The sequence below is a fragment of the Nicotiana tomentosiformis genome, chromosome 1 (assembly GCF_000390325.3).
Source record: "Nicotiana tomentosiformis chromosome 1, ASM39032v3, whole genome shotgun sequence".
Taxonomy (NCBI): domain Eukaryota; kingdom Viridiplantae; phylum Streptophyta; class Magnoliopsida; order Solanales; family Solanaceae; genus Nicotiana; species Nicotiana tomentosiformis.
The window spans coordinates 111315502-111386306 of record NC_090812.1 but is presented as its reverse complement, the minus strand read 5'-3'; the positions used below and the strand labels follow the sequence as shown (position 1 = coordinate 111386306).

The 70805-nt window shown below is 39.5% G+C and overlaps 6 protein-coding genes and 1 long non-coding RNA gene across 11 annotated transcripts; 3 read left to right on the top strand and 4 right to left on the bottom strand.

The window, feature by feature from the left end:
• Positions 1-14765: 14765 nt before the first annotated feature.
• LOC104118326 (probable inactive histone-lysine N-methyltransferase SUVR2) lies at positions 14766-25301 on the top strand. Of its 4 annotated transcripts, XM_009629550.4 has the most exons (10): positions 14766-14924; positions 16575-16800; positions 16945-16989; positions 17090-17465; positions 19019-20433; positions 20608-20873; positions 21512-21578; positions 21694-21744; positions 22824-22920; positions 24894-25301. In XM_009629550.4, exons 2-10 carry the CDS (start codon positions 16618-16620, stop codon positions 24917-24919), a joined length of 2526 nt encoding a protein of 841 aa, XP_009627845.1. In that variant the 5' UTR covers positions 14766-14924; positions 16575-16617; the 3' UTR covers positions 24920-25301. The 4 variants fall into 4 exon arrangements, 3 of the variants coding, with proteins under 3 accessions (XP_009627845.1, XP_070045773.1, XP_009627847.1); XR_011412462.1 differs by lacking the exon at positions 21512-21578; XM_070189672.1 differs by lacking the exons at positions 21512-21578; positions 24894-25301 and having other exon boundaries at positions 22824-22922.
• A 757-nt stretch (positions 25302-26058) lies between these two features.
• On the bottom strand, positions 26059-31254 carry LOC104118327 (protein FLUORESCENT IN BLUE LIGHT, chloroplastic-like). Of its 2 annotated transcripts, none has more exons than XM_018778313.3 (4): positions 30957-31254; positions 29822-29975; positions 27202-27522; positions 26059-26547 (listed from the first exon to the last, which is right to left on the bottom strand). In XM_018778313.3, exons 1-4 carry the CDS (start codon positions 31104-31106, stop codon positions 26345-26347), a joined length of 828 nt encoding a protein of 275 aa, XP_018633829.1. In that variant the 5' UTR covers positions 31107-31254; the 3' UTR covers positions 26059-26344. The 2 variants fall into 2 exon arrangements, with proteins under 2 accessions (XP_018633829.1, XP_009627848.1); XM_009629553.4 differs by having other exon boundaries at positions 29822-29987; positions 30957-31251.
• A 22961-nt stretch (positions 31255-54215) lies between these two features.
• LOC138908777 (uncharacterized mitochondrial protein AtMg00300-like) lies at positions 54216-55247 on the bottom strand. Its single transcript, XM_070199427.1, has 2 exons — positions 55143-55247; positions 54216-54917 (listed from the first exon to the last, which is right to left on the bottom strand). Exons 1-2 carry the CDS (start codon positions 55245-55247, stop codon positions 54216-54218), a joined length of 807 nt encoding a protein of 268 aa, XP_070055528.1.
• Positions 55248-55287: 40 nt separating this feature from the next.
• Positions 55288-56693, bottom strand: LOC138908774 (uncharacterized). Its single transcript, XM_070199425.1, has 2 exons — positions 56462-56693; positions 55288-56252 (listed from the first exon to the last, which is right to left on the bottom strand). Exons 1-2 carry the CDS (start codon positions 56691-56693, stop codon positions 55288-55290), a joined length of 1197 nt encoding a protein of 398 aa, XP_070055526.1.
• A 706-nt stretch (positions 56694-57399) lies between these two features.
• On the top strand, positions 57400-59497 carry LOC104118328 (large ribosomal subunit protein uL14-like). The gene is made up of 4 exons (XM_009629554.4): positions 57400-57575; positions 57683-57967; positions 58834-58875; positions 59216-59497. The coding sequence occupies exons 1-4, from the start codon at positions 57563-57565 to the stop codon at positions 59296-59298; spliced, it is 423 nt and encodes a 140-aa protein (XP_009627849.1). The 5' UTR covers positions 57400-57562; the 3' UTR covers positions 59299-59497.
• Positions 59498-61059: 1562 nt separating this feature from the next.
• LOC104118330 (uncharacterized) lies at positions 61060-61987 on the bottom strand. Its single transcript, XR_691242.4, has 2 exons — positions 61526-61987; positions 61060-61436 (listed from the first exon to the last, which is right to left on the bottom strand). It is a non-coding gene; the product is annotated as an uncharacterized lncRNA (long non-coding RNA).
• Positions 61988-64785: 2798 nt separating this feature from the next.
• LOC117281996 (uncharacterized) lies at positions 64786-67254 on the top strand. Its single transcript, XM_070199423.1, has 5 exons — positions 64786-64936; positions 65095-65280; positions 65400-65657; positions 65741-65950; positions 67067-67254. Exons 1-5 carry the CDS (start codon positions 64786-64788, stop codon positions 67252-67254), a joined length of 993 nt encoding a protein of 330 aa, XP_070055524.1.
• The last annotated feature ends 3551 nt before the right edge of the window (positions 67255-70805 follow it).

The following is a 70805-nucleotide window of genomic DNA, read 5'->3' as shown; positions in this document are numbered from 1 at the left end:
ATTACTGGTATAAGTCTCAATGAAATCAGATAAGGGAACATTAGAGGGAACAGATAGATATCAGTTCCTCCGATCACAGTACAAGTCAACTCTTACAGTTGTTAAATTTGTTGCACTGTATACGTAACAATACAACAGCACTATTGAAGCATTATGTGTACCGGACACTCCCTTGCATCATATGACCTCACTTATACATTACCAACATGAGGCAAGGGATCACCCACACTTGCAAAAACTAAATATCAGTTTACTCTCAAGTGTGCAACCGTCTTCAGTCTCCCAAAAGACATTGAAGAAAAAAACTAGCAACATAACAAAGGACCAGATCCCATCATTGATTACACAGTGTGTCCTTTAGTATTGTTGTATTTTTGTTCATGTTATTCACTTGTAATCCTTACTCACCTTAATTAGAAGCATCTCGTAGGACATCTTGTAAACCATGAACTCTTGAGTTCTTTTTTAGCTATGTTGTGTGCACACAAGTGGCATGAGTTAACTTTGCTGGACTTCTTTTTGCATTTACTTGTCTTTTTTTATGATGTCAAAAGGGGAAAGAAAATTAGAGGGGAGAAAAATGTTCTCAAAGGGAATATGGCTATTCTGCAGAGGGAACAATATGGAGATCTAATTCTCAAAAGGAATATCAATTCTAAGTTTGTCATCATCAAAAAAGGGAAAATTGATATGTGATGTGTCTTTTGTTTTGATGATTTAACAAACTTCATAAGAGAACCAGATAGGGAGCATGATACAATTGGTTCCTCCGTATTCAGAGCAACAAGTCAAATGTCGGGTACTAGTCTCAATGAAATCAGATAAGGGAATAGCAGAGGGAACAAATAGATATCAGTTCCTCCGGTCACAGTACAAGTCAATTTTTACAGCTGTTAAAGCTACTGCACTGCACACGCAAAAGTCCAGAAACACTGTAGAAGCATGTTGTGTACCGAACACTCCCTTACATCATCTTTGATGACCTCACTTATATATTACCAACATGAGGCAAGGATCACTCACACTTGAAAAACCTAAATATCATTTTACTCTCAAGTGTGCAGCTGCCTTCATTCTCCCAAGAGGCATTGATTAACAAAACAACAACATAACAAAGGACCAAATCCCAACATTGATTACATCGCGTGTCCTTTAGTATTGTTGTGTATTTATTCATGTTATTCACTTGTAATTCCTACTCGGCTTAACTAGAAGCATCTTGTAGGACATCTTGTAAACCATAAATTGTGTGTTTGTTTTAACTAGAGTCAGTCAAGTGGTTAGCTTTATAATAGAGTTATTACAAAGAGGCTTGCAATATAGTTATTGTAAGTAGGTGAGGGATTAAGAGTTTAATTTCTAGATTATAATAGGTTATAATCTAAAGTTTTCTCAGTTAGTGAAGTTGAAATCCTACGAGTGTAGGAAGTAGTTTTTAATCCCGTGAGTTGGAAGCTTTGCACGTAAAAATCGTTATGTTATTTACTTACTGTTGTGTTTTGTGAGAATTGAAAGAGAACTAGGTTCTCTATACAGTTTGGTGGACCCTTAGTTTATATCAAAAAATCAATTAATAGGTGTTTTATAGCCCATGGATAATGAAAATATACATGAATTAGATCTGCCTCTTAGTAGAAAAAATGAAACACAACATATTTTATCCAACTCTTTGAAATTGCACGAAGGGTCTTTTTCATTTTTAAATCTTCGGGCATGAAGGCGTCATGTACTTTATGATATTCCAATAGTATATAGTGTTAACTTCAATACCATGCTCAAGTCGTATTTTTTGCTTCTCCACGAATATATGGTAAAATCTTAATGGTTCATCAAATAAAGGGGGAGTCTTCAACTGCATATGGTATTACGGAAAAACATGATGCTTTTGACATACTACTAACTATGAGTGGATCCATTACAAGTGATAAGCATGATTGTAATACTATTAAATCTCCGCGTTGCCTGGAAGTAGCTTCCTCTCTCTCTGGAGAGATGAAGGTTATTGAACTATGGTTCAGTTCTTCAAAGGTAAAAGTTCCACATGCCTACTCTTAATGTGTTGTTGAAGTTATTTCAGGATAAATATCTTAAAAATTACAAACACCTTGATCCTAAGTTCTTTATAATGATAAATGTTTATCAATTTTTATGGGAATTGGGCAGTGGACTCATAAACAAATCGTATGCTATACAAACAATTATATTTAGGATAGTAATATTTTTCCTATGAAGCATGATTAGAATGAAAGAATAAAGGATAAGTGTGTAGTTTCAAATTGACCTTAAATGTATCTTGATTGGCATATTTCATCATATAATTGTTTTTACCCGTAAAACGGTATAGTTAAATTTATTCTAAATAAGTGAACTAATTTGATCTTGAAATAATGCAATAATTGAAGAAATATACAATACTTAGCCTTAAAATGTAGATGAAGCAACAGAGATGGCAGTTCCGGGAACAAGGTTTCCGAACACAGCAATGATGAGATCAAAAAGCAAGAAAGTAAGATTATATTAAGCTTTATATAGAATATAGTGTAAGTTTAGCCAGAAAATTCGTGTCCCCTACAATGATAACTGGGCTCACTATTTATAGTTGTGTCTAGGGAAGGAGTTGCTAGGATCGTGCCCTCCTTTAATGTCAATTATGAGGGTCATTGATGAAGATATAACGGTGAATATAAATGCCAAATTCTCTGTAACGGGCCGTCGCTCTTAATGCTACAAAATATTCCTTATTAAATGCTATAGGGTGCAAAGTATTTAATACACATTTATGAACGTTGTCCCTTCCGGTGACAAGCGGAATGACTACGTTCGATCTTCTGCCATCCCCGTATAGGGTTTCACGTGTCTTTCCTTTAGATGACCACGTGCCATATCATATTTCACCATATACAAATAGCCCACATGCTTTCCGGTGACATAACTTTGTGTTACCGGGAAATTGGTAGAAATACTCCTTTGGCGGGAATTATTATAACTCCCTGTGAAGGCTTATGACGGTTGATTAGACGTACGTCTCTCCATATTTAATGCTCCGAACACACGTCATCCCATGATTCAGCACAACTTTTATCGATTATCGAGGTAATCATGGCCATGAATTTAGCCGCCAAAATTTTACTTATACATATCATTCTTTTCCTTTGCACTTCATAATTTCTCGAACTTCTAATTTGCATCTTTGTTCTCCGTCCTTTCTCCAATTATCTTCAAAAAAACATTTCCTTCTTCTTATTCAATGGCTTCTTCCTCCAAGCGTGTCGATTCTTCAAAGAACAAAGCCGAGGACTCTACTCCTCCAACGGTGGGTTCCATCATCCCAAGGAGACTCAGTACCACAAAAGACTTAGAAGAGAAACTCTCTACTGCTAACCCTCGTGCATGGGTTGTTAGTAAGTACCCTTCTTCCATTCGTCCTTCATGTATTCTTGCAGTGAAGGAAGATGCCATGAGTTTGATATCATTGCTCCTGATCTATCGGAGCGAGTGACCCTTCCCAAGTAAGGTTTTACATACTTTTACATGTATCCCTTTACTTTGGGTGCATTTTCTTTGAGTGGAGAGCTTGATTTCGTGATTGCGGAATTTTACCTTCGCTATCAGGTGTGTTTGGCACAAGTAAGTCCTTCAATGTCGAGGACGATCGCATGCCTTCGACGCTTGTACCAGGAGACTGGAGAGGACCTAACCTTAGCTCATATGATGAATCTTTATTCTCCCAAAATCTTCCGCAGGGGGAATGATAAATCTCTGCAAGCGTGACCACCATACTTTGCTGCCTAGCATGGATGATGATAATGGCTGTGTGTGGATGGAATGGTTCATTGCATTCGCCACCAACAACATCATTCTGGCAATGGCTTCATCCTTTTCGGCCGCTTGGAGCCACACTCGTAAGCTTTTTGCTTAGTATTTCCTTTTACTAAGTATTTTTCTATAGCCGTATTGATCCTCCATCATTTGTTTATTTCAGTAACTCGATGGATCCTACCGGTGATGAAAGGCTTGGAACGGTGGATTCAAAAGATCTTGGATGTCACGACGCCCAAAACTCGTTAGTGGAAAGAATTGGCCCTTAAATACGGGTGGAAGGTCAAAAATCATGGTAATTTTAACTTACATTGCTTCCATTTTTTTTTATATATATATATAACTTGGTTGAACCCTTCTGACTTGTTCACGAAATTAGGTCTACCTGCGGGCTCTGTTAATATCCCTGATGAGGACGTCTTTGTTGATCTTACTGATGCAACGAGGTTGCTTCAGGAGGCACTTACTCAAAATGGTATCTCCGGGACTGTTTCGGGCGCAAACACTTCTTTTCGGAGTCCCTGACCTGAAGATAAGCAACCTAAGATAAGGCATTCCTCCGTGGCTAGGGAAAAGAATAAGAGGGCAAAGATTGACTCCCCCGAGTCATCTCCAGTGGCGATGGTGACTGGTCCTCCTTTCGGGCCGGTCATAGACATTGTGATGATTGATGATGATGAATAAGCTAGTGATGATGGCACTTCTTTACATAAAAGACAACGATCTTCATCATCTCAGCATGATGCTTGACCTGTTGAGAGAGTTACACCAACCGAGGACGATGCCTCAGCACTTTGGGGAGAGTTTGATTTGGTAGATAATATCAACTCCCGTTTTTGGGCCCCAATTGTTGTGCCCGGTACTGTAGGGCTAAGTACCGGGTCCTTGTTGTCTTTGGTTGGCGAGCATCCAACAACCAGCACTGCATTTAATGTAGCTGCTTCTCACTCTTCAACTCCATCAGCTTCATCTCTATCTTAACCAATACCAACAACTACTATATCTCTTCCATCTTCATCAACTCTTCCACCAGCAGTTGCTACATCACCTCCACCGTCCGCACCTGACCATGAAGAAGGTGTTCTTCTTCCACAGTCCCCAGTTCATGGGAATTTAGGGAAAAATTATGCTGCCCCTTCTGAAGATCCACAAAGGAGGAGGAACGTTACTTTTTCGGTCTCTACCGGATGCAACTTGATATCCCGATTAATGGAGCTTGCTATTTATCTGAAGTCTTTGGCTTCAAAGAAAGATTGGAAAAATATTCAGGCACTCTCGGGAGAGTGTTGATCAACGCCATGTACAACGCCACAGCGGTGTATTCCTTTTTTCATTTATTACTTCTTCTATTTTTGGGTGTAAGCGTATCCTAAATTTCACCCTTCTTACTTTGTAGGCCAACTTTATTACTTTTGAGGGCCTTCAGAGATTGATTCATGAAAAGGAAGAGATTACCTCCGCACGAGATCCATTTTGATAGAGCAGGAGCAACATGTCGCTCGCCTTTCAGAGCTGGAAACCAAAATTATTGAGGTTGTTGTGTTGGAAACTTGTTTTCGGCAAAGTGAGCAAGAAGTGGTAATGCTTATCCAAGAAATTAGTCCACTGAGGGTTAGATTTGACGAAACTGGGGCCAAATGAGGCAGCCTTAAACTCCAAAATTGAAGAGCATACTATTGTGGGAGTGAAATACGCCCATCTAGAAGAGAAATACAGGAAAACTATCGAGCATAATAGTCTCTTTAGTTCAACTTTCCGCGACCTTGATGTCAGCCTCAAATCTTCTAGGTCCGCCGGGGAAAACCTTGCTGCCGAGGTAACCCAACTCAAAGAAGAACTCAAACACCGAGAGGTTTCCCTCGTTGTTGAAAAAACTTACGCCATGTACAACATGAGGAGAAAAACCTTGGAAAAGGCCAAAGTTGGTGTCATTGACTTTGATGCCGAAATTGATAAGGCCCGAGAGATTGAGTTGGCTGCTAAAAATAAACCTGGTACAGTCTGATGCTCCTGGTTCTTCTAGTTCCGATTCTGAGTTTTCGGGAACTGAAGAAGAATTAGAAGATGACGATTCTAAAGACAAACTGATGAAAATGTTAAGGCATCGGTGGACCCACCTACTTCTCCCGGTGATGCGGATACTTCTCTTCCTCCTGGTTCCGGAGACACTACAGTTTAGCTTTTCTTTTCTTTTTTCCATTTTGTACTTTTACCGTTTTGGAAAATTCTTATGTTTGCTCAATTATTGTTTGAATCTTACTTTCGTTTGAATATCCATGCAAGTCTTTAACCTTTGCATTTGTCTAAGAATTGTGCACACGTTTTTCTGTTCGCGCTTTACTATGTGTAATCTCGGATGCATTTTCCTCGAAGCACTTTGGTTCCAAGCATTATCCCTTTTACGTGAGGGTTTCTATAAGTATTTGCGCAAGTTTACTTTTTGCGTTCTTTCGTGTAAGTCTTCGGGTGCTTTTTTCCTCGAAGGTATTTAGATTTCGGACATAAATTCTTCCAAAACCAACCCTTTAACGTGAGGGTTTTCATAAGTATTTGCGAAAGTTTACTTTTTGCGTCCTTTCGTGTATGTCTTCAGGTGCATTTTTCCTCGAAGACATCTTTATTTCGGGCATAAATTCTTCCAAACCCAACCCTTTAACATAAGGGTTTTCATAAGAGAGTTCCCTCTTATATTTACGGTGCTCTTGAAGAGGGCGCCTCTTGTTCATTACGACACTAACATTTGAAGTACTTGATTAACTTTCAAATGACAAAGTTAGTTCATCGTTCAAATAATAAACAAGATAAAAGGATTTCATTTCGTATAATTCCTTCTATTTTAAAAAGTACACAAGCATTTATCATGCTTTAAAAGAAATTGTCATTACTTGTGGCTATCTTGTACAATTTGTTTCTACGGGGCAGGATGCGCAGTCCCCGATATCGATGATACATTTGGTATCCGAATTTTCATTTCCCAGTTGACGGGGTAGTCAATGTTATCGTATCCTCATGTCATTCCCCCACAATGTTCGAATGCGAATAATGCGAATTGGAATACTGGAAGTCTCGTATCTTTAAAGATTCCACCAATGAATTGCTAGATAATCCTTAACTCGGCAACATACCTTACTTTCCCTTAAGAATCCATGCTATCGAGCGAAAGAATATCTAACAATCCTCTAGTGGTTTGTGCTCGTGAACGGTCGGGTAACCTCTGTTCAGTAGCAAACTTAACTTCCCAGTAGGAATTTTCTATCAAACCAAAGATGATCTAACCGTCCCCGAGTGGAAGCTTGTTTGTTTGCCTTGCTATCAAAGGTTTTATTGTTGTTGTCTTCGTAGTATGCTTTCTATCGTTGCCTCATTAAAAAACTTACCAGAAAAACCCAATTGGGACAAAAACTGAACGAAGGGAAAAAGAGTGCAATACATACTTTTCGCTTGAATAATATTCATCAGCAATAATATCTTTTGAGGTGTTCCACATTCCAGTTGCTATGAAACTTATCTCCATTATAGTTCTCCAACTCGTATGAACCTTTTCCAGTAATAGCTGAAATCCATTAGGGACATTCCCACGTTGGGCCTAGCTTCCTCGTGTTGAGCTCCCGGGTATTATGGGTTACTTTCCTCAGAACCAAATCTCCTACTTTGAAATAACGGAGGTTGGCTATTCGATTATAATATCGCTCCATTCTCTGATTTTGAGAAACCATTCTTACACGCACCAAGTCCTGCGTTCCTCGAGCAGTTCCAAGTTGATTAACATTGCTTCGTTGTTCGATTCTTTATTTGCCTGAAAATATCTCAAAGTGGGTTCACCCACTTCCAACGGGATTAGGGCTTCAGCACCGTACACGAGGGGAAAATGAGTTTCTTCTATGCTCGGTTTGGCCGTTGTTCAGTAGGCCCATAGAACTCCGGGCAATTCTTCGGGCCATTTGCCTTTTCCCGATTCCAATATTTTCTTGAGGTTTTAAACAATCACTTTGTTTGTTGACTCCGCTTGAACGTTTGTGCTCAAATGATAAGGAGAAAACATGATCCTCTTAATCTTCAAATTTTTGAGGAACTTTGTAATTTTGCACCGATAAATTGTGGCCCGTTGTCGCATGTTATCTCTTTTGGTATTCCGAACCTGCAAATTATATTTTCCCACAGGAAATCGACCACTTTGCGTTCTTGAATTTTCTGATAAGGACTTGTTTCCACCAATTTAGAAAAATAGTCAGTCAAAATTAAAAGAAACCTTACCTTTCTGGGGGCCGGTGGCAGCGGTTCGACGATGTTCATCCCCCATTTCATGAATGACCATGGGGACATAATCGAATGTAAGGGTTCTGCCAGTTGGTGTACTTGTGGTGCATAACGTTGGCACTTATTACATTTTTGTACGAAGTTTTTGGCGTCTTGTTCCATGCGAGGCCAGTAATATCCCGCCTGTACCAACTTCAGCACCAAGAATCTACACCCGAGTAATTGTCGCATATCCCTTTGTAGACTTCTCTTATGATATAATTGGCTTCTAATGCTCGTAAGCACCGGGCCAGGGGGGCTTGGAGGGATTTTCTATACAATTGGCCCCTCTTGAAGCTATAACGTGCAGCTTTTGCACATAACGCCCGTGGTGCTTTGGGGTCTTCGGGCAACTTCTCGTGCTCAAGATAGTCGATTATTTCATTTCTCTAGTTCCAAACCATACTAGTCGAATATACCTCATAGTAACCATCCATATCCAGGACTGAGTTCATCAGTTGTACTACCATCCCAGACTCCGATCCCTTTATTTCCGTCGATGATCCTAAGTTTTCTAATGCATCCACTTCTACGTTATCCTCCCTTCGGATATGAGTAATTGACCACTCCCAGAATCATGCAAAAAGAGTCTAGACCTTTATCACGTATTATTGCATACGTTCTTCTTTGGTATCAAAGATATCGTAGACCTCATTCACCACAGATATGAGTCACATTTGATTTTGACAATCTCAGAGTCAAGTCCCCAGGCCAATTCGAGCCCTGCAATCAAAGCTTCATACTCTACTTCATTGTTAGTTAAATGGATTGTTCAGATGGCTTGCCTTAAGGTTTCCCCCAAAGGTGTGATTAAGACTATTCCGAGTTCGGACCCTTTTACGTTGGAAGCTCTGCTCGTAAATAAGGTCCAAACCCCCGATGTCGATTCCGACACCATTACTGCCTCCTTGGTTGCTAGAGGCAGTAGTCCTGGACTGAAATCAACCACGAAGTCAACCAAGACTTGCGACTTAATTGTAGTGCTTAATTTATATTCTATGTCGAACTCACTCATTTCGATGGCCATTTGGCCAATCTGCCCGAGAGCTCGGGTTTATGGAGGATGTTCCGCAAAGGGAAAATAGTCACCACAGCTATCAGGTGGCATTAGAAATAGGGCCTCAGTTTCCGAGAGGTGACTACTAGGGCTAAGACCAGTTTTTCCAAATGTGTGTAGCGGATTTCTGCTCCCGTTAAAATTTTGCTAGCGTAATAAACGGGAAATTGCGTACCTTCGTCCTCCCAAACTAAAATCGCACTTACCGCAACTTCTGAAACTGCGGGGTAGACTAGCAATGTTTCACCTTCTTTTGGTTTTGATAGCAATGAAGGGCTTGATAAATACTTATTCAGATCCCTCAGAGCCTGATGGCACTCCGGTGTCCATTCGAAATTATTTTTCTTTTTGAGCAGTGTGAAAAAGCAATGACTTTTTTTGACGATCGGGAAATGAACCTGCTCAAAGCTGCTAATCTTTCTGTGAGCCTTTGGACTTCCTTTACGTTCGACAATTGATCCGGGATATACTCTATGGTCTTGATTTTGTCAGGGTTTACCTCAATTCCCCTTTCTTGCAAGTGCTTAAGATGGTCACCTGCATTCAAAGACTTAACGAGCATATCGTTTATAGAAACTTCCATAGTCTTTCCTATTTGCTTTTCAAACATCTTATTTACGAGTTGTTGATAAGTGGCTCCGACTTTTTTCAACCCTAAGGGCATCATATTGTAACAATATGTACCAAAATTTGTTATAAATAAAGTTTTTTCCTGATCTTTCGGGTTCATCTTGATTTGGTTGTACCCGGAATAAGCATCGAGGAAACTCATTAACTCATTCCCGGACGTGGCATCAATCATTTGATCGATATTGGCAGTGGGAACGAGTCTTTCGGGCTTGCCTTGTTAAGGTCTTTATAGTATATACACATGCGAAATTTATTGTTCTTCTTAGGAACTACTACTACATTGGCTAGCCAGTCCGAATATCTTACCTCTCGGATCGAACCGATATTAAGCAAGCGGGTTACCTCTTCTTTGACAAATTTATTCCTGGCCTCGACAATAGGGCTTTTTTTTGTCTTATCGGAGGTACGCTGGGATCCAAACTTAGCTTGTGCACGGCCACTTCCGTCGGGATACTTGTCATATCCTCGTGCGACCATGCAAAAAATCGGCATTAAATTTAAGGAATTCAATAAAACCAGACCTAAATTCCGGGTTCAGTTCTTTCCCCAAATGGAATTTTCTTTCTATGAATTCTTTGAACAATGCAACTTGCTCCAGTTCCTCCGCCGTGGACTTCGTTCCGTTCGTCTCTTCTAGAACTTGGAAATATCTCGGCACCTGATAATGTTCCGACGACTCTGCTCCCAGGCTAACTTCTTTTAGCTTGGGAATAGGTGTCCGTTCTTATAATTTCTATGTCGTGTGCTCCTTCCCTTTGCTACTGGAAACTGAGATTGCATTCATCTCCCTTGCTGCCAGTTGATCACCTCTTATCTGCTTGATTCTTTCGGGCGTTGGAAACTTCAGCAATTGGTGATACGTTGAGGGTACAACTTTCATCTCGTGTAACCATGGACTTCCCATGATGATATTGTATGCCATGTCACCATCTACTACTTCGAAGAGAGTTATTTTCATTACTCCTTCAGCGTTCGTGAGCAACAAAATCTCTCCCCGGGTCGTTACACTCGCAAGGTTGAATCCAACGAGGAGCTTTGTTGCCGAAATAATGCTTCAGGTGAGTTTAGCTTGCTCCAATACTCTCCATTGTATGATATTAGCCGAACTTCTTGGATCCACTAGAACACTTTTAATCTTAAAATCCAACACATTTAAAGAAATTACTAGTGCATCATTGTGTGGTAACTACAATCCGTATGTGTCCTCCTCCGTGAAAGAGATATCGTCTTCCTAGAGTCTTTTACTATGAGTTATTGATATTTTCATCTTCTTCGCTGCCAAAAAAGTGACCCCGTTAATCTCATTCCCTCCGAAGATCATATTGATCGTTTGGCGTGAGGGGTTTTCTCCTACTTTCGAAGGTTCCGCGTTGTCTTTGTTACGACCATAATTGTTCTTAGCTCGGTCACTCAAAAATTCTCTGAGGTGACCATTCTTCAATAATTTTGCCACCACTCCCCGGAGGTGTCAGCAACCCCCTGTTCGATGGTCGTTCATCCTATGGTATTCACACCATAAGTTGAGATCCCTCTGGCTGGAATCAAATCTCATAGGTCTCGAGAATTCGGCCTCTTTAATATTTCTCATGGTTAACACCAACTCCACTATACTGACATTGAAGTTATATTCCGATAACTTGGGGTAAGAAGGATCCCGAGACCTCGACGTCTCTTTACCCTGGAGTGATCTATTGTTTCGACCACAATCTGTCATCGGTGAACTTGTTTGCTGTCCAGAAGTTTCTGCCACGGCCTTCGGTCCCCTCGTAAGGCAAAAACCGGCCCTCGAAGTCCGTTTGTCCGCGTCGTAGTCATCCTTTGATTTTTCTCTGCTCTTCTCCCATCCCTTGGTCGACGATGTAGAACCGACCTGGTCATCTTCGATCCTTATCTTTGACTCGTACCGGTTGTGGACATCTGCCCAAGTTGTTGCTTGAAACTCAAGCATGCGCTCCTTCAGCTTTCGGGAAGCGTCTAAGCTTCTCGGATTCAATCCTTTCGTGAATGCTTCGGCTGCCCATTCATCAGAGACAACCGGGAGCCACATTCTTTCTTTCTTGAATCGGGTAACGAACTCTCGTAATAACTCGGATTCTCCCTGTGCGACCCTGAATCTGTCGGCCTTCTAGGCTTGTACTTTTCTGGCCCCGGCATGAGCCTTGATGAAAGAATCCGCGAGCATCTAAAAAGAATCTATGGAATGCTCGGGTAATAATGAATACCACGGTATAGCTCCCTTTGTGAGAGTTTCTCCAAAAAACAAATTAGCAACACATATTCGATTTCGTGAGGAGCTAAATCATTTCCTTTTACCGTCGTTATGTAGGTGGTAATATGCTCTTGTGGGTATGAAGTCTCATCATACTTTGGCACTTCAGGCATTTTGAACCGCTTCAGGATTAGTTCTGGTGCCGCACTCGGCTTGTACAACAATTGAGTATGCTTCTTCGAGTCCGAGCCTTTCAATACCGGTGGCGCACTCGAGATTTGGTCCATGCGGGCGTTTACTTCCCTCATAAATCATAAAAGTTCATTTTTGAACGGGTCATTCTCGTTGTTGAGACCAGATCCGCTCCCCTAGCCTTGTCAGAGCCAACTTCATCTCTGGGAGTCTTGTTGTCGACTCTCTGCATTATTTGGTTTGTGGGAGCACTGAGAGGAATTGAATATCGTCTGTTTGCATTATTCGAAACCCCCGATAGTGCCTGCTTCAGCTCCGTCATAACCTTATCCTACCGCGTGAGATGACGTGGAATGATCGCATGTTGCTCTTGTAAGACCCTCACCGCATCCACGACATGCTCCTCATCAACATCATCGGGAGTTGTCTGCCGAACCTGTCGAATGTACTGCCTGTCATGCACTGGCGTGGCGTTATTCTCCTCATTGCGGGTGTCACTGATTGAATCCTCGAAATGAGATTGATCCCCTCGAATTTCAGGATTGCGCGTGTTGTTAACAGTGTTATTTGTCATTTTTTGTGATTTTTTCTAAGACAAAAATAATCAAATCGCGTTAGTAAGAAAGGTAAGGATCAATTTAATTGCACGACTGTCTAGGCTCCACGGTGGGCGCCAAATTGTTTACCCCTAAAATGGTACAGTTGAATTTATACGTGGTTTCCAGACAACTGAACTAATTTGATAACAAAATAATGCAATAATTGAAGAAATGTATAATACTTAACCTTAAAATGTAGATGGAACAACAGAGATGACAGCTCAATGAACAAGGTTTTCGGACACAGCAATGATGAGATCAAAAGGCAAGAAAGTAAGATTATATTAAGTTTTGTATAGAATGTAATGTAAATTTAGCAAGAAAATTCGTGTCCCTTGCAATGATAACTGAGCTCACTATTTATAATTGTATCTAGGAAAAGGGGTCTTAGGATCGTGCCCTCCTTTAATGTCAATTATGAGGGTCATTGATAAAGATGTAACAGTGAATATAAATGCCAAATTCTCTGTAACGGGCCGCCGCTCTTAATGCTACAAAATATTCTTTATTAAATGCTACCGGGCGCAGAGTATTTAATATACATTTATGGACATTATCCCTTCCGATGACAAGCAGAATAATTGCGTTCAATCGGGTTCTACGTGTCTTTCCTTTAGATGATCACGTGTCATATCATATTTTACTATATACAAATTGTTTTTCAAATATTTATGAAAATTTCTTCAGAGTTGTCTCCATATTCACGATAGTTCAAAGTCAAATAAAGATAAAAAGAATTGTCCTTTATCTAGCGGTAGGAAACATATTTGTTTGGTCTACTATTGTTTTTACTGAAGACTCTCCATCCATTTTTTGTCGGATTCTTCTTCTTTTTCACGGAGAAAGTATTTTTGGAAAGAGTGTACAATATTATATTGTGAACTTATGTCGATGATTACTGAATAAATAAGTCACCTGATAATCTGAAAGCAAAAATACTTTTTCCTCCCCAATTAAGTGGTTCCCATAAATGATAGCTAATTAAATCTATAATATTCTTTATAGAATAACCCTTAATTTTTTTGAATACATAATTTAAGAATATTTTACAAGAAAACACTTTTTTTTCATGAAACTATCATTCATAATTTTGGTTAAATAGTTAAATGTCATTTGTAGAACAAGTATTCCTCCATCCTAATTTGTTTGATACAATTTGGTTTGAGAGTCAAATGAATTTTTTTTTACCATAACTTTTATGAAATATTTTGAATTATTAATTATTATGATGTATAGTATTTTTATGTGATTTTAAAATATATAAAATTTATTTCAAGAACTTAAGGATTTTATGTCCATATTCACAACCAAAATTAAGAGCTTTACTCTCAAAATCCGAACTGTATCAAATAAATTAGGGCAGAAGGATTATATTCGAAAGCAATTTTGTTGGGGTGAAAATCATCTAAATCAAATTAAACCCCTGCTCAACTTTGAAAAATTATCATTTTCCCATTTTATCTTACACAATATCTATTTTTCCCTTGTCATAATCAATTCTCTTCTTTATGTAATTTATTTTAATTTTATATGTTATTCTTATGATTTTACCTATATTTTAAATTATGTTATACTTTATTATAACTTATAATTTATATAATTAAAATTATAAGTAGAATAGTTCTTTTATAATTTGTCACAAAATCTACCATACTTCTTATGATTTTATTTTAATATAATACGCATTAAATATATATTTAAGTTATATTTTCTCAATGGCAAATAATCTTTTAGGAGTTTATTATACTATCTGTTTTACTTTTAATGTTACAAAGTTTTATATTACTTTTAATAGTTATTAAGTACATATTTATAGGGTTTTCCTCATTTGTTATTCTCGATTGTATAAATAAATTTTTGAACTTTGATTATTAATAATTGCTATTAATAAAGTTGTTGATAAGAGCAAATTATGTTATGTATAACGTGATACAACTCGCCCTCACTCTAGGTAACAGCAATTGATTACCTGCGTTTTTCAGTTTCCCTATATACGCGCTAATATTCATCCACGTGCTAACACGCCCTTCCCTCTTTGCCTATTTCTTCTCTCTTTCAGTCTCAATCTCAGGTAACGACGGTCCCATTCTTCAGACTCTCCGACTCCGTCAGCTGCATGCTCGTAAGTTGTCTTTCCGTGCTTTACAGTTTCTACATTTCATCATCTTTTTTTTGTACTACTTTTTTTTTTTTTCAATTTTTTTCCGCTGAAATAACTTTTTTGCTGTAAATATTAGGGTACCAGTAAGGTTTATCATTTTATTTAATATCGACTTATAGAGTTAAATAAACTAATCTTGGTGTATATACTAAGTTCCTGGTATTTTTGTTTTTTTTGGTTGAGATAGAAGTTCCTTGGGTTTATTGATCATTGCATTGTCCAATTTCTGGCTGGGAGGTAGAGTTGCGTTGCCTTTATAGTGAGTTTCGGTTCAGCTGCTGAGACTTGGTTTTTTTCAAGTTAATTGCGACTTTAGAAAAAGGGTGCTTTCAATACTTTGACACAATTATATGTCTTTAGTATTTCGCAGTTTTGAAGAATTCAAGTTCATTCAACATTTAATTTATGAATTTCGATGTGGTTTTTCTCTGCCAAACTAACTTTCTACCTGTGCTTTCATGTTTTATTTCACTATAATTACAAATTAGTATCCTAAATTCTATGCCCATACGAGGGGCTATTCACTAAGCACTTTTTAATCCATGTAGAAACTTATTTGATAACATCACGTTAGGATATAAGACATTTTTTTTGGGTAGTCTTAGATACACAAATATACTCTTATAAGGTAAAGATTCTGCACACGTGCTCACAACAGCCCCCCCCCCCCCCCACCCCCCTCTTTCCCCCTTGTGGGTCGTGGAGAGGGGTGGGTGTATATTTTTCTCTGGGTCGAGAGGCAGGCTGATCAATATGGTCAGAAGACAGATCTTGTCCACAATAACTTAATTTTCGCCTCGACTCTGTCATCAAGTGATGCAATATTTCGGTCACTTCATGTTTGAGAATTGCTACATCCACTTTAGGCGCACATCATGAGTTGCCGCGACAAAAGCATGGTATTTAAGTGGAGAAGGATAGAGGGGCATACCCATTATCATCTAGTTTTGAACCGTGCGCAAGCTGGCCTCGAGGATTTCTCGGTTACCAAAAAAATTGATGCCTCCATTTTGATTATGCCTTGCTTGTAGTCATGTTTCTTTATGCACCTCCCTTAAATTTTGCTTGTTGATTCTCCAAGGTAAAGCTGGGGGTTTGTGTGTATGGAAAGTAATCTCTATTCCCAAAACAAAGATATCTATACAAGGAAAAGAAAAGGAAATGCAGCTTCAGAAAGTATTGACCATTTATTAGTTCATGCAACAGCCTAATCTAGATATCATTGAAAGCCTTTATTTGAATTCTTTTTATGCAGAAATGCAGGGTAAGCCTGCGTACAATAGACCCTTGTGGTCCGGCCCTTCCCCGGACCCCGCGCATAGCGGGAGCTTAGTGCACCGGGCTGCCCTTTGACAAGTCAAGATTTTAATAGAACTGGTACCAAGATGGCACTAAAACAAGTACAAGTCAAAGAACCAACATACCACCAAACATATTACATGTTCCCCCCTAAAAAATACAAGAAATCCAAGTACTGATCCAACCTATCTAAAGTATTGCAAGAACACCGGAGAAAGTATTACAAGCCTTTATTTGAATTCTGTCTCTGGTTCCTCATAAAAATAATAATTATGCCTCTGGTTCTGCTCATATGCTCTCTGGTTTATGTAGGCTCACTGAGTAATTTGAAGGTTGCTTTTAAATCCACAAAAGAATGCCGCCCAATCCAAGAGTTAAGAAGGCATATGATGCTATGAAAAGTATTGGCATCTCTAATGGAAAGGTGAAGCCAGTCTTGAAGAGCCTTCTAAAACTATATGACAAAAATTGGGAGCTTATCGAAGAGGAGAATTATAGAGCACTTGCAGATGCTATATTTGAGAAGGAGGAAGCAGAGGTTCAAACTATCTATCTTTCTTTATTTGCTTTTCTTTCTCTCACATTTCTGTTCAAGTCAGAGTGTAGTTTTTCTTCTTTCCTTATCAAAACATTAAATGTGCTAAATGGAGTCTAAATTTTCTTGATTGACATCCTATTGCAGGCAGCAGAACACAAGAAGTCTGAGAATACTGAGGAAAGCGAGATGGTTTGTTTGCCTGTGTTTAATTTAAATTATTCATGTAATTTCTATAGGATCTAATATATTGTCTTTCTCATTTCCTATGTATCTTATATTGGTTCCTTAGCCGCTTGTGCGGCGAGAGGAAGTTTTAGAGGAAGAAGCAGGGCATGAGGAGCCTGAAAGACCACTAAAGAGATTGCGCTTAAGATATCAAGAAGGTCAAGCTTTACCTTCCGCTAACAATTCCAGTGGTGGGACTTCTCTTAAGAGGCCTCAACGGGAGGAAACTCAAACACCTCAAATCATGTCCAGGGGGGGTAGGTTGGTTGCTGCTAGAGCTTCCCATGCATCAAAACTCAAAGAGCCAAAGACAGAACCCGGCAGTGAACTGTCCCCTAAACAGAAGATGTTGGGATCCCTTGCTTTGATCAAGCCCAAGGATGAACCATATACTGATGATATGCCACAGTTTGAGGTTCCTATTGCTGTTATTCACCCAGGTATATACTATCTTGGAAAGCCAAATGCTGTTATTTACTGTATCACTAATTAATTCTACGTGGTTATTGAATTTTCCTTTGCCAATAGACAACTACAGGAGTTAGAAATCGAGACATTGCTAGGTTGGTTTACATAGTTTTCCATTTCTTTGGCCAATAGAAAATTATATTTGGAGGATTCTAGTCTTATAGAAGCTATGGAGGTTACAGATTTAAATTTTTGACATCTTAATAGATTTGTATAGGCATAATATATTGGGCCCCCCCCGAACTTGACACTTATTTAGTGCACACCTGAACTATTTGGGGGGTGGGGGTGGATTTGGCAGTTTGATAGCCTTCTCCCGCGTTGCTAACTTGGCAAATAGAGTGGATACACACTCTTTTAAGCATACGAGAGATGAGAGATAAAACAATTCAGCTTCCAAGTGGAGTATTTTTAACCGTTAATTGCCACATAGTAATATACAATGGTTATATGCAATGCTCTAACTGTGTATTTTTTCTTACTTCTTCTTAATATACCAAACATAACCTCAAATTTGTAATTTTTAATTTCTTCTTTTGGTGCAATGGCTATTTATTTTCCTGTGTATTTCTTCTTTTTCGAGGCAAATATGTAAAATAAGACATGACTAAAACCAATTACTTTTAGCCAGATAAAAAAAAATTCGCCAAAATAATGGTGTTCCAAGTATGTATTTAATTTTGTTTCTTCTTTAGATGCAAGATATTTCTTCTAAATGTGTAATTTTTATTTTTGCATCAATTGTAAAACAAAAAAGACTTGGCTAGAGCTCCAGTATTTTTAATCAAAAGAAAAAAGTTTTAGCTAAAATAATGGAGCTCAAACTTTGAAATTTCCTTTTATTTCTTATTTAGATGCAACGACTGGTTATCCCAACTGCATATTTTTTCTTCTTTCTCTTTCCTGCGAAATCTATAGAAAAACTTGCTAGAACTCCATTGTTTTAAGTTAAATATAATTTTTTAGCCAAAATAATAGATTTCAACTGTGTACTTTTTGTACTTCATCTTTCATCTTTTGATGCAATGACGATTTGTTTCAATTGCGTATTTCTTTTTTTTTCCGGGTCAATTATGTTAAAAAATACTTGGGTGAAACCTCATTATGTTTTTGCTAAATAATAATAAAAAAGCCTAAATAATGAAGTTCCGAACATTTTTTATAAATTTTGCTGGAAAAATGACTTAAAAAAATTAATGAATTTAGAAAGATAAAATATATATTTTATTATTAAAAAATGCCACGTGGACAAAAAATATCCATGTGGTAGCGAGTGTATCACACCTCCTTGGGCCGAGGTTATCCAAGGGGCAAAGTCTAGCAAACTGCTAAGTTGAGGGGGGTAATTAGGACCAAAACTAGTTCAGGTGCACACTGAATAAAAAAGTGCCAAGTCCAAAGGGGTTCCGATATATTATGCCGATCTGTATATTATTATCTTAATTGGGCTGTGATGTTCTCATCAGAAAGCTTCCTGGAAACATCTACACAGCTTCTAAATGTCTTTTTTTTTTTTATTCCTTAGAACCATCAAACAAGGAAGATACTTCAAGTGGTAACGCCTCAAGGAGACGTCCAGAAACTTCTGAACCCTTGGCGATAGAACTGAGAGGTGGAGAAGATGCTGGTAAGGAAATCACAACTTCATCAAATGGAGTGGCCACCAGACGTGAGCTGGTAGAAGTCCAGGATAGGTGTAATACTGACGTGGATATTGCCTCCTCACCATTTGGAGAGGTAAAAGTCTCTATAAACTGTGACCCAGCTCTTCGTAGATCAGACTTCCATATGCCGAATCTAGAATCTGTTCTGAAAATGGTGGAGTCTAAATGTCTTAAATCATACAAAATCCTGGACCCTAACTTTTCTGTGATGAAGCTGATGAAAGACATGTGTGAGTGTTTTTTGGAACTGGGAACTCAGCACAGTCGTGAATTGCAAGCAACCACAGATGTTGCTGCAGAAAATGATTTTGGCTCGAGAAGCATGACTGTTAATTCCTCAAATGGATATATAAATTTTGAAATTGATGCTGGGGATGCTGAACCAGAGATACCCCGATTCTCTCCTCCTCCTATTAGTGAAGACAGCACTGAAGCTGGTCATATAGCATCAATGGACAACTGTGGTAGTATTCCAGAAACTGATCAGATTGGTCTTGTGCAGACTAATTCACGGAGTACAGAGGCTCCATGTGAATCGACTCCAGGTGAAATAGGCTCTGTTGATTCCTTAAGTGGGTTCCTGAATTCTGATCTTGGTGCGAGGGAAGCTCAACCAGAGATGCCCTATCTCGCTCCTTATATTGGTGAAGACAGCAATCAGGCTGATCATGCAGCATCAATGGGCAACTGTAGTATTGCTCCAGAGACCGATCAGAATGGTCTTGAACAAACTAATTCACTGGAAGTGGTTCCATGTGAATTGGCTCCACATGATGTAGGGTCTGTTGATGTTATTGATATAACCAAGGGGCAGGAAAATGTTATAATATCTTTGGTGAATGAAGTTAATAGCAAGCGTCCACCATCATTTCACTACATAGCTTACAATGTGGTTTTCCAGAATGCATATGTTAACTTTTCTCTGGCTCGTATTGGAGATGATAATAGCTGTTCAACTTGCTCTGGTGATTGTCTATCATTATCCATACCTTGCGCCTGTGCACATGTAACCGGCGGTGATTTTGCATACACAAAGGAAGGCTTTGTTAAAGAAGACTTTCTTAAAGAATGTATTTCCATGAATCGTGACCCCAAGAAGCACTGCCACTTCTTTTGCAAAGAGTGCCCATTGGAAAGATCAAAAAATGAGGACATTATCGAAGCTTGTAAAGGTCATTTGATTAGGAACTTCATCAAAGAGTGTTGGTGGAAATGTGGCTGTAATAAACAATGTGGCAACCGTGTAGTACAGCGAGGTATAAGCCATAAGTTACAGGTATGAATGTATGGAATGTTGCAGTTGTCTTTGATCATGTTCATGACGTGGAAATAACTAATGCCCTACATTTTACTGCATTATGCCCGTCCTTTGAGCTTTACAAAGCTCCTTCCAAGACCATAATTGGTTTTCACAATTAACTTGATCTATGATTTGTTGCTTTTCTTTCAGGTTTTCATGACCTTTGAAGGGAAAGGATGGGGCTTGCGTACTCTAGAAAACCTTCCTCTAGGTGCTTTTGTCTGCGAATATGTTGGAGAAGTTTTGACCAATGCAGAACTCTTTGATCGTGTTTCACAGAGCCCCAACGGGGAGGAACATTCTTATCCAGTCCTGCTGGATGCTGACTGGGGTTCAGTGGGTGTCTTGAAGGACGAGGAAGCTCTTTGTTTGGATGCTACATTTTATGGGAATGTTGCCAGGTTCATCAATCACAGGTAAGTTCACAAAGATGGATCTCAAGTTTAATTTTTTTTTCTGTATTTCTTTCCCCACCCTACCCTAACTATCTTTGGGGTATCAGTTTTGTACTGTCGGATTGACTTTCATTAAAAACAATAACAACGATCTGATTGACTTTTAGGTTAAAAATTTTGTTCACTTGCCGTCAAGTAAGTCTCCTAATTGACTTCGATAGATTCAGTGCTTCTTTGAACTTCTGCATTATTTTCCTTACTTTTCAAATTCATGAAAGTTTTTTTTTAATTTAAAAAATAAATTCGATGAATCATGGTGTAAGTCAAGCAAAGCCCCTTATTGAATGTCAACTGTTCAATATCCTTCTCATTGAACATTCACACCTTTTATTCTAAATGGATTCTACTCACTTCATGCTTCACTTCTTCCTTCCCACTTCTAGCTACTTTAACTACTCTGCCTGTGGCAGACCAGAGAGACCATGTGCCTAGCAATTTGAATCTTTTTTTCTTGTCAGAATATCCAAAAGGTGGAGAGAAGAGACAATCAGGAAAGAGGAGAGAACCATGCATTTTGTATCTGTTTGATATATAATCATTCATAGATGTTGGAAACCTGTGTTGATGCATTTACTTTATTCATTGTTGTTCTGGCTCAGATGCTTCGATTCAAATTTGGTTGAAATTCCAGTTGAAATAGAGACCCCTGATCGCCGCTACTATCATGTAATGAATCTTATGCTCACTGAATCTTTAACTCCTTTTCATCCTCAAGATTGCTATTGCTAGTCCTTGACAATGACAGCTTTGTTGAATAATTCAATGTTATTGCTTGTTGTAGCTTGCTTTTTTCACTACAAGAAAGATTAAAGCGATGGAGGAGCTCACATGGGTGAGTAAGCTTGATGTCATCACATGCTCATAGTCATTGTATCGTGGTGTGCTTGTTTTGTTGCTTTTGAAATACTGATATAAGTACACTGGTTTGGCTTGTTTTGGACCAAACTTTGCATGTTTTCTGATGAGTATAAACTTCAGTACATCTATATTGGGTTGCCCTCCTGACTTGGGGTTGGCAGTAGGTCCTGTTTTTCAGCTAATATGCATAATAAACATTAGTCAGTTGTGCTGAAGTAGCTTGTACACCAACCACCGGAAAAAATAAAAAAGACTAGCTTGATAGGGCTTGAAGGCAGAAATGACTGGATGAGTTTTCCATAACTATGCCCAAAATCCTGCGTTCAACCCCAGGTAAAACAAGCGAAAGAAAATTAATGGACCTCTTGCTCATATTTTGTTTTTGTTTTTTTATCAAGTCACTTCCTCATATTTTGCTTTTCGAAGAAAAGATAGATAGATGCTTCTCAACTTCGATTACTTTCTTTTACTCTTAATACTTTAGTAGAGCTTGTAATGATGTGACATATCCTGATGATGAGAAAGTAATATTTATGTATTAGGTTACTTTAATTATAATTAGTTAAGCATAGTGGACCTCTCCTCTTAACTGCAAAATTATGGTTACCCATGTTGATGGTTAAGGGAGTAAAATCAGAATTAGGCCCCTGTTTGAGAGTTAATTCCAAGTGTTATCTTTCTGTATTATTTGTTTTGATAGTCAATAACAATAAACTATATCTTAAATAAGGCAAGCAACAAGCATAATTGGATGAATTAGTGTTGACATCCTTGAGGAAAAAAGAAAGTCATATCAAAGTGTTCAAAATTGCCAATTGAAACCAAGTCAGCAACACTGAAAGATGTTGCTCCAGAGAGTGGCGATGTCAAACTACTCCAATATAACATGAACGTAGCAAGTATTAGTGTCTCGCCATTTTAACATGTCTAGTTTTTTGTGGCATAAGCACTCACATGGTACCAAAAGGGACCATGCCTCTATATCTTTCAGAATATAGGCTTTGGTATTTAGCCGTTTATCTGCTTGATAAACTTTGGATTTGGCTCTGGCAGGATTATGGTATTGATTTTGATGACCTTGACCATCCAGTAAAAGCATTTAGCTGCCATTGCGGTAGCAACTTCTGCCGAAATATGAAACGTCCAAGCAGTAAGTAATATTGCAAAACATAAGCTTCATCCCCGTTTTTATGGTTGGAATTTGTAAGCGATAGTTCCTCCTATTTTCGCTTGTGAAAATTTTCTAGTTGAGTGGTTTTAGTAGTAACTGGTAACTGGTAAAGTTGTTGCCATGTGACCAGGAGGTTACGGGTTCAAGCCGTGGAAACAGCCTCTTGCAGAAATGCAGGGTAAGGCTGCGTACTATAGACCCTTGTGGTCCGGCACTTCCCCGGACCCCGCGCATAGCGGGAGCTTACTACACCGGGTTTTTGGGGTTTTAGTAGTAAACCTGCTAAATTTTCAGAAAGAATACAAGAAATTATCTCTATCTGCAATTCGTATCAAAATTAAGCCTATCTAATTATTGCATCCAAAGGAAACAAGAAAAAAGAATTTCTAGTGGTACGACTTCTTAACGGAAGTTGGTAGTTCAGGCATATGAACAGATACTGCCATGAAATTGGTATAATGGTCAGCTAGCAGATTAGGGGTATCCGTCAATCAGTTTGGTTCGACTTTTAAAGATTTTGGTTCAGTAGTTTTGATTTTTAAATTTTAAAATGGTTATCGAACAATTTAACCTATATTATATCAAACTTTTTTTGAGTTCTTAAAAATATATTGTTATATACAAACTACACAATTGTATTATGTATAGATAATGATAATTCAATCAATATAAATATAAACAGCAAGCTAAAATCCAAACAAGTGGCTTAAAGCCAAACATTAATAAGTGATCTGAATTTACATAATAGATTTGTATGTATTTTTATCTAACTTGTTCATAAAGGTGGTGTTCGAGCCATCTTGCACGCAACTCTAATACTTATATTTTAGGAAACATTCAAGGTTAATGTATTGTTTTTGAAAATTCTCATCACCAAGTAAAAACATTGGTGAAATTTTTCGAGAGAAAAATACACGGCAACCAAATCAAAAATAGTTTTAGATGAAAGGTTGAGAAAGGAAGATATAAATCAAATCAAACAAAAAAATCTTTCTTTTCTTTCCATAGATAGAAAGTGAGTGGAGTTTTTTTTTTTTTTTTTTTCAATAAATAAGAGAAACTGAGTGAAATTGTAGAGGGAATATACACCAAAAGAAATACATTTTTTTCTTTGTTGAGGGAGTTTGTACGGAAGTATAGAGAGAGAACTACACCCAATAAACAAAGCATAACCAACTTTTTTCTTTTCTTTATAAGAGACAACTGGGTGAAAATCTGGAGAGAGATATACCCATCAAACCAAACCATGAATGCATTTCTTTTCCTTAAGGAGAGAGAAAGCAAGTGAAAGTGTTGAGAGAGATGTATATTGACCAAAGCAAGTAAAAAGCTCCCTAAGTGGGTGAAGATATTGAGTGAGAAATATACCCTCCACACCAGAAGAAAAAAACTTTTTATTCCTTTATAGAGAAAATTTGTGAAAATGTGTGGAGAGAAATTTACTCCAAAACTTAAAAATGTTTTTTTCCCTTTTATAGATAGAAATTGTGTGAAAGTGGAGAGCGAATTGTACTTTATCAAAAAAAGTGGAGAGTGAATTCTAACAAATGAGAATGCAATATTTTCTTCTAATCTTGATAGTTTTTAACTGTCAATTTGACCCTTTTTATAAGTTGTGCTTAAAAGGCATTGTCGGTGAACATCCTATGTGCCCAACAAGCTCAACTTTGGGCGATTACACTTTTGGGAGGTAAATTTGATATCCCTAAAAGGAACTTACCCAATTTTTTCGTTAAGATGAAAAATGATGAAGGTTTGGTTGTTAACTTTCGGCACGCGATGAGCCTTTAGACCTTGTGTATTCCCTCAATCTACTTTTCATGAATTAGTGCCTTGACATGCATCCCCAATCTTCTATGTGCTGTTATCAGCACAATGTTCCATGTGCTAGAGTTCATGCATGTTGTGTTAGATTTGCTACCATTAGTGAACGAGTATTATGATACCTGTAGGATCCAGATCAAGAAGGCAGGCCTGAGATGGTGATCTTCTCCCGGTATATTTTTGGCAATTTCCTGGTCTCGGGCGGTCCAAGAAACTGTTGCGATCGAACTCGGTCAAGGTGATGTTTTTGTATCTCTGTAGGGTTGTAGTGCTGATTTTGCAGTGTATGTACAATATGCAATACTAAGCGTGGTAGTAGTTAATGTTTAAAGCATACTATTAAGGCGCTATTTTGTATAGAAGTTTCAAGGATGCGGCTTACAGCTAGATCAGCTGCATGTTGGTTGTATATAGTGATATTTTGGTCTGTGGGACTACATACTGGATTAGTTGGTCTTTTTCCATGCGCAGACATGCTGTAGCATGTTGCAGACTAGACCATTTCTGAAATCTTACCTTTTTGTACCTTTCTTTCACTTGTGCGTTCTCCATGAAACTGTTATATTTGCTCATGTTGTTTCATTTGAAGTCAATGAATCTAACTACATTATCTGGACAAGAACAATTTGGCAGCCTGTAACAGGGTAAAACCTACCACGCCAATATTTATACTTGCTGGGATCCAGTCATTATGTTTTATTGTTTTACTGGGGAAGATGAATATCGCTCACTCTCTGGTACCAGCTGTTCTAGTGTGTGTGAAAGAGTTTGGCTGAGTCCATCTAACATAACTGCTTAACTCTTTAGTAATGAAATGAAATTTACGAACAATCACTATTTCGTGAAGTGTTCTAGGGACCATTTTGCTCGTTGTTATTATAGTTTATCACCACTTGATGAAACTGCTATTGCGTGTTGTCGGGCAACCTCGGTAGAGACAGCAAGAAGGGAAAAAAATTATGAAATTGGAACTGCAAACATGTGGGATTTCAGCAAATATTTGGCTCTTTAAATTCCTGGTATTCGAATTGGTCGAGAAAGGAAGTTGTGTACACAAACTCAGGCATGAATTAGGAATATACGCATGTTGGCCTTTAACTTTGACAATTCTCCAATCAGATAAGAATCTGCCAATTACGCCTTTTTTTTATTATCATCTTTGTTTAATTAGAGGCTTATAAGTACTTTAAGAATCGGCATAGTGCAGTAGTCTGCTGACCGATATATACATGTTAATAATGTACTGCTATAAAACAATCAAAAGGAAGTGTGATATCCTCTGTTTTCGCCCGATTCCAAAAGGTAACCATGCTACTTATTAACTCATGCTAATATTCTCTAAAGATCATTTGATTGCCTCATTCCAATTTTCACATGCAAATTGAGCTGACAAAATTCCGGTGTGTTGAGACCCTCCGCACGAGAAGAGACAAAAAATAGAACAGAAGAAACCAGTGAATAGTGTATGCAAGATTGAAATATACCAAGACAAAAGGCCTAACCTCTAAAGATCCTACTCTAAATGCATCAACATGAAGAAATTTCGGCAAGATTTCTGCAAGTCTTTCCGGTGGATGGCTTAATCACTCTGTAGCCGTGCAATATATTGGTCATAGTATTTTGCAGCCCGTTCCATATCTCCAAGCTCGGTATAACAATCAGCTATTGCTCCATAAGCTTCCGTGCTCCCGGAATCCTCTCCATTTCTGGATGAGATATCAAGAACCATAGAGTGGTATTCAATGGCTTCCTTGTACTTGCCCTGCCTTTGTAATGATGCACCTGAGAAAGAGATAAAAGCTTTGAGGGTCATTACATCATGACACGCACATACAAGAGAGAGAAACAGCAACAGTTTGTATGTCAATAAAGTTTCACTTTGTAATCTATCTGCTACAAGGGCCAAGATTTACCAAAGAGTCTTATTTTTTATAATGTAATGAATAGATTTTTACCAAAGTCTCTAAATCCAACTTCTAGCAGGATTTTACATTTTCTTCAGCAGATTAAAAACAAAATAAGCCAAAAAAGCAACACGACACCCGTGATGCCAAGAAAATAGGAATAAAAAAACAAGAGAACATTTCCGGGGAACATATTCATTACATTGTTTGGACTTCGACAAGAAACCATATCAATCATTTCTAGAAAATTATAGCTAGATCAAAGAAGACACAAAAGAAACATGCATGTTTAATTCCAGTCCATCATACAGCCTGAAATAGGATATGCTGTCTACATTACACCTCTTGGGGTGCGACCCTTCCCGGACCCTGCATGAATGCGGTATGCTTTATGCTCCGGGCAGCCATTTTTTTTTATACAGCCTGTAACTGATGAAATTTCAATTCAACATAACTGTACCAGTCCTTTGCTACCTAGCAAAGTTCCCGTAAGAAAACATAAGGCTAAACTGAACAAGGAGATCTCACATACCTAATCCTCTTGCTGCCTTCTTTTCCTCTATAGGATCATTTACATTCTGTGCAAGCTCAAGAGCTGTTTTAAACTCCCCAAATGCCTTTTCCGGGGCTTGATTTCTCAGAAAATTCTTTCCATTTTTCAAGTGATAAATTAATTCCTCCTTTCTTGGATCAATAATCACTTCACTTTCTGCAATCCTGGCACCAACAGGAGCATAACTTAAGCTAGGTGCATAGGACTCTATTTTGGCTTGCCTTCTTAGCGCCTCATTGATCTGGCGGAGCTGCTCATTCAACCGCTGCAGTTCCGCTTTTCTCTGACGTGCAACTAGTCCTGAAAGTACAATTAAAATGTGTACACACACGTCCTTGTGGTCAAAAGGTGGGGAAAAAATAAAATAAAACCAAGGAAAGCAATGATCCAACATTGAAAGGATCACTATACAGTTAAGAGAGATGAGAAAGAAGACTAGATTAGATAGGTTTATTGTAGTGAAGACATTTTGAGAACTAGATCTCATTAATCCCTACATCAACTCCCCCGTTTCACATAAACACATTATGCTGTTATATTCAGAACTGACTCAAAGCTGAAAGGTTTTTTCAACAAACAACCATTTCAAATTTCCGTACTTTCTGCCAACCAAAAATGGAAAAACAATGAGGAATTCCTTAGACACTGAGCACAACCCACGCCATTTCCACTATTTTCTCTCAGCCTGCTTAAAGCACCTCTCTGAAATCTGAATAGGCATTTTTTGGATAAGTTATTGAATTGTCCCAAAGACAATGGACTAAGGAATGCAACGGACACAGATAGAGCAAAATGGATATTGAGGATCCAGATACCGACCTCAATAGGTGGGATTGAGGCATAGTTCTTGTTGATAAGTTCTTGAATAGGCCATATTGGGAATTCTACATAGTATAGCCATCCCCAAAAATAATAAATGACAAATATATAATTTTATATAATAACAACAATAAGAATAACAACAAACCCAGTGTGATCTCACAAGCGGGTCTGGAGGGTAGGGTGTACGCAGACCTTACCCTACCTTGGTGTGGTAGAGAGGTTGTTTCCAATAGACCCTCGGCTCAAGAAAAGCATTTTCAAAACAGGCTTGAGAAATACAAGAGTAAAAGAGCTATGATGAAAATACAAAAAAAAAAAAAAAAAAAGTATTGACAACAAAATAGTAAAGATAACCAAAGTAAAGAAAATAACAGTAGTAATGAAATTGAAGAATAAGATTATAATAAAATAATAATAATAATAGTGACAAGGAGAATAGGGAGCAGATAAGGTGATCTAAACTAGATCCATGTTCTCCCACAAAAAAGAGAGGAATCGCTCAACTACCTACTAACCTTCTAGCCTAATCCTCGACCTTCATGGTCTTTTATCTCATATCCTCGGTGAGCTGAAAATGTATCATGTCCTGTCTAATCACTTCTTCCCAATTCTTCCTCAATCTATCTCTACCTCTCCTTAAACCTATCACTGCCAACCTCTAACATCTTCTCACTGGGGCATTTGTGCTCCTCTTCTTTACATGCCCGAACTATCTCAATCTCGCTTCTCGCATCTTGTCCACCACGGAGGCCACTCCCATCTTACCCTGTATATCTTCGTTCCTAATCTTATCTCTCCTAGTATGCCCATACATCCATCTAAGTATCCTCATTTCCGTTACTGACATCTTCTGAACATGTGAGTTCTTGATTGGTCAACATTCTGCCCCATACAACATAGTTGGTCTAACAACAACTCTATATAACTTAACTTTAAGTTTTGGTGGCGCATTCTTATCACATAAGACACCGGATGTGAGCCTCCATTTCATCCACCCTGCTCCAATACGATGTATGACATCATCGTCGATCTCTCTGGATTATTCACCTAAGATACTTGAAGCTTCCTCTCTTGGGGATGACTTGTGTACTAATCCTCACTTCCTCATCCGCCTCATTAATGTATAATACATATATAATGTACATACTTTATATATGATAAGTATATATTTTTTTGTATATTTAGCTAGCGGTAGTAATTATTTTTGGCGAGCGGTTAAACGTGTTAAAAGCCCTTCTTATAGCTTATGGAATCTGTAATATACTGTTGTTGGCCATTGTCACGAACAGACATAGGGAATTCTGATTGCAGTTGTAAACCCCATGCATTAAATAAGATTTTCATCAAGTGTTTTGGCGGAGGAACTGCTGAATGAAGTGGTCTCGTTAATCCTGGACTCTACACTGGCCTCAATGTACTTAATGCATCAAAAAGCCTTTTAACTTCTTTTCATTGAATTCAAATTCTGTCTCAATGTGCATGTAATAAAGTCAAGCCTTGTGAAGAAGTACAGGAATGCGAGAGAGACACAACTGGTCTCATGATCTCATGCACGTTGCTTGCTTGTGCAATCTCTTTAATGCCTCGATTAATAAGAGTAGTTTCTGCATAATATGGGAGCTAATGTTGATGTGCTGTTTATGTTCATGCTCTATGGTTAACTTGGGGTCTATGATTTAGAGTTACATCTATCCACAATGACTTTCTGTCCTTTCAAAGTTAAAATCCCCCAACTATGCAATAAAACAATGGCAGTGACAAACTTAAAGTACCTTACCTCCCACAGTGGCTCCAACGAGGGCAACAAACAGCAATAATGGCATATTGAAGACGGAAGAAGTATCAGCTTCACATGTTTGAGCCAGGGCTTCCAAAGGTGAAGTCATCACCAATGCATTAGTCACGATTAATGTTGCTGCAGGGTATCTGAAGTGCAAAATTTCCTGCATGTGTATAACAATTGAAATTGAATAAGAAAAGGTAACTAATAAATTTATTCAGCTAGTAGCTTTTTGCTATAATTACTAATTGAATACCTTGCATTTTCCACTAGAATAACATGAGTTTTTATCAACTCAAACATAGAATAGAACAGAGCAAGCGGAAGGAATATGTACATAGCTAACGAATGGCTTAGAGAAATGGGTAATAAAATGAAGTCAGACTGTCAGTCTACGACATGTCTTCCCCAGATTTCATGATTTTGCAGTGGAGTTTAGGTAGTGCCAAGCAACATGGATAAGCTTTTAATAGAGAGTATCCTATAAACACCTTCTGACATTTTCGCTTTATTTCCAGTGAGGTCAATACTACAGCAATATGAATCTTCACCAACTAAATTTGAAAACATTGCATACTTCCATCACCTCACAGAAGTTGTGATATTATTTTGAGAAATTAATCACTTTGACAATAACTACAATCAATCTGTTGCAGACTCCTCTGAGAATAATTCACATAAGAAAACCGTTCTTTCAATGCCGTTCTTTCAATGGTATCAAAGCATTTTTGCATTGCAAAGTAGCATGATTACACTTTTACATATGCTTTGAACACAATGAAATTTTTCTACGTTTCTCTTTGTATCTTCTTTTAATAACAAATTATAGATCAAGGCCTTTCTTCTGTTCTTTTCTTCTTTTTAAAACATATCCTACACGGATTTAGTCAAAATTTAGAAGTTTCTCTAAAATATGTTAAATATGAAGTGAATTATTCACTTCCTCCAGTAGAAAATTTCATTAAACCTACTGTAATTGTAAAAAGCAGATTTTCGACATTCCCAAAAAAGGCCAAGACTAAAGCATTGCTTAACAATAGAAACCAACAAAAGAAGCAATTTTGCAATAGACCCACGAATTAAAAGCTTGAAATAAGTAAACCCAAAATCCTAAAAGTGGAAATTCAGTCACCTTGAAATCAATGTGAATGCATTTTGAAGCTTTCTTGATATGTTTCTTACTGAGCTGCCCAGACTCGAAGATGCATTTGAGAGGACCAGCTTTGGGTAAGTGAGGGGAAGGATTCTGTGAAAGAAGCCATTGCTTCAACATCATCGTCATCTTCTTACAGAGTTGCTTCAGTTTCTGATGATTTTTCTTTCGTGTGTGATAATTGGGCTGTGTGGATAAGATTGCCGTTTTCTTTTTACTTTTGCGGATAATAAAATGGTACAGTTAACCAAGTATTTAGCAGCAAATGTCAACTTAATTAACAGTTGTTCAAGCTTAATTCGAGTATGTGATGTTTACTTCTTCTCCACTCTATCTTAAGACGTTGGATTTGTTTAACCAAAAAAAAAAATTGGATTTTGCCCCCATCTATATCAGCTGCTAGATAAACATTTTTTTAAAGAAAAAAGATCATTTTCTTTTGTTTTAAATTAATCTGCTTTGTGGTTGAGGGGTATGACACAAATCCTTAACATGAGTGTATTAATAACTAAAAAGTGAAAATATAAAGGAGGACGACGTAATACTTTATCTAGCTCTGATTTTTACCCCTCCCTTAATGGAGGCATTTTTTAAAATTTGCATATTATTTTCTTATATTTTTATGATTTACATCCTAACTTATTCTTTTTTAGGCAATACTTGAAAATAGTTCAAGTTATGAGGAACAAAACAGAAAATGTATACATTAATAAGAAAGAGGGGTGGGTGTATGGGCGAAAAACTTCATGTTATATGTTGACCAGATCAGCGGTTATAAAGCCTTCGAAGGCTTCGACGTGATGGCGATATGACATGTCAATCTCATTTCAAAAGGTTGACGTCATGTAAAGAAAGCAGATCATCGTCATCAAGGTCGAGGTGGCTCAATAAAAGACGAGGACGAAGACGAGCATCCATCATCGGCGTGCATTAACGACTAGTCTAAGGATTTATATTCCCCAAAGAATATTCCAGTGCATATTCCTCTCTGTTGTACTATCTACGGTTTTGTGGCCCGTGTACCCATAGGAAGAGATGCAGTTCTAGAAAGGGGATTGGACACTTTTGTAAAGAACAATATTAACATTCTCTAAAGATTCTCTCTCTTGAATAAGAATATTCAAGTGCTTATCATTATCCATCATTGTCAGAGGAATCAGTAAAAATATCTCACCCATTTCGGGTGAACCTTGGTCCATTATTTACTTAAATGTCGTTTATTGTCATTTATTGTTATCCTTTACATTCTTGAATCATTTATTGCTCCATTATTACTCCAAGATATTATTAACTAATAACACATGTTCGGTATTTTTCATAAACGCACTAGATATGTCATTTGGATATTAATATTGACTAGATTAACTCTAATTGTATAAAAACTTAGATCTAAAATTTGGGTCATATAGTTTGGCGCCGTCTATGGGGAAGCCTTAGTCAATTTTTAGTTTTCATTCAGATCTATAACTCGCGTGATTTGCTAACCTAATGTGCTGTAAAGCTATCCTTTCTCTTTGTGTATACAAAGACTCCATGGCAGGTAACCAAGAAAACAAAACAAAAGCGACGGACAATGTCCCAACCTTATGAGTGCCATCGACGAAGAGTATGACACCTAAGATGAGGAGGTGAGCCCCATGGCATCCCCCAAATTAGGGAAGTCGCCTACACCCTTCTGCAACACAACCAAACCAAAGGGAAAATGGGGCTTCTACGTCTACGGGAGATGGAGCACCACCCGCTATGAAAAAGCCCATCGAAGTATGGTTAACTAACACTCTGGTCAGCGTGATGAGCAAACTAGCCCCATGCACAACCACAGAAACTACGAAGATCCACGCAGCACAGCACAAGAACGAATGAGACGACCAACCAAACTCTCCTACTTCAGGTAACACTCATATAATTGTTGACAATGCAGGAGACAACGTCCTCGCCACCGTGTTGAAATGAATGGAGGAAATAGAAAACGAGATCAAGGAACTCAAAGAAAAAATGAAGGATCACCAGGAACGGGTAGACAAAATACCAGGTGCCCCAAAATGTTTACCAAAAAGAGACGCCGACAGGTTCGTGGAGCAGCCATATAGGGAAGAAGCGGCTCCTTATGCCATACCAAAACTTTCAAGATGCATCTGTATCTCTGAATCTATGATGGAACTACAAATCCCGAGGATCATGTAACTCACTATGTCACCGTCGTAAAAGGCAACGACCTCACCAAAGAGCAGGTGTCCTGCATCTTGCTGAAAATTTTTGGCGAAACCCTCACATGAAGGGCGTTGATGTGGTATTCACAGTTGCCAGCCTATTCCATAGAAACATTCGAAGAGATAGCTCACAAGTTCGTAACAGCGCATGCCGGGCCAAGAAAGCTTAAACTAGGGTGAATGGCATCTTCGCCATCAAGCAATCCCTAGGGGAGGGACTTCTTCGCCCGATTCAACAGGGTGAGGATGACCTTACCAAACATCTCTGAAGGAATGGTCGTGGCAGCCTTTCAAAATGGGTTGTGCAAAGAAGGCTTGAAGGCGACCAGAAAGTTATTGAGCCGATTAATAAAGTACCCACCAGCCACTTGGGACGAGATTTACAATGCCTACTGTGCCGAGGTCAGGGCAGATAATGAAGACCTTAACGAGGCCAACCCGATGACTCATCTCGGTACAATTCGAACCCAGAAAGGAACGCAAGGATAATGCGAGGAGAGACCCTCTAGTACCGCGGCCAGGAAGAGTTCGGCATAAACCATACGTCAGGGCACTCGTTCCCAACTTTCGCCGCGAAGACGACCCCTCTAGGCCGAGATCAGACTTTGACAGGAATTATCGAGGTATGCCCCCTACTATCTGCTCATAAGTTTTGTGTGTCACCTACAGAGGTGGTTTACGCACTTGAGCAGCTCGAAACAAAGGTAAAGTGGTCACCAAAGATGAGGTCTGACCCAAGCACCAAGAAGTCTGACGCCTTCTGCGAGTTCCACCAAGAACGTGGATACAAAATGGAAGATTGCCACGCCCTGAGGTTAGAAGTAGCGAACTTGCTGCAGCAAGGACATCTCAAAGAATTACTCAGCGACAAAGGCAGGAACACCTTGGCAAGGGGTCGAGAAAGCCCAGGCTCACCAAAGCCACATTCGCCTGCTGGCACCATCAACATGATCATTGATGGCAGCGATGATGCCTCCATCAACGACATCAAATTCACCACCACTCACAAACTCAAGAGATCAATCACCCACGAACAGTATGATGGTATCGAAGTAAGTATCATCTTTGACGAGTTAGATGCCAACAGTTTGACTTTCCCTCATAATGATGCACTTGATTACTTTATGAATTCTTGATATTGATGTTAGGAAAATTATGGTAGACGACGGAAGCAGAGCATGCATCATCCATCCTCGAACATATGCGATTTGAGTATAAGATAGTGATCGTAACATTACACTAACCAGTTTTAACAATGCAGATGAACGGACTTCGGGTGAGATCACACTCCCCGTCCTCGCCGATGGGGTGACACTGGAGACCATATTCCATATCATAGATTAGGACACCACATACAATGTCGTCGTAGGACGACAATGGATACATCCCATGAGGGCAGTCCCCTCTAGCTTGTACCAAGTAATAAATTCCCGACCCCCTGGGAATATTCACCATATGAGGGGAACAACGCATATCCCGAGAATGCTATCGGATCGCCTTGAACGGCACAACAATCCAACAAAAGAAAGAAAAGGAAAAAGAAGCATAGCAATCAACATGATCGAGGTCTTTGCATGTCACATCCAAAGATAACATTACGGACCCAGAAGTGGTCGAAGCTTCAGGATCGACCATAAAGGACCTCGATCTCGTCTAACTAGACCACAATGACCCCAGCTAAAAGGCCTATATCGGTTGCAAACTCCAAAACCCTGGTAAATTTAGTCAATTCTTAATAACTAATGCAGATTTGTTTGCCTTTAGCCACGCAAATGTGCCCGGATTCCCCAAAGAGATAGCCACGCACAAGCTAAATGTCGACCCCTACTATCCCTCAGTAAGGCAGGTCCGACGAAAGTTCAATCCCACCATCAACGAAGTCGTCCATGAGGAGGTAGAAAATCTATTAGCTAATGGCTCTACTAGGGAGTCGAAGTATCCCAAGTTGATTGCTAACCAGGTAATGGTAAAAAAGAATAATAGGAATTGGAGGATGTGTATGGACTTCATCGATCTAAACAAAGCCTGCTCAAAGGATTCATTCTCGTTGCCACATATCGACCAGCTCATCGACGCGATAACGGGAAATGAGTTGCTAAGTTTTCTGGGCGCCTACTCAGGCTACAATCAGATACTCATGGAGAAAGATGACCAAGAGAAAACTAATATCACGACCCAATTTCCCCTATAGGTAGTGATGGCGCCCAACGTCGCCGCTAGGCAAGCCAATAATGAACTAGTCATGTATTTGTTCCTTTTTAATAATTTCAAAGTAGTTGATTTTTATTATTAAGTAAATGAATAACGAGAAAATTATAGTAAGGTAAAGCATAAACTAATGAGAGAGTAAATACTCAAACCATAAAGTGTCTACTAGAATATTCCCAAACCCGGTATTACAGGTGTATGAGAAACTAGTAGAATATACAAAACACATATGCTACTGTCTGAAATAAGATAGACAGGAAGTAAATACAAAAGAGAGACTGCAGGTGCTGTAGAACGGAGTCAGAGAGCAGCTCACCACTATGCCTCGGGGTATCGGGGGTGCGCGCCTGAATGACTGCCAGATGCACCTGTCTCAGATCCTGCACGATTAGTGTAGAAGTATAGCGTGAGTACATAAACAACATGTACCCAATAAGTATCCAGTCTAACCTCGAAGAAGTAGTGATGAGGGGACGACATCAACACTTACTATGGCCCAATAAATAAAATATGGAAATTCTAAATAGACATGGAATACATCGATAATAATAATATCATAATAACAAACAGTAAATAAGTGATTCTTTAACTAAAAGTCAATTTAAAATCTCCACCGACACATACTATCTTCAAGAATTACGGGCCATCAAGTAAATTATAATTTCTCAAGTCATAAAAATAATATCAAGTATAATTGGACTCCGAGCATTATCACACACGATTTATGTCGAGGTCGTACGACCCGATCCAGAATAATATATACATTGCCGAGGGTCGACCGGCATGAACCATAGATGCATCTATTATACTACTGAGGCGTTCGACCCGCTCTACAAGAAGAAAAAATACTCTACGAACATCTGATCTAATGATTATCACAAGACTGATACACAAAGAGGCACAATCTCTATCAGCGATCAAGTAACTCGCCAAAACTTAAAGTGAGTGAAGTTTGATCTTTACGAATCCTTTATCAAGTTTCAGTATAATTTAAGCACTTAAATTAACAAGTAGAGTGCAAACAATACAAGTAATTTCATGATAGGGCCCTAAAACTACCCGGACATAAGCATGATTTGTAGCTACGCACGGACTCTCGTCACTTCGTGCGTACGTAGCACCCACAATTAGAAGCAAATAGTCAGTTAAAACACCTAGGGGTAAATTCTTTCTTGCAAGGTTAGGCAAGAGACTTACCTCATCCCAAAGTTCGCCTTCCAGCTCATATATTAACTCTAAAGCCTCAAGTCGGTGCCGAACAATCCAAAACTAGCCAAATATTATATAAATTAATCAATATAGGCAATTTACATGTTAAGAATCTACTCAAAATTCGCGTACTAAACTCACATTAAGTAGTAATTACTTACCTCACAATGATAGGCAAAACACCCCTCTCCAAGAGCTCCTCAATCGACCACTCCAAGTGAAAATGAGATAAAACCCCACCTAAGTCCGATATAAATGCACTTCACTGCCCCAACAATTTTTGCACCTGCGACAAAACAGTCACACCTGCAGCTATGCTTCTGCGAACAAATCATCACAGGTGCGGACCTTGCCCAGGCCAGATATTCACGCTTCTGCGGACAAAGACTCGTTTCTACGGAAAAGTGGGTCGCACCTGCGAACCCAAGCTGGCTGGCATCTTTCCACTTCTGCGATCGCATTCCTCGCACCTGCGAGTTCACAGGTGCTGTATCTTCTCCGCTTCTATGACCACTGGCCAGCCCACACCATGCATCTTCTACAGCCATTGGCTCGCTTCTGCGAGCTCACACCTGCGGCCAATTCTTCGCAGGTGCAAACGCACCAAAACCCCTGTTGTTTCAGCCATTCTTTCCAAGTTTAAACGCGTTTCGAGTAGTTAAGTTAATTCAAACTTATTGGTATGTTTGGACGGGGCCCCTCGGATGCGTAAAACAACATCCAAACTAAGAATCACACCCCAAACCAAATCGAATCAACTTATGAACTTCAAGTTCTTCTAACTTACTCCGAACATGCCGAATCATACTTAAACTACTCAGAATGACACCAAAATTTGCGTGCAACTCATAAATAACCATACAGAACCATTCCTAGGCTCGGAATCCTAAACGGACCTCGATAACACCAAAAACTACTCCAAACCAAACTTAAAGAACTTGAAAACCTTCAATGCGCCAACTTCCAATATTAGGCGCCGAAATGCTCCCGGGTCATCCAAAACCCGATCCGAACATACGCCAAAGTAAAAATCATCATACAAACCTATTGGGACTGTCAAATCCCGGTTTCGAGGTCATTTACTCAAAAAGTTGACTCAAGTTAAACTTAACCATTTTAAGCCATTATTAAGGAACTAAGTGTTCCGATTTTAATCTGAACCCTTCCAAACCCGAACTAACCATCCCCGCAAGTCATAAAACAGTAAAAGCACATATGGGGAGTCTTAATTAGGGGAACGGGGATCTATAAAGCAAAATGATCGGTCGGGTCGTTACATTCTCCACCTCTTAAACAAACGTTCGTCCTCGAACGGGTCTAGAATCATGCCTGGAGTGCTGAATATATCTGGATATCTGCTCCGCATGTCCTTCTCGGTCTCCCAAGTCTCCTATTCGACTGGTTGACCCTTTCACTGAACCTTTATCGCAAAAATCTTCTTAGTTCTCAACTGGCAAACCTGCCTGTCAATAATGGCAATTGGCTCCTCCTCATAACCCAGGCTCTCATCTAGCTGAACCGTGTTATAGTATAACACATACGACCTGTCGGCATGATACTTTCGGAGCATAGATACATGGAAAACTGGATAAACTCCCGATAGACTGGGAGGCAAAGCAAGCTCATAAGCAACCTCCCCAACTCGCCTCAACACCTCAAATGGACCTATAAATCTTAGGCTCAACTTGCCCTTATTTCCGAACCTCATGATTCCCTTCATCGGCGAGACATTCAATAGAACCTTCTCGCCCACCATAAATAATAAATCACGCACCTTCTGATCTACATAACTCTTCTGTCTGGACTGTGCTGTGTGAAGTCTCTCCTGAATCAACTTCACTTTCTCCAAGGCATCCTTCACTAAATCGGTACCATATAACCTATCCTCGCTGGGCTCAAACCATCAGATGGGAGAACGACATCGCCGACCATACAAAGCCTCAAATGGAGCCATCTCAATACTGGACTGATAACTGTTGTTATAAGCAAACTTAGCCAAAGGCAAAAATCGATCTCACTGCCCTCCGAAGTCAATCACACATACTCTGAGCATATCCTCCAAGATCTGAATCGTCCGCTCCGACTGCCCGTTGGTTTGTGGATGAAAGGTTGTGTTGAGCTCTACCCCGGTACCCAACTCGCTCGGTATTGCTCTCCAGAAATGCAAAGTGAATAGAGGGCCTCTATCTGAATTGATGGAAATAGGCACACCATGCAACCGAACAATCTCCTAAATGTAAATATGGGCCAATATCTCTAAATAATACGTAGTCACAACCGGAATAAAGTGTGCCGACTTGGTCAACCTGTCGACAATGACCTAAACTGCATCAAACTTCCTCAAAGTCCGCGGTAACCCAGCTACGAAGTTCATAGTAATGCACTCCCATTTCCACCCAGGTATAACCATCTGCTGAAGCAGGCCACCTAGCCTCTAGTACTCATACTTAACCTACTGGCAATATAGGCATTTCGCTACATACTCAACTATGTCCTTCATCTGCCGCCATCAATAATGATGCATCAAGTCGCGATACATCTTCATAGTACCTGGATGAATAGATTACCAAAAACCGTGTGCCTTCTCTAGAATCTTCTCCCTCAATCCATCAACATTAGGAACACATAGACGACCCTAGAGTCACAGAACACTGCCCTTACCGATAGTAACCTCCTTGGCACCACCCTATAGTACCGTCTCCCTAAGAACCAACAAGTGTGGATCATCATACTGACGAGCCTTGATATGAGTCTTTGCAGCAGTATCCTGATCATAATCTAGATAAGCCAAACAACCCTTCTCGTCCATGTGTCGGGCCTTCAGAAAAGATATAACCCGACTAGATGTATTGACAGATGAACCATTCCATTCCAATCTAGGCAACTCTGGCATCACTAAGGTAACCGTCTTAGCATGACAATCTAGGACAACATAGTACAGAGACAACCAATACATGCCTAGGATGACCTCAAAGTCGGTCATATCAAGCAACAAAAGATCCACTATAGTATCATAACCACAAAAAGTCATGATACAGGACCAGTAAATCCGATCCACAATAACAGAATCGCCCATTGGCGTGGACACATATACAGGAGTACCCAAGGACTCGCAAGGAACACCCAAAAAATGAGCAAATAGAGATGAAACATATGAATACGTAGACCATGGATCAAATAGTACTGAAGCATCCCTACCACAAACAGAAATAGTATTTGTGATCACGACATCTGAAGCTAGTGCATCTGTTATGGCTGGAAAGGCATAGAACCTAGCTGGAGCGCCACCTAACTGGCCTCCACCTCTAGGACATCTCCTATCTACCCGTCGTTCGCCTCTGGGCGGCAGGACAACTGGTGCGATAATCATAGGTTGATGACCCTGATGTACTTCCTTGCCCTGAAGCTTGGGGCAGAATCTTCTCACTTAACCAAGATCCCCGCACTCAAAACAACCTCTCGGTGCGGAAGATGACTGACCCTGAGTATGACTTTGGGGACCTAAACTCCCACTAGAGGAACCCTGAATAGCCGGCAGACGGTATGAGTTCTCTGGAATGGCGCTGAAATAGGGCCGCACTAGAGCACCCCGAGAAGGCAGCGATGTTGGATATGTGGGCCTGCTAGACTGAACCCTCACAAACTGACCTCTGCCCCCAGATGGAGCACAACTGGACCCTCCAGAATGTCGAAACCGCTTGTCCCTCAGCGTCTACTCTCGGCCCTACTGACGAATACACTCGATCCTCCGAGCTATCTCCACAACCTGCTCGTAAAGAGTCCCTATATCAACCTCTCGGACCATAGTGACCTGGATACCATAGTGCAAACCCGCAATAAACTTTCGCACTCTCTCCATCGGTGGGGAGTATCATAAGTGCATGGCGAGAAATCTCAGAGAATCTCGCCTCATAGTCGGTCACAGACATCTGACCCTGTCGGAGCCGCTCGAACTGACCCTGCAACTCTTCCCTATAAGAGGGTAGAATATATCTCTCCAGAAAGAGACGTGTGAACTGGTCCCAAGTAAAGGGAGGAGAACGTGCTGGTCCACTGAGAAGATAGGACTGCCACCATCTACGGGCCCTGCCCTCCAGCTGAAAGGTGGTACATTCCACTCCATGGGACTCCACTATCCTCATATTGTGCAGTTTGTCCCTGCAATGATCAATAAAATCATGTGGGTCCTCATGTCGCTCACCTCTAAAGGTAGGAGGATGTAGCCTGGTCCATATATCCAATAGCTTCTACAGCTCACCGGTCGCGACTGGTCTGGGCTCTGGTATAACCGCTGCAACTAGTTGAGCTCCGCCCATGGGTAGTGCACCTGGGGGTCTAATATACGGTAGTTGCATGCCATGGAGACTGAGCGGTAGGGGTCTGTACTCCCCCTCCTTCCTGAGATGTGGTTGGGTCTACTGGAAATAAATCACCATACGTCGTAGAATCCATGAACTGCATCATACGCCCCATGACCTCCTTGAATCCTGGTGCGGACATGAAATATGTTGGGACCGGCTCCGCTGCTGGCACCTCGCCATGTTCCTCAATAATAGGATCCTCCACTGGATTAACTGGTGGCACAACCGGGGCAACTCTAGGACGCCCTCGTCCTCTAGCACGAGCTGGAGCCCTGCCTTGGCCTCGAGCAACATGGGGAGCAACTCTTCCATGGTCGAGTACATCTCTCGGGTTATCCGAAACCTGATCCAAACATACGCCCAAGTCCAAAATCATCATACGAACCTATTGGGACAGTCAAATTCCGATTTCGAGGTCGTTTATTCAAAATGTTGACTCAAGTCAAACTTAACTATTTTAAGCCATTATCAAGGAACTAAGTGTTCCGGTTTCAACCCGAACACTTCCAAACCCAAACTAACCATCCCCGAAGTCATAAAATAGTAAAAGCACATACAGGGAGTCTTAATTAGGGGAACGAGGATCTAGAAAGCAAAATGACCGGTCGGGTCGTTACAACTACGTTCATCACTCATAGAGGAACATACTGTTATAGGGTCATGCCATTTAGGTTGAAGAATGTGAGGGCTACTTATCAAGGGTGGTCACGAAGATGTTCAAAAACCAGCTCGACAAAACCATTGAGGTATACATCGACAACACTTTGGTCAAATTCGTGAGGACCGAGGATCACGTCGACCATTTAAAGAAATCATTCGAATATTGAGGAAATATAGGATAAAACTGAACCCCGAGAAATGCGCGTTCGGCATAACTTCGAGTAAGTTTTTGGGCTTCCTGGTATCACATCACAGAATCGAGGTCAATCCAGATCAGATTAAGGCCATCAGAGGGATATTAGAACATCTAACCACTAAGAAACAAGTACAGAGGCTGACAGGTCGAATTGTAGCCCTGTCCAGATTCATCTCGAGGTCATCTGATAGGTTCCACAGGTTCTTCAATGTGCTCAAAAAGAATAACGACCTCGAATGGACGCCTGAATGCATACGAGCGCTGAAGGAACTCAAGGAGTTCATGTCATTACCACCATTACTCTCAAATCCCAAGCTCGGGGAGCGTCTCCTCGTCTTCCTCACTATTTTAGAAGTAGCAGTAAGTGTAGTCCTAGTTCGAGAAGACAAATGTACACAATCTCCAATTTATTATATCAACAAAACACTTATCAATGCCGAGACGAGGTATCCTCACCTCGAGAAACTGGCCCTGGCCCTAATCATAGCTTCATGAAAGCTTAGGCCGTACTTCCAGTGCCATCCAATCTCTGTCATTACCAAATTTCCTTTAAGAGGCATATTACACAACCCCGGGCTATTGGGGAGGCTGGCCAAGTTGGCGGTCTAATTAAGTGAGCACAAAATCACTTATCAGCCTTACACAACAATAAAGTCGCAAGTGCTCGCTGACTTAATCACGGACTTCAGTGCCAAAGTGATGCTCGAGGTTGAGAGGGAAGCCACGTAAGCTTCTCACCTGACAGAAGACCTCTGGGTCCTACACATATATGGCACATCCAGTGTTTATGGGTCCAGACTAGGACTCATACTCCAAGTTCCCACCGGTGAAGTCGTTCGCCAATCAATAAGATGACAAATATGAATAACAAGGAGGTCGAGTATGAGGCCGTAATTGCAGGATTGAGACTAGCACTAATATACGGGGCGCTTTTAAAGTTACGCTGTAATTCTAAGCTCGGCGTCAACCAAGTTACTGGGACTTTCCAAATCAAAGAGCAAATGTTTCATAAATACCAGACCGAGATATGAAATTTCTACCCAAATCCGATGAATTCCAGCTTGACTAGATTCCACGAACTCCGAACGTCGAGGTGGACAGCTCGCCAAATTGGCCCCCACAACAAAAACCATAACTCATGGGGATAAGAGCGTGGTACATCTCCTCATCTCGACATTAGATCACATCGAGGTAAAATCTGTAAAATTAACTTGGGATTGGTGCAATTGAATTGTAAACTATTTGCAGGATGGTACCCTCCCAAATGACAAAAAAGAAGCCAGGAAGCTGAGAATGCAAGCCGCTAGATACAACCTCCTTTACCGCGATTTGTATAAGAGAACTTATGGCGGCCCCTTAGCAAAATGTTTGGGCCCAAATCAAACCCAACACAACCTCGAGGAAGTCCAGGAAGGCCACTGAGGCAGTTATTCCGGCAATCGAGCACTATTCAGGTGCCTCATATAGGTTGGATATTATTCACCCACCATGAAGAAAGACACCCTGAAATTCGTAAAGAAACGCGAGTAATGTCAAAAATACTCCCCAATAATCCACTAAGCAGGCGAACACCTCCAGTCTGTCACCTCTTCATGACCATTCATTAAGTGGGGAGTGGAAATTGTGGGACCGCTTCCGCCAGGATGAGGTAATGTTAAATTCCTTTTAGTTTTGACTGACTACTTCTCTAAATGGGTGGAAGCCCAAGTTAGCTAGCAAGAGGTAATCGCCTTCATATGGAAAAACATCATTTGCCGATTCGACCTATCTAAAAAAATAAGCTGTGACAACAGACCCAGTTCACAAAAAGAAAAACCACCGAGTTTTTTTGAAAATTGCACATTAATTAGAGACTTTCAACCCCTTACCACCCAGCCGACAACGGGCAAGCAGAGTCCTCTAACAAGTCTATCTTAAACATCATGAAGAATAAACTCGATGAGGCAAACGAAATATGGCTGGAAATACTCCCAAAAGTATTGTGGGCACACAAGACAACCCCATAAATAAGCATAGGATAAAAACCTTACTCCATAGTCTACGGGGCGAAAGCAGTCATACCAGTCGAAGTCGAAGAACCCATCCTAAGGTACTCCAATGAAAGCGGCACCGGCATTGACGAGAATAGGAGACAAGACCTCGATGAGGTTGATGAGCGACGAGATATGACATACATAAGAATGATCGCACAGAAACATCAAGCAGAATGCCACTATAACAAAAAGTCCATGGTACGGTTACTCAAATCGGGGATTAGATGCTCAAAGCCAAGACCCAAGTAGGTAGAGATCAACGGGAAGGAAAATTAGGAGCCAATTTGGATGAACCATACAAAATCATAGGCAAGGCGAACAAGGGTTCATTCCAACTGGATACTATGGAAAGGAAACTTCTACCAAACAATTAGAATGAGGAGTGCCCCATAAGTCGTACTCTTTTTCCCTCACATGAGTTTTGTCATAACAGGGTTTTCTCAAGGAGGTTTTGAACGAGGCGACAAACAGGACATTTCGAGTTGGAGTACGCGAGAACAGACACATTTTCATTGCCCGACACCTCAAAAAATCTCCAAGTCGAACAATGAAGGGACTAGATATATTGGGACTGGAAGGCCAGCCATCACCCAAAACTTGTAATTATCTCCAAAACCGCCTCAGGGAGAAATGATGTAATTGACGCAATGATGTTAAAATAAATGAGATACTCGTTCATTGAAACTACTCTTCTGAAAAGATACGTTCGACCAGCTCGAACAACTCCTATCGGACCTCGGCCTTGACCTAATACAAAGGTACATTCGACCAGCTCGAACAACACCTATCGTCCCTTGGCCTTGATTCATCTAAAAGGTACGTTCGACCAGCTCAAACAACATCTATTGGCCATCGGCCTCGACCTAACGCAAAGGTACATTCCACCAGCTCGAACAATACCTATCAACCCTCGGCCTCGACTTAATGCAAAGGTACGTTCGATTATCTCGAATAACACCTATCATACCTCGGCCTCGATTCAACTAAAAGGTACGTTTGATAAGCTCGAACAACTCCTATTATCCCTCGGCCATAACTTAATGAAAAGGTATGTTCGATCAACTCAAATAACTCCTATCGGCCCTTGGACATAACTTAATGAAAAAGTATGTTCGGCCAGCTCGAATAACACCTACCGGCTCTCGGCCTCGATCCAACTCAAAGATATGTTCGACCAGCTCGAACAATACCTTTTGGCCCTCGGCCTCGATCCATCTCAAATATATATTCGACCAGCTCGAACAATACCTTTCGGCCCTCGGCCTCGATTTAACTCAAAGGTAAGTTTGACCAGCTCGAACAACACCTATTGGCCCTTGGACGCATCTCAACTAGAAGATAACAATGAAGAAAGTACAGAAGCAAAACACCCAAGTAAAAAAACAAGAATGCACAAAGATAAAAGGGTGCATACGAAACAAAAACCAAATTTTATATTCATGAAAGAGTCTCTTCAAAGGTGCCCGAAGACACCGACAAATGAAATAGTATAGAAAAGCTAAAAAATGTAAAATATCTAATGGCCATCACCACCTTGGTCTCCAATGTCCTCTCCATCCTCGTCTCGATATAGGTAAAGTCACACCCAGCAGTGTCCTTGAGCTAGTCAACGCCTCTTTCATCATATTCCTCGGCATCAGGCTGAGGTGTGGTAGGATCATAGCCGCAGGCCAGCCGAACCTCATGAGCTTTAACTCGGGCTTCTTCCAAGGCCACCTCAAAGACAACGCTCGTCCGACCCAACTCTTGAATCACCTCTGTTAGCTTTGGCAAGGGTCCATTCCTCGTACTACTCACAAAGAATGGTAGGAAATTCAAAGAGATGAGAAGTAGAGGGTCGTTCAAGCAATTTGGCATTCTCGCCCTCCACAGCAAAAATTCGATCAAGTAGCTTAGAGTTATCTTTCTACAACTCACCAATTCTCTCCTCGAGCCTAGATTCCCTAGCTTTAGCTGTCGACTAGACATTGTCCTAATTAACACGAAGGGTTTTGTTCTCCAATTCTAAACAACCTTTTTTGAGCCTCCATTCGGGAGGACTTCGCCTCCCCGAGTAGCTGATGTTTTTAGCTACCTCTTCCCTGAGCGCATCCATTTCAAACTGGCATCCATCCAACTGGATCTGCAGTTGATCAACCTGGCTTTGAAGGTCGAGGCACTGGGACTCCATGCCCTTTCTCAGCTCGAGCTCTTCCTCTTTCCTCTTCAATGCCCCCTCGAGAGAACTAAATTTCTTAGCTGACGCGATCAAATCCTCATCTCTATTTCTTAGCTCTTCTCTCGGGGAAGGCACCTCAACCCCCTCGCGAAGCCGCCTCTCGGCATCCTTATACTTCTCGCGGAACTCCCCGTATTTCGTCCGTAACTTTTGATATATTTCTTTTTGCTTTTTCTCTCACCGTACGCTCTCGAGCTCTAGGATAACGGTATGAAAACACATGCAAAGAAAATAAGTAGAAAGAAAGAGTCGAAGGCAAAATAAAACAAAGAGAAGATGAGAAAGTAAGAAACTTACTTTGAGAGCAAGATCGTCGATGCTTTTGGACAGGGTGTTATCGTTCAACTTGCCGAGAGTCTTGTGCTCGGCGTTAGAGAAAAATGAACCAAAGGTATGAATCACACCCTCGGTATCCTTGAGAAGATCATGATTCATTGGAATTGTGATGGTCTTCAATCCCCCTTCTACACTAACTTCAACCTGTATAGTCCCACTATCAATCATCTCAAGGTATTCAGGGTCAAGGTCGGAGTCGGACTCATCGCTGAAGAGTTCATATATCCCATCATCCTACTCAGTGGGCACCTTGCTTTTTCCCTTGTCGGCAGGAGAAATCTCCTAAACCGGTTGAGAAGACAAGGCTTCCTCGTACCCAGGGTGTGCAGAACCGTCACCAGAGTCACCCACAGCGACCTCCTCTTCTAAATTAGGCATCCACAATAGCCTACTCCTCTAAATTAGGCATCTCCTCCTCTTTAGGTTGACGACGGCAGGCATACCTTCTCCTGCTTCTATGACTTTCCTCTTACGAGGCCTCGAGTCTGCGTCATGCGAAGAAACTTCCTCGTCCTCAACATGGGGCAGAGCCGAGGAAAGGATAGGTGCAACAGTCGAGACGAAGGCAAATGCAAGTCTAAACAACAATAATGACGGTAAAATTCCCCTACTAATGATCATCTCCTTTTTATAGAGGAAGAATCTCGAAATTGGAGCGGGTCATCATAATAGTAGCCAAAATCGAAATGGCATAACCAATGAAAAGGCCATGCGTGTACCGATGCGACATATTGGGAACATGTGTCATCATGATGAATGACGTGATGATGTCACATCCCTTCGATGACAGGCTTGTTCCATAAGTAACCCGGGAGGATTAAGGGTTTGAAATATATTTCTTTCGAAGCGCCACATCATTTGTCCCTTACGACGACTAGGACCACTATTATCTGCTCATCGAACCCGCCCCCAAGGATGACCTTGATAAGTTGAGGGACTAACTGTATGAGCGGAAAACTTCAAGCCATATATTGACCAGGTCAACAGAGATAAATCCTTTGAAGGTTGCGACGTGATGATGATATGACACGTTAATCTGATTTCAAAAGATCGATGTCACATGAAGAAAACAGGTCGTCGGCGAGGTCGAGGTGGCTCAATAAAAGACGAGGATGAGCATCCATCATCAGCGTGCAGTAACTGCTAGTTTAAGGATTTATATTCCCTAGAGAATATTCCAGTGAATATTCATCTCTATTGTATTATCTAGGGTTTTGTGGCCCATGTACCCTTATAAATAGGAAGAAATGTTGTTCTAGAAAGGGGATTGAACAATTTTGTAAAGAACATGATAGAATATAAGGATCCACCAAACTATATAGAGAACTAGGTTCTCTATAAGTTCCACTAGAACATACGCACACTGCAGTAAGTAAATGATAAAGAGGATTTTTACGTGGAAAGTTCTCAGCTCAACGGGATTAAAAAACACGACCTACCCTTGTAGGATTTCAACTTCACTACTGAGCAACTTTTAGATTACAACCTTTTAATCCCTCACTAACTTGTAATACTCTATTACAAGCCACTTTGTAATAACTCTATTACAAAGACTTTACAACTCGACTAACTCTAGCCAAGACTCAAACACAAAGGTTTAAGATTTATAAAGGGTTTCCTACAGAATACTTCTAAATAAGCAAAGTAGGAATTACAATTGAAGAACTATTACAAAGTTACAACTCAACTAAGGACATACAATGACTTGTTGTAGGGAACTGGTCCGTAGTAGTGTTGTTCTTCATTCTTGATGCACTTGAGAATTGATTGCTTGATGATCAATGACCGTGTGAGAGCTTGAATGAATTCTCTAAGTGAACAAGTGATTTGATTTACCTTCCTTGATGTTAATAATGCATTTGTGACATCACTAGTATGATGTAAGCAAGGTAGGTAAAAGACACTCCCCATAAAGTTGACTAATGCACTGTTTCTGCATTGTAGCATGTGTAGGCAGCAACTTTACAACTGGGGTAGTTGAATTGTACAGTTTTCTCGGGAAACGATAGCTATCTGTTCCCTCTGTTGTTCCTCTGACTCTGAAGAGTTGAAGCATATTCCAAGCTGGAACCTTTCGATCTTAAGGTTTTGAGGATATGTAACAGGTTCCTTATCTGGTTCTTGATAGTAAGTTTGTTAGATCATCAAAACATAACAGTGATATAAATGTAGCCTATCAATTTCCTCCTTTTTAATAATGACAAACTTTTAATTCAAGTTCCCCCCTAAGATGTAGCATTTCCTGAATTCCCCCTGAATCTGTTTTCCATTCTTGTTCCCCCTGAATTATTTCCCCCCCTTTTGGCATCATAAAAAGATCAATAACAGGCTTATAACAGAAAGAAGTCTAGTTTGAGTTAACTCATGCCACTTGTGTGCACACAACATGACTAAAAATAGAGCATAAAGACAAGGCATATACAGCAAAAGGGAAAAGCTTCCATTAACAATTTGGATTTGAAAACAGGAGCAAAGTGAATGTTACTGACAACCATCCACAATTCAGAACAACAAAAACAAATACCACAAACATAAAAAAAACTAATCAAAGGAAATCAATACTTAAGACTTGACACTGAGGGGACACTATTTAGGGAGCACTGGAAGGAGAGGGCTTAGAGGCAGAGGCAAGGGTTTAGAGGACTAGATCCATTCGAGCATTCACCGACATTTGCTCATTTAGCAGTTTCTCTTTCAGGTCTTCCACCTGTTTCTTGAGCTCAGCATTCTCCTTGGTTAGACGGGCAACCTCTTCACTTTGAGAGATACTGGAACTATGTGCCTCCTGAAGCTGACTCAACTAACTCTCAAGAATAGCATTCCTTGCTTTCAACTACCTTATCTAAGCAGTGCTTCCAACTCTTCCGGCCCTATCAATGCACTCACATTCTTCCAGAATTGACTTGGAGAAGGTTTGCTTCTTAGTGCCCACTTTAGCTTGTCCCAGAGGAACTTGGAAGTACTCAAAGACCTTGGTGAGAAGGAACCCATAAGGCAGCCCATGATTACCATATTTAAAATCTTCCATTTTCTGCATGTGCTCTATCATGATCCTAGGCAGGTTGATGGTAGTGAAGTTGTCCAGTGCTTCCATGAGGAACAAGTCTGCACGAGAAGTGATAGGTCTTCTATCAGCACGAGGAAGCAAGACCTTGTTCACCATCTCAAATAGTAGTTGGTACACTAGAAGGAGGGCCTTCTTCTGTACCCCTTCCCCTTGCTGAACTGCTCTGTCCTTCAGGATGGCATTTCTAAAATTTTGAGAACAAGATCCCTGAACACTAGACAACCCTTCAACAGGCACACCCAAAATAGATCCCAACAAAGCAGAGTCCATTACCATATCGACTCCATTCACCAGCACGCAAATGTGATCATCCTCAACTTTGAAGAGGTCGGCATAAAAACTTTGATCTTCCTTCTCGCATACCTTTGGAGCATCACTTGTGAACAAATGTGTCCACTGTTGAAACTCACAAATTTCAACTAGTTGTCTCATACTAGCCTCCTCCAAAATGTCATGGGCAAATGTGCGGCCCCATAGCACCTTTTGATTCCTCAACTTCTCTTTCCCAGCACTCCTTGGATCACCGACTTTGGCCTTCTTTGAAGAACCAGGTTCCTCAATAGTATCAGTTTTTCTCTTAGCAGACTTGCGAACATTCTTTCCTTTTTCATTAGACTTCACAGACCTTTCACCAAATTCTTCCATTACCCTGGCGGCAGACTCTTCTACCAACTTATCACCAGATTCTTTCACCACATTTTCATTAGCGACAACATCATCAGACTTGTTCAAACTTTTAGTAGACAAAGAAGATCCCCTTTTAAGCTTTGGGAGACCATGCTTCTGTGAGCGCTTTCTAGTCAAGGAACCAGGTTCATCTTCTATTTTATCATCCACATACACAACTGGCATTGTCTTCTATCTCACAAATTTCCCATCTTTCACTAATTTTCTTTTCCTTGACTTAGCTTGGCTGTTCTTAAGCACAAACTCAAATGCCTCCTTCCTTTGCAACCCTGTAGTAGGTCTCTTAGGAGTAGACTCTTGAGCAACCATTGGTCTACACCTAGTCAAGCTAGCAATTGGCATGTCATCAGAATCCTTTTCACTTTCCCAAACTACTACTTCAGAATCAGATTTCATCTCAAGCACAATCACAGACAAAAGCTCAGCATCGAAATAAGAGGATGGAGTAGGATCAATACTGACATGGGGTTATTGAGAGGACCCCTGAGTTGGATCCTTCTAGGAGGGATCAGGTCCCTCATTTGGTACCCAGTAGTATTGTCTAGTGCCGATTATTCAAAATGCACAAGCTCTCTACCCTCTTTCACAGTCTTAGACTATTCTCCCTGAGTTCCAAGACCATCATCGCCTCCTTCTATAACAACCCATTAATGAGCTATGGACAACATGTTCTCTATTGCCTCTTTCTCTTGTACATACATGGAAAACTCAGTAGAGGAATGAGTGTTACCTATGGACACAATATTAGGAGCAGTCTTTGCCGAGTCAAACTTGTCAGCAGTACTCTGTTCATCCCCTTTTTTCGGCGAAGTAGGAGAAGGGCTTTGGGCTATAAATCTTTTGGGAGTCGAGATTTTGTGACTCATATGAGAACCAGAACTCGAGTGGGTAGGAGAGGAGACGGAATGTGGGGGTGAATCTGTCCTAGGGTTTTGGTTAGCAGTGGTGTGGGGTGAGGAGTCTAATATCGGTGTTTCAACAGGTCAGGATTCAATAGGAATGTCACTTAGAACACTCGAGGTTGTTTGATTTTCAGCCATGGTGAGAAGAAGAGAAGGGATTTGGCAGTTTGAAGAGAGGCAGAATAATGGGATTTTGAAATTTGATGGGAGGAGTTGTGACAGTGATAGATGTATTTATAATGGATGAGGGACCGGTTAAGAAAGAGCGGCAGTTTTGGGAGTTGGTCGGTTCTCAATGGGTGAGACGTTTGGGTTCATATGATGCAAGGAAAAGAAACTGACGCTGATGACGTGGCACTTGTTTTAACCGTTCAAAATTATGCCTGAGAGAACAGAGAAACTACTAACCCGTGTCAGGAGAACCATGTTCCCTAACTAATCTTGCATCTGTAAGCTTTGCCCTTTTTACCAACGCGTACTGCATCAACTACCTATTTGCTCTATAATCATCATGCATGTCTAAATGTAACGGTATAGAAATGAGTTAGACTTTGCGAGAAAACACATTTAGCTAATTTTACATGTACATTTCTTTCATAACCAATCATCGAGGGACCAGGTTCTTAGTTGGGGTTTAACAATCCAAATGCTAGACAATTTCTTTCAAAATGTTCTCTGCTCAGAGCTTTGGTGAATATGTCTGCAATCTGATCTTCAGTGCTGCAAAACTTTATACAAATGAGCCTTTTTTCAACATTATCTCTCAGGAAGTGATGACGTACATCAATATGCTTGGTCCTCTTATGTTGGACTAGATTTTTGGCCATGTTGAGTGCACTTGTATTATCACACAAGAGATGCACACAATCAGAGAATACTCCAAAGTCTTCCAACTGTTGTTTAATCCACAACAATTGAGCACAACAAGAGGCAGCTGCTACATATTCCTCCTCTGTAGTTGAGAGTGCCACCGAGTTTTGCTTCCTTGTACCCCATGAGATTAGGCAAGAACCCAGGAAATGTGCCATTCTGGACGTGCTTTCCCTGTCCACCATATATCCTGCATAATCAGCGTCAGCATACCCAATGAGATCAAAGTTGTCACCTGAGGGATAGTAGAGAACCAGGTCCTGCGTTCCTTGGAGATATCTTAATATTCTCTTGGCAGCCTTCAGATGAGATTCCTTTGGATTGGATTGAAACCTTGAACAAAGGCCCACGCTGAACACAATGTCTGGTTTGCTTGCAGTGAGATACAAGAGTGACCCTATGATCCCTCTATACATGGTTTGATTTATAAGGGAACCGGGTTCATCCATGTCTAGATGGGTACCTGTGGCAATGGGGGTGTCGATGACTTTTGATGTTTCCATGTCAAACTTTTTCAACAATTCCTTGATGTACTTGTGCTGACTTATCAATGTTCCCTTCTGAGATTGCTTCAGTTGAAGTCCGAGGAAGAAATTTATTTCTCTCATCATACTCATCTCGAACTCACTCCCCATGAGTTTTGCAAATTCTTCACAAAGAGAGTCAGTTGTGGCTCCAAAGATGATATCATCAACATATACCTGAACAATGAGCAGGTTCCTCCCCCGTTTTTTCAGAAAAAGAGTATTGTCAATTTTTCCTCTTGTAAATCCATTTTCTAGAAGAAATTTTGACAACCTTTCATACCAAGCCCGAGGAGCCTGCTTTAGCCCGTACAATCCCTTGTCCAGTCTGAACACATGCTCAGGATGCTCGTGACACTCAAAACCAGGAGGCTGCTTGACATAGGCTTCTTCTTTCAGATAGCCATTTAGAAATGCATTTTTGACATCCATTTAGAACAGTGTGAACTCCATATGAGATGCAAAGGCAATAAGAATTCTAATGGCTTCCATTCGAGCAACTAGAGCAAATGTTTCATCATAATCGATCCATTCTTCCTGATTGTAGCCTTGAACTACAAGTCTTGCCCTGTTTCTTGTTGTATTTCCAAACTTATCAAGTTTGTTCCTGAATACCCACCTGGTTCCAATGATAGTTCGATCTGTAGGTCGAGGGACCAGGTGTCATACCTTGCTTCTTGCAAATTGATGCAACTCTTCTTGCATGGCTGTGATCCAGTCCGCATCTTTTAATGATTCTTCGATGTTTTGGGGTTCTATTTGAGAAAGAAAGGATGAAAAGGCAAGTGAGTGTCTTGCTTTTGATCTAGTTTGAATCCTGAGTCAAGAGGGGTGATTATGTTGTCAAGAGGATGTGAGCTTTTATGCTTCCAATTTGGTACCTGAATCTCATTGGTGGAGGGCACAAGTATGTCTGACTGAGGTTCTTGGGCGCTTCTTACTTTAGGAAGTGGAGTACCTTGGACTGTATCAACAACTCTATTTTCAGCTTCAGTTATTTTGATTGAGGAACCGGGTTCCTCTATGTCAGCTGGAGATTCATTTGTGCCATTGTCATTTGAATCCTTGACCTAATCCATCATGTCAGTTTTTCCATTTGCCATGTCAATGACTTCACCAGGGACAGATAAGGGTTCTCCATCTTGATCAATATGTCTGTCTTTCTCACATGAGAGGTGATATTCATCAAAGATCACATGTATACTTTCCTCAACGCGCTGAGTACTTTTGTTGTACACTTTGTAAGCTTTGCTTTGCGATGAGTATCCCAGAAAAATTCCTTCATCACTTTTGGCATCGAATTTTCTAAGAGCTTCCTTCCCATTGTTATGAACAAAGCATTTACACCCAAAAGTCCTTAGATGTGTCAGCTTGGGCTTCCTTCCATTCAGCAGTTCATATGGAGTTTTGTTCTGAAGGGACCTGATCATGCACCTGTTCACCAAATAGCAGGCAGTGTTGACAGCTTCTGCCCAGAAATTCTTTGCAATCCCACTGTCAATCAACATTGTTCTTGCCATGTCTTCAAGAGTTCTATTCTTCCTCTCCACAACACCATTTTGTTGAGGTGTTCTTGGTGTTGAGAAATTATGAGTGATACCATTTTCAGTACAGAACTCATCAAATTTGGCATTGTCAAACTCTGTCCTATGATCAGACTTGATGTTGGCTACCTTATTAACCATCTTCACTTAGATTTTCTTGACAAAAGCAACAGATACTTCAAAGGTTTCATCCTTGGTCCTGAGAAATAGAGTCTAGGTGAATCTGGAGTAGTCATCAACTATCACAAATATGTACTTTTTTTCTCCTCTACTTGGCACCCTCATAGGTCCACAAAGATCCGTGTGAAGGAGAACAAGTGGCCTTGAGGTGCTGACTTCCTTTTTGAGCTTGAATGAGGATCTGACTTGCTTGCCTTTTACACATGCGTCACACACTTTATGATCCTTGAAGCTTGACTTGGACAGACCATGAACCAGGTCCTTCCCGACTAATTTGTTCAGTAATGTGAAGCTTACATGACCCATTCTCATGTGCCATAGTTCGGCATCATCATCCATGGCACGTAGACAGTTGAGATCACCATTCTGCAGAGACTCAAAATTAGCAACATAGATATTTTTGTATCTTTTTGCTACTAGCACCACCTCACCAGTCACTATTGTGACTGTACAAATTTTTGACACAAATTCCACCTTGTTTCCCTTGTCACAAATCTGGGAAACACTTAGCAAGTTGTACTTCAACCCATTCACATAGTACACATTTTCGATTGAGTGTGAGAGAGACTTCCCAATCCTTCCAACTCCCAGAATGTATCCTTTCTTGCCATTTCCAAAGGATACACTCCCTCCTTGCAGGACCTTAAGTGAAAGGAAGTAATTTGTACTTCGAGTCATATGCTTTGAGCAGCCACTATCCATGTTCCATTGTAGGCTGCTTCCTTTCACTGTTCCCTGCACAAGAAAATCAAGAGTTAGACTTAGGAACCCAAACGAGTTTGGGTCCCTTGTAATGAGGAAAGGGGTGAATGAGGGATCTTCTGGTCTAAGCAGTCATTATGCATTTTTTATATGAGGGACCAGGTTCTCTACCAGTAGTTACTTTTTCAACAAAAACTTTGTTTTCCTGTTGTGACTGAAATTTGGCCATACACTTTTCTTTAAAGTGCCCAGTGTTACCGTAGTGAGTGCAAAGCCAATTGTCATGTACAGTAACGTACTTGCTACGAGGGTTGTAGGGAATATTTTTCCTTTGGAACCCAATCCCCTGTCTGTTTTCTCCATTATTGGTGTACATGGCAGTGATAGCATCAGAGGACCAGGTTCACTTGAGTGATTTTTCAAGTTCACTCTTTACTCTACCTAGTTCTTCATGAAGTTGTTTGTTTTTCTCAAGCTCAACATACATGCTAGACTTCACTGAATTTAACTCACTTTTAAACCTAATGTGTGCCTCACTTGCAACTTCCTTTCCCTTTTGAGAATTTTTAGGCCTACTCTTCATTTTAAGTTCCCCAATTATTTCCTTCAAGTCCACTACCACCACTAATTGGTCATATCTCTCATGCTCAATGTTAGCAACTCTCTCAGCTAAGACTTCTTTTTCCTTTCTTACACACTCAAAAGTCTCTTTTAGGTCTACCACATCAACTATTAGATCATCTCTTTCATGTTCTATATGTGCATTTTTTTCATCTAAGGTATCCTTCACTTTCTTCAGGTTCTCAATTGTTTCCTTCAAATCAACAACAACGATTACTAAGTCATCTCTAGTTTGTTCTGCTTCTCCTAACTCCACAGTTAAAGCATCTTTATCATTTATAAGACTGTGATAAGCATCAATTAACACATTTGCCAAAGACATGAGTTTTTTAGGAGAATAAGATTTCAAATTTCTCTGAACATCTAGAAAATTGACCTCATCATCGTCGTCATCTTCATCATCATCAAACTGAGCCATCAAGGCAAAGATCGAGTCATACTCAGTTTCTTCACTTTCCACTGCCATCATTGAACTATTACCATGATCATTTTCTTCTTCAGATTCGCTGGAGGAATCTCCCCAGGCAGTAAGAGCTTGCTTTACAACATTGTCAGCGACATTCTTTCTCTTGAAGCATTTATCAGGAACCGGGTTCCTCTTGGTTGCTTTGTCAAAGTTATTTTTGTACTTATCTTGCTTTAGGAGAGGGCACTCCTTGATGAAGTGTCCTGGCTTGCCACATTTATGACAGAGGTCATAATTTTTTTGGCTTGCTAGAACTTCCCCTTTTTGGAATGCCTCCATTCCTGCGAACCATCTTTTGGAATCTTCTTGTCAAGTAAGCCATATCACCATCCTCACCACTTGAATCATTGTTGTCTGTCTTGAGGACCAGGTTCTTCTCCCTTTTGGGTTTCTCTTCTTTCATTGTCCTTCTTCTTCTTCTTTTTCTTCTTCTTCTTCTTCTTCTTCTTCTTCTTCTTCTTCTTCTTTATTTCATATGTTTTTATATTACCAACAAGTTCATCTATGGTCAGTGTTTGCAAATCCTTTGCCTCTGTAATGGCGTTCACTTTGCTTTCCCAAGAACTGTGCATAACACTAAGGATTTTTCTGACAAGCTTGTTTCTTTGAATGGTTTCACCAAGAGAGTGAAGCTCATTAATGACGGAGGTGAAGCGAGAATGCATATCTTGGATGGATTCATCATCTCTCATCCTGAAGAGCTCATATTCAGTTGTGAGCATGTCGATCTTGGATTGCTTAACCTGTGTTGTTCCTTCGTGAGCTGTCTAAAGAGCCTCCCAAATTTCTTTTGTTGATTGGCATGCCGATATCCTATTATATTCATCAGGACCAATGCCACAAACAAGAATTTTCTTTGCACGAAAGTTCTTTCCTATGGCCTTTCGATCAACGTCATTGAATTCCTTTCTCGTATTGGGAATGGCTACAGCTGGGTCGCCAAGATTCTTGGTGGGAACTTCCCAGCTCAACGGGATTAAAAATCACAAGGAGCAACCACGAGGATCAACCATGAGGATCGAGAGAAAAAAGGAAAAATGTGTAACTAAATCCCCTAATTTAAGGCACTAATAATAGATTGTATATAATTTGTAAGTAATAATTGTTTAAGGCGGGTAATATACGAAACTAAGACAATTTTGGTAAATAAATTTCAAATATTGTATAGGAAGGAAAAATCTCATTTCTTGATGATAACTGGGCCAAACGAGCACTAGGACACAGGGCAAATGCACAAATAGCCATTCTAAAAAGTTATTTAGATATTAGCCAGTATTTATTTTGTCCTGAAATTTTAAACTAAAAATCTTAATTTCAAGATAATTTGAGACATTTTTGTTCTAAAAAATTAAACTAAAAAATTAAAATTCAGAATATACTGGCTAATTATTAAATAGCAATCTTTTAGAGCTGCTATTACTTTCATATGTACCTGGGACACTGGACCGCCGCCCATTGTTATAGAAGATAAACAAAACCCTAATCAAATTTGCAGATTTAGCTATATAAAACCCTAACGCCTCCAAATACCATTTTTCTCTTCAGTTTTCGGTGGATAGAGAGAGGGCCGTGAAGATCGACACCGTCCGCAATGTCGAAGCGAGGTATCATTCAACCTTTTTCCACTTCTTTCTATCATTAGTTGTATTCTTTATTTTCGATATGAAGGTTTTTTTTTGAATTTCTGAAAAATGTGTATTTAACTTTTAAGGACGAGGAGGTTCCGCTGGGAACAAGTTCAGAATGTCACTGGGTCTGCCGGTGGCTGCGACGGTGAACTGCGCCGATAACACTGGCGCGAAGAACCTGTACATCATTTCAGTGAAAGGGATCAAAGGAAGGCTTAACAGGTTGCCTTCAGCTTGTGTTGGTGACATGGTGATGGCTACTGTGAAAAAGGGTAAGCCAGATCTCAGGAAGAAGGTTATGCCAGCTGTCATTGTTCGTCAGCGCAAGCCCTGGCGCCGAAAGGACGGTGTTTTCATGTACTTCGAAGGTATATTCTTAAGAGTATCCTTGTTTTTATTTCGTTTGTGAAAATGAGCTGGAATATAGTGGATTGGATATAGAGGATTTATGTTATAGTGGATTGATTGATATTGAAATTTTGTTTCTGTGATGTGTAGCTGAATTATTGAATTTTCATCTGTTGATATTATGTTTATGATTACTTGTTATGGCTTTATGAGGAATTCGAAAGGAGGGGTTGGTGATAGTAATGTAGCTAGTAATATTTAAAAGGTGTATCTAAACAGCCAAGTAATTATATTGTGATGAATGCATCTTTGCTGGTCTTATTGAAGTAGGAGCTCTACTAACCTTGACCGTGGGAAATTGCTTTATGTATGAAAAAATGACCTAGGGAGATAGAAGTAGTAGGAGTTCAAATTCTACCATTTCCTCATCTTGATTCTTGTTCAATCCATAAACACGTGCAATTCAATCTTATTCGTTAATTACTGGATTTTTATTTCTTGTTTGAGCTGCTACATTAGCTGTGAGTTCCAGTCTTTAAGCTTGGAATGGACTAGCATATCACTGTTAGTTCCAGTCTTTAAGCTTGGAATGGACTAGCATATATTGGAATGGATATATAGATTCATAGTGTACCCAAGACCCGAACTGATTTAGGACTGAGGAATCTTTTCAGGGCATTGATCAATCCTATCTTTCTATTCAGTTGTAGTTCTGTTTCTCCTCTTGTGAGATGGCTTGCCAGCTTTGTTTCTGTGCAAACCACTGTGTTGTGTTTACATATTATTATCTTCTTACTAGCATAGATGAAGTCAGTTTCTGCTGGTGCATGTCTTCTAAAAGAACACATGAAAACCTGTCTCTGATTCATTTTTTTCGGTTCTGCAGATAATGCCGGTGTGATTGTTAACCCCAAGGGTGAAATGAAAGGTAACTCGGTCTACTTTGAATAGTGCAGATTTTTTATTTATTTTAGAGGGTATCATTGGTTCCCCTTAAAATACATGCTCGACTCTATTTTGAAGTCATCCCCCCCTCCCCCTTTGAAGATTCAAGCTACTTCGTTAACCCCTTAATACATTGCTTTCTTCGGTTGCGTGGAAACAGCCTCTTGCAGAAATGCATGGTAAGGTTGTGTACAATAGACCATTGTAGTCCGGCCCTTCCCCATACCCCGTGCATAGCGGGAGCTTGGTGCACCGGGCTGCCCTAATTATACGAACCTGCCTTGCTCTTTTCCTTGCCTTATTCTTTAATGTTTCATTTGTAGGGTCTGCCATCACTGGCCCAATTGGGAAAGAATGTGCTGATCTTTGGCCTAGGATTGCAAGTGCTGCCAATGCTATTGTGTAGAAGTAGGGTTCCTGAGTAGTTAACAGTTCTTGTTTTGTTGGTTTATCATTAAGTTTTTGGATATCTAAGGGCTTTGTCTTAGTAAGAATTATTGCTCAGAATTTTGCAGTACTAAAAGGTTTTCACCTATCAAAGACATCAAATGTTTTCATTTCCATGGTTTAGTGCATTTATCACGATGGATACAGAAGTATTAGTATGTTTCTTCTCAATAGTACTGGTAATGCTTGAATCTCATCTATGAAAGCTTGAAACCTTTCATGGCCTTTTTTGGAGATACGAAAGTGTCTACCTAATCTGGATGGTCCTCGGGACAGACAAGCATTTGAATCTTACCTAAACTGCTAAGCTTTAGGCATGTTCATTTTTCTCTCCATGTGTAGTTTATTTGTTAATGTAGTCTTTAGTGGTCTCAGGACTTGTTTCATTACGGTGTTGTTTTAGAGGATAACTTCAGCATTTTGTTAAACGATTAAGTAGGCTCTTCATTTTCTCTTTGAAAAAGTATGCCGTAAACTTTGAGACAGTTTTAACATTGACACATTTGTCTAAATACCACTTGATGGATCGCCAAAAGAGTTCATATAGAGGTGTTCACCAGTTGGCAGAATATCGCCAAAAGAGTTGATTATCTTGCTTGAGAATTCTGTAAGACATTATTGGATTTCTATTATAGTTTCAAAGTAATGTATAGACCTTTATGCCTTAACCAGAATATCTCATAATATCTCAGTGGCTCATACAAGTCATAGATCTATAAGGCCGAGGGCGAATTAACTAACCTCCACTTAAACCGTTTTTTTTCTTTCAAATGATATCGTACAAGTTCTTATCTACTGTCGTAAAATAACAGTATTATGTGATCCACACTTTTCACTTGAAATTGAGATCACCAATCCGCCATCGCCTGTTGTGGTTCGACTTTACCTTTATATTTTATGATTACCTTGTCTTAGGGGCTCTTCGTTTTCTCTTTGAAGATTATAGATACTTGAAGATGAATCTGTCTGATTAGTAGATATTATTTCGAAATATGAGTACTAGATAACTAAAATTGCATTTTGTCTTTGTTTAAAACTTAGTAATTATAAACTTTAATAAAATAATAACTTAATATCATATCAACAAAATATTAGAGCCTCAAAACAAACCTTTTCATTACTATAGTAGTTCTTTATAGAATGAAAAATCCCTTTCAATTACTAGTATCAGTGTTTTCAACAACTTAGTTGTATTTTTTAATAGAAGAGATGGAAAGGAAAGTGAGGAGTTTATAATAGAGGAAAAAAGATTAGTAGTGACGAAGGTGATGGTGGTAGGTGGTTGTAACAAACTAAAAGTAGACAACTCTCTTTCAATAGAATTGGCCGATGAGGAAACATAGACTTTGCCTAAGCAGTTGACATAATTCGCATAATTGCCGATGATACCCTTTTACCCCTTGTCACGTACTTCCCTACTCAACCTAGATCCCAATTCCCAAGCAAATGTATTGTTGGGCTGTCTAATTTCTTGGCCATATCACGGTTTAGCCCCCCAATAGTTTGTCCAACCTTTGTGCAAATAACTGACCCATAAACATTGTCTAACTTATCCATGTTCACAACAGTGGTTGTCGTGATTGTGCAGTGGGAGTAGGCGCTCTTTTGTGTATTGGCAGTTATGTAAAGCATGCCATATTTTAATTAGCATTTGCAGTAATTCCAGTAGCTCTTTTGAATGTTGTAATGTAACCCTAAGATGAATACAAGTTGAACCATATTTTGACTAATATTTCAGCATTCATTTATTAAGTTTTTCTGCAAATTTCATTGCTCAAACCATCCCAATAGTCACAAAATTAAATGCCAAACATACATATGAAACATTGCTTGAATAGTAAATAAATAAATTGCAGTTTTAGGTTCATGAAAATGACCCAAGACAAAATACTTGAACAAAATACATAAAGTGAAATGTTCTTCGGTGAGCCTTTTTCTTCATGATTTGCATCTCTTTTTGTTGGTGAAGTTGGTTTCCAATAATAGCATATTTTCCCTTCCATTTCAATCCAGGTGGCTTGAACCCAAGATCAATATTGGTAAGTGATTTATTTTTTAATTGTCCCCCACTATAAATGACTCTTTCACTTGGTCTTCCTGGTTGCAAATTCAAAATTGTATAAACAGTATGACGTATATTAATAACTTGTGACATAGCTATCATATAAAAATATGAAAGAGCTTACATTAAGGACTTGTCTTCCAGATTGTGTGTCTGTATGAATACCAAATCCCACTTCTCTCGTTCTTTTTTTGCAACAACAGTAAAAACAGATCTTGTAGCAAGCATCAAGAGAAGCAACAGTTGCAAAGCCAATACGTGCATTTGCTGCAGATGTTGTTGTACTTGTAGAATCAGAACCAGCTCCCCTTCCCCTTCCTCTACCAGTTCCCTTTCCCTTTACTCTGCCAACTCATATTCCTAGTCCCTCCCTCTGCCTCTCCTAGTAGAACTTGTATTTCTAACTCTTGTAGTATCTTACAAAGAAGATGAAACACTAAAATATTGGATAGCAGGTTGACTCATTGGCATTGTTTCAGTAGTTGGACTAGATTGTTGAGTAGCAAGTTGACTGTTTGGTGTTGCTTCAGTTGTTGTTTTTTGTAACATTCCTCATATCTATAAAAATTTTAAGACACGATCAATATAAAATTTAATTTTTTTTAATCTTGTCTTGAGTGCATAAAAATTATACTTCTATTATAAATTTAAACCCTTATGATTGACTTTTAAGTTACTTCTTTATCTATAAATAATTAGATATACAAATAGAAAAATATTAATAAAGTTAATATTATTATTATTAGTTATTAGAAGTGAGTATCATTGAATACAAGTTAGTCAAAAAGAAAAAAGAAAAAAAGGGCAAGACATTTAAGGATTAGACCTAAAGCCCATAGAGTGGTTGTTGTAAGGAAAAAGCCTAAAGCCTAAAGCCTTGGACGGAATAGAGCAGGAAACAAAATAGACTTTTAAATAACAGGTGCAGCCTTGCTACTCCCAGCAAAATACTCGTGCAGGCAACGAGAAGTTCTAATTTTTTTTTATAAATCACTAGTTCTTGAACTCAGGTATATAAAATTTTCTATTGCCAATTATCCTTAGTAGAATTTATTTGTAAAATGTGAACATTAGTAGTATGTAAGAATTGGATAGTTAATTCCCTTCTTTCTCTGTATTAACTGTAAGTTCCATGTTTAGGTGTTAAAATTTGAAATTAATTAAGAAGCACTGATTGTTGTAGAATCGATTGTTTGACGGGTATAAATTGGACTGGAGCTTACGTATTGGCTCGAGGAGTTTCGAGGTGAGTTGATATAACCCCCTACTAAAGTGGTTTAACTCACAAAAGCACGCATACAAGGTGTTTGATGAATTGATTGAAAGAGTTAATATGTATTTAATTAGAGCGAGTGAGTATCTATTAACTTAGAATTGTTCTAGCTAAAATTTAGATGATTTATTATGATATATGTACATAAATTTTAGATTTTTGTGTTACTCTTATATGTCGTTTTCATGTTAAAAGTTCATGAAGAAGAAAGAATCTTTAGAAATACTTTTGAATGTTTATTTCATGCTTATGCCATGTTTTACATTTAAAGATACTAGTATGAGTATGTATAGGTTGTTGTAGAAAAGATTTAGACTTGAATGGTCACGAAAGTTGAGAAGTTAATTTAGACCCTAGCTAGGTCACACATAAAAGTTTATTTTAAAGTATTTTTGGGAGTATCCTCTATTCTGAGAAGGGGTCTTCGTCCAGGCCGAGGGTCCTTATCAAGATGTTGACTTCCTAAAACTACTTGTATCAAAGTAGGGAGCAAACGAACCGAGGGTCTCATTGCTGAGAATTTGCCTAGACAGGCTAAGGTATGATACATGGGCGCTGAGAACCATGAAACGAGTGGCACAACGTGGATTGGGCCTATTCGATCAGGTTGGAATCGAACCCATGCCGATCACACGGTGACTAAGACAGAAATAAGTGAGCATAGTTGGAACTCCCGAAGCATAAAGTGAAGTATTTTTTTATAAGAAAGAAAAAGAAAAAAAATCTTTTAGAATATTCATAGACTGTTGTTATGAAATTATTTTAGAATTGTTATTAGAAGTTTTATGTTTTCCATGCATTTGGAATCTTTTCTTATAATGTATATTTTATTAAGTCTCGTTCTCTACTTTAGTGAGGGGTCATTGAGACTCACTGGATAGTACTGATATTCACTTTTGGGAACCTGCGTTGGTCCGTGGTACAACGTAGGAGCCGATTTTGCAGGCGAGCATCCTACATGTTAGGACTTCCCTCACTTCCAGTGCTATTAGCGAGCTTCGCTTTTGTTCGTGGAGTATTCCTTTGAGTCATCATTATTTAGCTATTTCTTTGTTTACTTGGAGAACTAGCCAGGGAATCTCATGTCCTAAGTAGTGCGTCAGTTTATCAGTAGAGGCTTCATAGACACAGTCGGTGGGTTACGATTCAGATGTTTTTAATAATAACTTTGCAGTATTTCAATAGTTACTACGAATAAAATTTTGGTGTTGGCTTATTTTAGATATTCAAATTAATTAAAGTAGTTGATTAAAGTATTGTATTGTTGCATATAAAGTTTGAAGATATAATAGCTTTGATAAGCGTAGATGGTTCACTCGGTCAAGTTTAGCGATTGGGTGCCAATCACGACTTATTCAAAAAATGGGTCGTGACAAACTTGGTATCAAAGCATCATATTTATGGAGTCCTAGGGATCTATGAATCTCTGTCAGTAGAATTTGGTTTATGATTATGAAGCGTGCCATACCTATAAATAGGAGGCTATAAGTATTTAGGAAAAGTCTCATTTTTTTCACACGTTAGATCGTGCAGTAGAGCCAACCTCTAATAAATTATCTAATGTATTCGTTTCTCCAAAACTAGCAGAAATAGCTCGTACTCGCAACTCTGACACCGACATTAGAATGCTGCTAAAAAAACTATTGCTACTATTATGGCTCAAGGTAGAACTAAGAAGGCTTCACCTCAGAAAATAAGGGTAAATCCACAAAGGGGGTTCAAGTACCCCGGGTTGAACATGAAGAATGGGTGGAGCATAATGAGCAAATACCTCAGGATCCAGTGCCAACCTCAACAATAGTTCCGGCTCAGACATCTATATCTCCGGAGGTGGGTTAGATGTTTAATGATGTCAACAGTGCTATGGAGATGTTTAAAGCCTTCATGGTAACCAGAATAGGATAATATATGAGATTCCACCTCAATCAAATAGACAGAACAATCTGAGTCCTCAAGAGTTAATCAATTTTAGAAGTTGAGTCCTCCGTTGTTCTGTGGTACTATAGATGATGAAAATCCAATGTTGTGACTAGAGGGTGTCAAGAAAGCCCTTCGAGTGATGAAGGCATTTGATGATGAAGCTGTTGAGCTGGCTGTCTACCAGCTTAGAGATGTGGGAAACAGAAAGAGATGAAGATGATGGTCCGCCTACTATGGAAGAATTTGAAGAGGCATTCATGGCTAATTTTATACCAGAAGAGGATAGGAAGCTAAGGCTACAGAGTTTGAGCAGCTCAAGCAAGAGAATAAAAGTGTACAAGAGTACTACATGGAATTCATAAGTTTGGCTAAGCATGTTCCTCACATGGTTAAGACAGAAAAAGCAAAGATCCGTAGGTTTGTTGGCGGTTTGGCTTACCACATTAAGGATACGACATCAACTGCAGCGGTAGGAATGACATCTTTCTCTTATGTTGTAGGTTTCTTCAAGCACTTAGAAAAAGACATACAACAAAGGAGAGAAGAAAAAGAGCATAATAAGAAATCCCGGACATCAGGCAGGTTTAGTGGTACATCTAGCGGAGGAGGAATGGGTTCCTTTAAGAAGGGGTCATTAGCACCAGCTCAATCTAGTCATCAGTCAGGTGGTGGGTTTTCCTTCAGCCGTACTCAGAGTTATGGAAACCAGTCTCGCTAGAATAAGAATTTTAGTACACCATCCCCATATAGACAGAGTCATGTTCAGCAATATTCACAATAACAAGGTCTTTGTGGTACATGTAAGTGGCAACATTCAAGTCAGTGCAAGCTCGATTTAAAGGTTGTTATCATTGCGGAGATAGTGGTCATATAAAGGCAAACTGCCCGAAGTTGCGACATAATTTTAGTGGGGAATCAACTCGTCCTTATAGTTTCTCCGCTACTACAGTTGTACCACATCAGGCTCGTGGTTCTCATAATGAGGATGGACATGGGGCAGACAGAGGTGCAAATCGAATTACTCAGGAAGGGGGACAACCCAGGTTGTTTGCTATACTTGATCGTCAGAGTGTAGAGGCATCTCTAGAAGTTATTACAAATATACTCTAGTCTACTAAGATAATGCTTATGCCATAATTGATCCAGGTTCAACGTTTTCGTACGTGACTACATACTTTGCAAATAATCTCGGTCTAGAACCTGAACAACTAAGTGAGCAATTTCTAACATCTACTCCAGTTAGCGAGTCAATGAAGGCTACAAGATACTATAGAGGTTGTACAGTTTTAGTCCAAGGTCACATCACCGAGGTCGATCTCATAGAGTTAGAAATGGTGGATTTCGATGTGATCATAGGTATGGATTGGTTATCTTCTTGCTATGCCATGTTATATTGTCGTGCCAAAGTAGTCAAGTTCCAATTTCAAAATGAAGAAGTCTTAGAGTAGAATGGTAGTTTAGCATCGGTTGTAGGTAAATTTATTTCTTACCTTAAGACACAGAGAATGATCGGTAAGGGGTGTCTCGCCTATCTGGCTCACATCATTAATCTAGAATCAGAACCACCAGCTCTTCAGTCCATACCAGTTGTTTGATAATTTCTAGAAGTTTTCTCAGATGACCTTCCCGGTCTTCCTCTTGGAAGAATCATAGACTTTGGCATCGATCTCATGCCAGGCACTGAGCCCATATCTAATCCTCCTTATAAAATGGCTCTAAGAGAACTTAATGAGTTGAGAAAATAGTTGAAAGACCTTCTTGACAAAGGATTCATCAGGTCGAGTGCTTCATCGTGGGGTGCCCCGATCCTGTTTGTCAAGAAGAAAGATGGGTCTCTCATAATGTGCGTCGGCTATCGGTAGTTGAATAAATTTACCATTAATAACAAGTACCCACTGCCAAGAATCAATGATTTATTTGATCAATTTCAGGGTGTAAAGTACTTTTCAAAGATAGACTTGAGGCCGGGGTACCACCAGTTGAGAATCAGAGAAGAGGATATATCTAAAACAACCTTAAGGACTCACTACGGGCACTATGAATTTCTAGGAATGTCCTTCGCGTTGACAAATGCTCCAGCTACATTCATGGACCTCATGAACAGAGTTTTCAAGACATTACTTGATACCTTTATTATCGTGTTTATGGACAATATTTTGGTATACTCTAAGAGTAAGTAAGAGCATGCAGAACACCTCAGGATAGCCTTGTAGACCTTGAGGGAGAATGAACTTTATGCCAAGTTTTCAAAATGTGAATTCTTGTTGCATTCAGTGGTATTCTTAGGCCACGTGGTATCCAGTGAAAGCATAAAAGTAGACCCTCAAAAGATATAAGCAGTCAAGAACTGATCAAGGCCGACAACGTCAACCGAAATGAGGAGTTTCTTGGGGTTAGTTGGCTACTATAGAAGGTTTGTATAGGGATTTTCTTCACTTCCAGTTCCATTAATCAAGTTGACTCAAAAAACAGTTAAGTTCCAATGGTTAGACGCTTGTGAGCAGAGTTTTCAAGAGTTAAAGAAGAGGTTGACCACTGCACATGTGTTAACCTTGCCGAAAGGTTCGGGTGGGTTCACACTATATTGTGATGCCTCTAGAGTTGGTCTTGGTTGTGTTCTTATGCAAGATGAAAAAGTTATTGCTTATGCTTCCACGTAGTTAAAGAATCATGAGAAGAACTACCCCACACATGACTTGGAGCTTGCAACAGTGGTGTTTGCATAAAAGATATGGTGACACTACATATATGGCGATCATTATGAAGTGTTTACAAATCATAAAAGCCTCATGTACATTTTCAAGCAGAAAGAGTTAAATTTGAGACAGAGAAGGTGGCTCGAGTTATTGAAGGATTATGATATCAATATCCTTTATCATCCTTACAAAGCTAATGATGCAGCAGATGCAGTTAGTAGGAAGTCAATAGGTGTCTTGGCCTATCTTGCAGTACAAAGGAGACTTTTGGGTAGAGAAATTCAAAAACTAGAAAATGATGGGATTAGATTGGATGAGACCGAAGGGGGAGGTATATATGTTTATGCCTTAGCTTAATCCTCTCTTGTTGAGCATGTTAAGGCTAAGCAAGATGAAGATTCATACTTAGTGAATTTAAAAGAAGGAGTCAGAAACATAGAGATCACTGCTTTCACTCTAGGAAGTGATGGAGTTTTGAAGTTGAATGATAGGTTATGTGTTTCAAATGTAAATGGTCTTAGAAAGGCCATAATGGAAGAAACTCACAGCTCGAGATACTCTATCCACCCAGGTGACACCAAAATATATCTGGATTTGAAAGAGTTGTATTGGTGGAAAGGCATGAAGAAGCAAGTAGAAGATCATGTGGCCAAATATTTAAATTGTCAGCAAGTCAAAGCCGAGCATCAAAGGCCTGATGGCCTGGCTCAGGATATAGAGATACCATAATGGAAATGGGAGATGATTAATACGGATTTTGTAGTAGGTCTGCCTCGCACATACCGTAAGCATGATTCAATTTGGGTTATCGTAGACTGACTCACAAAGTCCGTCCATTTCCTACCAGTAAAGACAACAGATTCCACAGAGAAGTATGCACACTTATACATCAAAGAAATAGTCTGATTGCATGATACTCCAGTTTCAATCATATATGACAGAGGCCCTCAGTTCACGATGCATGTTTGGCAGGCATTTCATAAAAGATTAGGTATCAAGGTCAACTTGAGCACGACTATCCATCCATAGACCGATGGTCAGGCAGAAAGGACCATTCAGGCTCTCGAAGATATATTGCGAGAATGTGTTATAGATTTTAGAGGTAATTGGGATAATCACTTGCCACTTATAGAATTTGCTTACAATAACAACTATTAGACCAGTAATAGTATGGCTCCTTATGAAGCATTGTATGGGCGAAGATGTAGGTCTCCAATGGGTTGGTTTGAACCAACAGAGGTGACGTTGATCGGTCCAGAGTTTGTTTGTGAGGCCTTAGAGAAAGTTCCGCTAATCAGAGAACTAAAAGCAACTTAGAGTCATCATAAGTCCTATTATGACAAGAGCATCGTGACTTAGAGTTCATGGTTAGTGACAAGGTGATTTTGAAAGTTTCACCAATGAAAGGAGTTATGAGGTTTGGTATGAAAGGAAAACTTAGTCCTAGATTTATCGGACCTTATGAGATTATAGAAAAGAAGGAAAAAAGGCTTATTAACTAGCGTTGCTCGTTGAGTTGTCCTATGTTCATCTTGTCTTTCATGTGTCTATGCTTAGAAAGTACATTCATGATAATTCGTATATAATACCTACCGACAACATAAAAATTAAAGAAGGCTTGACTTATGAGGAGATACCTATAGAAATTCTCGATAGGCAAGTAAGAAAGTTGAGAACGAAAGATATAGCATCGGTGCGTAATCATGATTCCAAAGAGACTACGTGGGTGGTCGATGAAGATATGAGGAAGATGTATCCTTATTTATTTGAGGAGCAAGGTATGCAAACTTAAATTTGGCTTGGCATTTATATTTTATTTATTAAATACGAGTTAGCATGTGTTTATGCCCCTGCTAGAGTATACTTAGTTAAAGTAAATTGGTTTCTAGAAGAGTATATTTTTTTTGTTTAAATATTTAGTTCCCTGCCAAAGTAATTTAACTCATTAAAAGTGATTAAAACCTTGCTAAAAGTGTGGTAATTTAGATTGTGATTGCTTATTATGGTACCTCCTAGTCGGAGTGTAATTAATTGGTTTATAAGCTTTGTATAGTGCCTATAAAGGGCCTGTTGTGGTGTATTAGGTTGTTGTTGTTGTAGTTGTGTTATTTGTGACAATATTATTTTTTAATAGTCCAATTTACAGAGAAGGCTCTGCCGAAATTTCTAAAAATTTAGGGAGTTAGCCAAATTTTGAGTCCTTTGGGAAAATGAGTAGTGCTAAGAAAACTTAAGAAATTCAAAGACTTAAGGAGTGACTGTTGGCTTAAGAATAAGGCCCCAACAACATTCGAGGACAAATGTTTTTAAGGAGTGAAGATTGTAACATTCCTCAAATCTATAAAAGTTTCAAGAAATGCTCAATATAGAATTTAATTTTTTTTAATCTTGTCTTGAGTGCATAAAAATTATACTTCTATTATGGATTTAAACCCTTATGATTGACTTTTGAGTTACTTATCTATTTATAAATAATTGAATATACAAATAGGTGAATATTAATAAAGTTAATATTATTAGTTATTAGAAGTGAGTATCATTAAATATAAGTTAAGTCAAAAAGTGTGCGTGAGGGGGGGGGGAGGGCACTTAAGTATTAGACCTAAATCCCATAGAGTGGGATGTTGTAAGGAAAAATGCTTAAAGCCTTGGACGAAATAGAGCAGGAAACGAAATAGACTTTTAAAGGAGCAAGAAACAGAGGCAGCCTTGCTGCTCCCAGCGAAATACTCACGCATGCACGGGAAGTTCTAGATTTCTTTACAAATCACTAGTTCTTAAATTCAGGTAAATATACAAAATTTTATTGTCAATTATCCCTAGTAGAATTTATTTGTAAAATGTGAACAGTAGTAGTATGTAAGAATTGGATAGTTAATTCCCTTCTTTCTCTATATCAACAGTTAGTTCCATGTTTAGGTGTGAAACTTTGAAATTAATTAAGATGCACTGGTTGTTGTAGAATCGATTATTTGACGGGTATAAATTGGACTAGAGCTTATGTATTGGCTCGAGGAGTTTGGAGGTGAGTTGATATAACCCTTTACTAAAGTGGTTTAACTCACAAAAGCACACATACAAGGTGTTTGATGAATTGCTTGAAAGAGTTAATATGTACTTAATTGGAGCGAGTGAGCACCTATTAACTTAGAATTGTTCTAGCTAAAGTTTAGATGATTTATTATGATATATGTGCATAAATTTTCAGATTTTTGTATTATTCTTATATGTCGTTTTCATGCTGAAAGTTCACGAAAAAGAAATAATCTTTAGAAATACTTTTGAATGTTTATTTCATATTCTACATTTAAAGATATCAGTATGAGTATGTATAGGTTGTTCTAGAAAAGATTTAAACTTGAATGGTCAAGAAAGTTGAGAAGTTGATTTAGACCCTAGCGAGGTCACACAGAAAACTTTATTATTAAAGTATTTTTTGGAGTATCCTTTATTCTAAGAAGGGGACTTGGTCCAGGCCGGGGGTCCTGACCAAGGCGTTGACTTCCTAAAACTAC

Coding starts and splice junctions, on each gene's coding strand:
- LOC104118327 (XM_009629553.4), bottom strand. CDS start 31,106: ATGACGATGATGTTGAAGCAATGGCTTCTTTCACAGAATCCTTCCCCT. Junction 29,988..30,956: donor GCATTCACATTGATTTCAAG/GTGACTGAATTT, acceptor ATACACATGCAG/GAAATTTTGCACTTCAGATA. Junction 27,523..29,821: donor CGTTGGAGCCACTGTGGGAG/GTAAGGTACTTT, acceptor TTGTACTTTCAG/GACTAGTTGCACGTCAGAGA.
- LOC138908774 (XM_070199425.1), bottom strand. CDS start 56,693: ATGCTCACAACTGAATATGAGCTCTTCAGGATGAGAGATGATGAATCC. Junction 56,253..56,461: donor GACCATAGATGAACTTGTTG/GTAATATAAAAA, acceptor GATGGTTCGCAG/GAATGGAGGCATTCCAAAAA.
- LOC138908777 (XM_070199427.1), bottom strand. CDS start 55,247: ATGGAGAAAACAGACAGGGGATTGGGTTCCAAAGGAAAAATATTCCCT. Junction 54,918..55,142: donor TTGGCTTTGCACTCACTACG/GTAACACTGGGC, acceptor TTTCTTGTGCAG/GGAACAGTGAAAGGAAGCAG.
- LOC117281996 (XM_070199423.1), top strand. CDS start 64,786: ATGTGGGAAACAGAAAGAGATGAAGATGATGGTCCGCCTACTATGGAA. Junction 64,937..65,094: donor GAGAATAAAAGTGTACAAGA/GTACTACATGGA, acceptor CTTATGTTGTAG/GTTTCTTCAAGCACTTAGAA. Junction 65,281..65,399: donor TGGTGGGTTTTCCTTCAGCC/GTACTCAGAGTT, acceptor GGTACATGTAAG/TGGCAACATTCAAGTCAGTG.
- LOC104118326 (XM_009629550.4), top strand. CDS start 16,618: ATGCCGCCCAATCCAAGAGTTAAGAAGGCATATGATGCTATGAAAAGT. Junction 16,801..16,944: donor TTGAGAAGGAGGAAGCAGAG/GTTCAAACTATC, acceptor ATCCTATTGCAG/GCAGCAGAACACAAGAAGTC. Junction 17,466..19,018: donor TATTGCTGTTATTCACCCAG/GTATATACTATC, acceptor TTTATTCCTTAG/AACCATCAAACAAGGAAGAT.
- LOC104118328 (XM_009629554.4), top strand. Junction 57,968..58,833: donor TGTTTTCATGTACTTCGAAG/GTATATTCTTAA, acceptor TCGGTTCTGCAG/ATAATGCCGGTGTGATTGTT. Junction 58,876..59,215: donor CCCCAAGGGTGAAATGAAAG/GTAACTCGGTCT, acceptor TTTCATTTGTAG/GGTCTGCCATCACTGGCCCA.